The following is a 72,089-nucleotide window of genomic DNA, read 5'->3' as shown; positions in this document are numbered from 1 at the left end:
TTCAAACCATGAAGGTGTCCCCACAGTTGTCTGATCACTACATTGTGACTAAGATCCTTCCACAAGAATTTATAGAGGTCATCAAAGAGGAAACCGGAAGGAAGTTCACAGTAAAGAAAGACAAGCTAAGGCATTGTGATTTTCAACCTCTATGATCAGCAGAACAGAAGATGTCAAGCTAGTGACAATAAAAGAGCGCTTGTTGGGAGGCAACCCAACCTGAGGTAGCTTTCTTTTTATAGCTTTTTCAATAAAAATGTTGAATAATTGGTATGTATTGCAAGGAGATAAGTTTGGTGTTGCACACCAAAACAATTTAAGGGAGAATGAAAGATTCTAAGTTTGGTGTTCCACCAAAAATATCATTTAAAAACACATTCTCACCTCTTGCATGATGCTAGCTCCAAGCAACCAAACACATTATTCAACTGTTTAATTGCTTTCTAGCTTTAATTTCATTAACCTTTAGCAAGGACACAAGGTTTCACATATGGTTAAAATTGTTGCATAAGAGGCAGTGGCAAACAATTAAGTTTGGTGTTCTCACACCAAAACAAATCCAGGAACCACACTCAGTTTATGCACACTAACCATATAATTAAGGGCTTGAGAAGCAAGCAACTTTGAGAATTATGCAGGACATGAGTCAACAATTGAAGATATTGTGCATCTTAACTCAAAGAAAACACAACAGAAGGAAGAATCAAAGGGCTGCAACTTCAAAGGTTGTATCTAAACTTAACCCTTGCTGCTGTGAAATGTTTTGAAGCTAGAAACCATTGTATGACTTGCTAAAGTGTTTATCTAGTTGCAAGTGAAATTGCTTGTTAAAAATGCTAAATCTGCATAATGCTTGTTATCCATCACTTAGCTTGAAATTTGTTTTGTTTCCCATATGCTTAAATAAAAGAGATTTGTTTGAATTGAAAAGTGAAATATCCAATGTTGCATAAGTAAGAATGGAAGTTAGTGGTGGTATATGTGTTTGATTAAATGCATAACTCATGAAATAATTGTTGCATAATATCATTCTCATTCAAGTGTGAGTTAGCTTGCTGTCACAAAGACTCTTATCAATAATGAAAAAGCCCTTGGGAATAAAAACAGAAAGAAAAGGAAGAAGAAAAAGCCAAAATGGCAAGAAAAACAAAGAATAAAGGTTGGACACCAATAGCTTGGACCCTAGGACATATGCCTGTGGTGTTCTTGTACTAAGATATGCTTGGATGAGTAAATTCTAAGGGGTATTTTAAAACCCGGTCACTTAGATCAACTGATTTGGGATGGCTAATTGAAAGTCCACAATAAAGAGCAACTTAGATACAGAACATTTAGTTATCCAAAGAGATGCTGGGCATCAATGATCCTAGGAAGAATTAGTGAGCAATGTGTCTTTGGTGGAAAGATGTTGAGTAAAAGAAAAAAATAAAGCCAAAGGCTACTACTGCAACATTAGACACCAAACCTCTAAAAGAATAATAAGCTTGTAAAGCATTATAAGCCAAGAAAAGTTAGCAAGGGAGTAATTAAAAAGTGATTCTTCTAACAGCAAGTTTAGCAAGCCTTTGAGGAAAGATGTACATTATGTAACAGCAACAATAATTGAGTTATCATTGTCTGCATAAAGATCCCATAAATCAGGTTCTGCTATATGCCTAATAAGGATATGTGTTCTTTTTTTTTATTCATTTCAATTGCTCTTAAATTTGATGCTTGCTTGGGGACAAGCAAGATTTAAGTTTGGTGTTGTGATGACAAGTCATCATATACCCATTTTTCAAGCTAATTTCACTTGTTTTATTAGTCTTTATGCACTTTCTTGCATCCTAAGTAAGTGATTTGGAGTGAAAATGCATAACTTCTTTAAATCAAACAACCACCATGAAATTAATGTTAATTCATGAGGTTTAAGCTAATTTTAATTGAATTTTAATTGATTTATAAGCCTTGTGAATTTAGTGATACTTGGAGTGGTTGTTTTGGTTTAATGTAGGTGAAGAAAAGAATAAAAGAGAACAGCGTGGCCTAAGAAAGCGTGACCAAAGGAGAAGAAAATGTGGTCAAAGGAAGGAGAAGTGTGCCGCATGTAAAGAGGGGAGGCAAGCATTGCCCTCCACAAGGGCACACTGCCCTCTAGGAGGGCAACATAAGGGAACAAAGCATGAAAGGCAACTCTGCCCTGCCCACTACAAGGGCAGAGCACAAATTTGTGCCTTGGAATCAAGAAGAACAAAACCTTGCCCTGCCCTCCACAAGGGCAGTATCGGGCTCACCAAGGGAAGAAAACCAAAGGAAAATGTCTACAATGCTTGCCACAAGAGTTGAACACGGGACCATGAGGAAGCAAAGAATTAAGCTTCACTTTGGTACCAAGAAAGCCAAGGAAAAAGGGTAGCGTGTGTAGCACCCAAGTTTCAAACTCGGGACGTCAAAGTGGAAACACTGCCCTGCCCTCGCGGAGGGCAGGGCAGCATTTTGTGGTGGCACAATTCTGGCGCACCAAGGCACCATTCTGGCGCACCGCAGCATCATCTGGCAGCACCAGCAGCGCACCACAGCACAATTCTGGCGTACCAACTTTTTCTGCCCTGCCCTCCGCGAGGGCAGGGCAGCATCCTGCGCACCAAGCCTACACCACGCCGCACCACGCACGCACCAAGCACCAAATCCTGCCCTGCCCTCCACAAGGGCAGGGCAGCCTCCTGGAAGCTATTATTTTTGGGCCAAAAATTGAATTAAAAATCCAACTTAATTCATTTCTTCACCAAATCAAAAGCCCATCCAAATCCCAAAATCCAAGAATAGAAAGTGTATAAATAGGAGCTAGTTTGATGTAATTAGGACTTTTTGCTTGACTTTTGAATTTTGCACTTTCTTTGAGCTTTGAATTTTTGCAACTTTACTTGAGAGACTGAACTGAGATTTCAGAGAATTGGGGAGGAGAATTGATCTCTCTTCTTCCTCGTTCTTGCTTGGGCATTTTTAATTTCCTTGTTTTGAGTTTTAGGTGTGAAGAATTGAGGAAATTCTGTCTCAATCTCCATTCAAAATCTCTTTAAACATCTTTATGCACAATTGAGTTTAATTTCAATTTCCTTTACTGCTTCTTCTTCTATTTCTTGTTAATTGCTTTGTGAACTTGGATCTGGGAAGGCAATTGAGATCTAGACTTTGCTTTCTAGTCTCTTGAGACCTGAGATCCCATTTTCTTTTTTTGGTTCTTCTGGGAACCCTGCTGCACTTTAATTTTATTCTCTGTTTGAATTTTAGTTTATTCCAATTCACCTTCTATTCTATTAATTGTTGCAATTTACTTTCTCTTGCTGGAACTCTGCAATCCCAGTCCTCAATTCCCTTTTAATTTCAAGCAATTTACATTTCTTGCCATTTAAGTTACTGCAATTTACATTTCTTGCACTTTAAGTTTCAGTTATTTAATTTCTCGTCCTTTAAGATTCAGCAAGTTTATTTCCCTGCTCTTTAATTTACTGCAGTTTCCTCTTCTTCCTTTATATTCCAAGCAATTTAGCTTCTGATAAATACAACCCACTCAACCAAAACTTGATTCGCTTGACTAAATCAACCACTAAACTAAAATTGCTCAATCCTTCAATCCCTGTGGGATCGACCTCACTCATGTGAGTTATTATTACTTGATGCGACCCGGTACACTTGCCGGTGAGTTTTGTGTTGGGTCGTTTTCCACACATCAATGAGTAATTCCAAATATGTTAGTACTCCACTTACTAGTCATTTCAATATGAGTTTGCAGCAACGTCCTACAAGTGAGAAAGAGAAAGCAAAAATGAAGAAGATTTCATATGCATCTGCAGTTGGCAGTTTGGTGTATGCTATGGTTTGCATCAGGTCGGATATTGCTCATGCCGTTGGAGTTGTTAGTCGGTTTCTCTCTAATACTGGCAAGGAATACTGGCAAGCAGTGAAGTGGATTCTTAGATATCTTAATGGTACTTCCAGAGTTTGTTTATACTTTGGGAGTGGCCAACCTGTGTTGGATGGTTACACAGATACGGATATGGCTGGGGATCTTGATTCAAGAAAGTCTACTTCTGGTTATGCTCATACCTTGGGTCGAGCTGTCCAATCCGGGATATTCAGTAGCAAAGCGACCGACCTCTTTAGGTCAAGCGGATCGACTCCTTTACGAAGAAGTCGGCCAAAGCGACAGGAAAAGCCCAAAGAAGGGCCCAACTCAAGGAATACGACCCAGATCCAAAGGCAACCCAAGCCGATAGAGACAAGGGCGGTTCCATGGAAGATAAGCTGACCTCACCAAAAGATAAGATAAGATAAGATAACTAACTTATCTTATCCAAAGAAGGTCACATCTCACCATTATAAATACACTGGAGCACCCAGGTATAACTCATACTCTGATTCTACTCAATACCTGCTTAATACCCTTGCTAACTTAAGCATCGGAGTCCCTTGCAGGTACCCCCCACCCTCCGGGAACGAAGGATCAGCATCATCACCAAGTCCAACAAGTCGGACACAACAGCTCCGACCAGCATAGGAGATCTCGTCCGAGATCGACCTCCAGTTTCAGGTAACCCCCGGAACATTGGCGTCGTTGCCGGGGATAGACCCTAAGCTAATAAGCCATAAATTGGCGGTCTACCCAGGATCTCGGCCAGTACAGCAGAGACAAAGAAAACTCGGACCAGAGCGATCCCAGGCTGTGGAAGAACAAGTACAAGCACTACTGGAAGCAGGATTCATAAGAGAGGTTAAATACCCACTATGGTTAGTCAACGTCGTCTTGGTGAAAAAGTTAAATGGGAAGTGGCGAATGTGCACGGATTACACCGATCTCAACAAAGCTTGTCCAAAAGATCCATACCCACTCCCAAGTATTGACGCTCTGGTAGATGCTTCCTCCGGATATAGATATCTCTCGTTTATGGACGCATACTCGGGGTACAACCAAATCTCCATGTATCCACCAGATCAAGAAAAAACCTCGTTCTTAACACCGAAAGCAAACTACTGCTACATTGTGATGCCTTTCGGTCTCAAGAACGCAGGAGCTACTTATCAAAGGCTAATGAATAAAGTCTTTTCGGATCACATTGGAAGGATCATGGAAGTCTACGTGGACGACATGCTAATAAAAACACAAAGCGAAGAGACATTGTTGTCCGACTTGGCCCAAGTGTTCGACACCATAAGAAAGCATGACATGCGACTTAATCCCGCAAAATGCACCTTCGCAGTAGAAGCGGGCAAGTTCTTGGGTTTCATGCTCACACAAAGAGGAATTGAAGCAAATCCAGACAAATGTCAGGCCATACTCAACATGAAGAGCCCAACCTGCGTCAAAGAAGTACAACAGCTCAATGGGAGATTGGCCGCCCTATCTCGATTCCTAGCAGGAGCTGCGATAAAATCTCTTCCCTTCTATGCTACTTTAAGAAAGGGAAAATAGTTTGAGTGGACACCAGAATGCGAGCAAGCCTTTCAAGACTTTAAGAAATTCTTAGGACGGCCACCGGTCCTATCTTGACCACGAGAAGGAGAACCACTCATATTATATCTCGCAGTGGGAAGCTGGGCAATAGCCTCAGCACTAGTCAGAGAAGATGAGAACGGACAACAACCCGTTTACTTCATTAGCAAAGCACTACAGGGATCCGAGCTGAACTACCAGAAAATAGAAAAATTCGCTGATACTCTCATCTTAACATCTCGACGACTCCGCCCTTACTTCCAAGCCCATACCATTAAAGTTCGAACTAACCAGCCCTTAAAAGGAATATTGCAGAAAATGGATTCAGCGGGCAAAATTCTACAATGGGCAGTCGAGTTGTCAGAGTTCGACCTCCAATATGAAGCTCGGACGGCCATCAAATCACAGTATCTGGCCGACTTTATCGCAGAATTCACAGATGCCCTGGAAACCCCCACAGAATGGAATCTCTATGTAGACGGCTCCTCAAATAAAACTGGAAGTGGCACAGGCATAATAATAGAAAGCAACCAAGGAACCCAAATCGAGCTCTCCCTCAAGTTCGGGTTCCCGGCCTCAAATAACCAAGCGGAATATGAAGCATTGTTAGCTGGTTTGAAGCTGGCTGAAGAGGTGGGAGCTCAAAAACTCAACATTTACAGCAATTCACAAGTGGTCACATCACAAATAACAGGGAACTACCAAGCCAAAGACCCCACCATGAAAAGGTATTTAGATAAGACCAACAAATAGCTCGGACACATCGGGGAATATAAGATCTGCCACATACCCCGCGAATAAAATGCCCGAGCTGACGCACTCTCGAAACTAGCCAGCACCAAACCAGGGGGTAACAATAGAAGCCTCATCCAGGAAACATTACAGAACCCGTTAATTTCGGAAGAAGAAAAAGTACTAGCCATAGTAAACCAGGACCAGGGATGGGTGACCCCCATAATCAACTACCTCAAGACAGGAACACTTCCAGCAGAAGAAAAGGAGGCGAAAAGGCTAAAAAGGGAGGCACAGTACTACACCATCATAAACAACATATTGTACAAAAGAGGGATCTCAGTACCATTATCAAAATGCGTTCCGACTTCCCACATAAGGGAAGTGTTAGAAGAAGTACATGGCGGCATTTGTGGCAATCATCTCGGAGCACGGGCTCTTGTCAAAAAAGTACTTTGGGCAGGATTCTATTGGCTAACATTACAGAAAAAAGCCACAGAATTTGTAAAGACATGTCCATCATGTCAGAAACATGCCAACTTTCACATCGCCCCGCCAGAAGAACTCATCAGCGTGACTTCTCCTTGGCCGTTTGCAAAATGGGGACTCGATCTTCTCGGCCCCTTTCCCCAGGGATCAAGACAAGTTAAATTTCTCATAGTAGGAGTGGACTATTTCACAAAATGGATTGAGGCAGAATCCCTGGCCAACGCCACTGCTCAAAGAAGCCGGAAATTTCTATATAGAAATATCGTTATGAGGTTCGGAGTCCCATACTCCATCACCACAGATAATGGCACCCAATTCACAGATGCAGGCTTCATAAAACTGGTGGCCGACTTGAATATAAAGCACCAGTTCACCTCCGTTGAGCATCCCCAGGCCAATGGACAAGACGAAGCAGCCAACAAAGTCATACTGGCCGGGCTGAAACGAAGACTACAAGAAGCAAAAGGAGCTTGGACTGAGGAACTTCCACAAGTCCTATGGGCATATCAAACAACCCCTCATTCAACTACGAACGAATCACCGTTTCGATTAGCATACGGGGTGGAGGCAATGATTCCAATAGAAGTAGAGGAAGGGTCTCCCCGAGTAGTCCACTACAATGAACAAGCTAATTCTATACTTCAAAGAAAAGAGCTCAACCTACTTTCGGAAGTACAAGAAAGAGCCTGGATCAGAGAAGAAGCACTAAAGCGACGAATGGCTTCCAGATATAATCAAAAGGTAGTGCCAAGAGGTTTTGCTAAAAATGATCTCGTTTTAATCATAAATGATATTGGAAGAACCCGACCTGGAGAAGGAAAGCTGGCAGCCAACTGGAAAGGACCCTACCGAGTCATAGAAGTGCTTGGAAAGGGCTACTACAGACTGTCCGAACTCGAGGGACGAGAACTCCCCAGATCATGGCACGCCCGTAACCTAAGAAGGTACTATAGCTAGGAAAGGTAAAAGATCTCATCACAAGATGCACTCTTTTTCCTAAAAAGGTTTTTTAATGAGGCATCGAGACTGAGATTTAAGTCGACCTAAGGGTGCAAAAACTCCCACATGTATATATTTGCACTTTCTTTGAATAAAATACATTTCAGATACTCTACAAGTTCTCAAGACGCATTAATCGGAAGCATTCATCGTCCGATTATAAAGCAACAGATCGACAGAAAGTGAAGAATAGATTCACTGTACGATCTCGATAGGAATGATCGTTTGACAAAGGTGAAAAGCGGGATTCACCTAAAGAACGATCAAACCGGGACAGGAACCATCATCTACAAATTGGCAAAGATGAACACAAAATAATGCAAGAAGTTATCAAAAGTGATCCCAAAAAAGAACCTGACGAGGTCTTATGGATCGCTACATAATAACTTAAAAAGACTGGCCGACACTAAGAAGTCGGACCAAGTCAAACCAAGTTATCAGCAAATCCCTGGAAAGAGGTCTGGCCAACCCTATTAAAGAGGAATTGCTATAACTTAGAAGAGATCGACCTAACGAAGTCGGTTTCCTACAAAACAAGTTATAAAAGTAATCCCTGAAAGAGACCTAACAAAGGTCCAAGAAAGAGGATTATAAAAATAACTTAGAAAGAGATCGACCTAACGAAGTCGGTTTCCTACAAAACAAGTTATAAAAGTAATCCCTGAAAGAGACCTAACAAAGGTCCAAGAAAGAGGATTACAAAAATAACTTAGAAGAGATCGACCTAACGAAGTCGGTCTCCTACAAGAGTTATAAAGTAATCCCTGAAAGAGACCTAACTAAGGTCCAAGAAAGAGGATTACAGAAATAACTCGGAATAGCCCGACATGATGAAGTCGGTGACAAACCCCAATTTGACGGTTTGTTTTGCATTGAATTTATAGTATTTTGATAACCTTTTGTCACATTTAGCCTATGAATTAGCATGGTTTTGTTATCTCTCCCATATTTGTGCTTAAGTGTAAAAACATGCTTTTTAAGCCTTATTTTGATGAATTCTAGTTTCTCTTTGATTCCATAAGATGCCTTGATGTGTTTGCTAGTAATTCCAGGATTGAAATAGGCTAGGCATGGATCAAAGGAAGCAAGGAAGGAAGCATACAAGTGGAGAGAAGCACAAAAAGTCAAAAAAGCAAAGTCAGTTATGCACGCGCACGCGCACAAGGCGCTCGCGCGCACATTGCGAAACTGGCCAAGGACGCGCACACGTACCGTGCGCGCACGCGCCGATGATGGCACATGACCTCACAAATGCAACACGTGCCTGGCGATTTGAGAGGGTTTCTGAACCCATTTTGGCGCCAAATGCTAAGGAAGAGGAATATAAGGATGAAGGATTAAGGGGAAGGCATTAGAGAATCAATTAGGCAATAAGACACACTCATTAGGATTAGTTTAGAGTTAGTTTCTAGAGAGAGAAGCTCTCACTTCTCTCTAGAATTAGGATTAGGTTTAGGTTAATCTCTCTTCTTAGATCTAGGTTTAATTCATGCTTTGATTCAATTTTCCTTTATCAATTCTCAATCTTCTCATCTCTCTCTTTCTAGTTATGTGCTTTAACAATTGTAATTCTTCATTTTGTTTTGGATAGATTGTTGTTCTTTTGTTTCCCTTCAATAATGCAATTTGAGGTAATTCATGATAATTGTGATTTCCTTGATTGTTGTTGTTAATTCTTTGCAATAATTGTAGTTAGATTCTATTCTTGTTGTCAATTTACTATGCTTTTCTTTTATGCCTTCCAAGTGTTTGATGAAATGCTTGGTTGGGTTTTAGTGTAAGTTTTGTTCCTCTTGGCCTAGGTAGAGTAATTAGTGACTCTTGAGTTATCTAATTCCCTTGTTGATTGATAATTAGAAGTTGCTAATTGATTTGAATACCTCTAAAGCTAGTCTTCCCCTTAGGAATTGATTAGGACTTGAGGAATTAAATTGATTCATCCGCTTGACTTTCCTTTATTTAGTAAGGGTTAACTAAGTGGTAGCAATAAACAATTATCATCACAATTGAGAAGGATAACTAGGATAGGACTTCTAATTCTCATATCTTGCCAAGAGCCTTTTATAGTTGTTAGTTTATTTTCATTGCCATTTACTTTCATGCCTCTTATCCAAAACCCCAAAATAACTCAAACCAATAACAAGACACTTTATTGTAATTCCTAGGGAGAACGACCCGAGGTTCAATACTTCGGTTTATAAATTTAGGGGTTTGTTACTTGTGACAAACAATCTTTTGTATGAAAGGATTAGTGATTGGTTTAGAAACTATACTTGCAACGAGAATTCATTTGTAAAATTCTAAACCATCAAAAATCTAATCATCAAAATGGCGCCGTTGCCGGGGAATGCAATGGTGTTATGTTATTGGTTATTGTACATATGTGAATAGTGTAAATATCTTGCTTTTTGCTTCATTTGCTAGTGTAGAATTTTATTTTCTCTTTCCACCATGAATTCTCATTTTGGCTATGAGTGTGATTACAATTATGTTGTAGGTGATGAGAGCTTCAATGAGGATGTGTATCAAGGATGGAACAACCAAAGGTGGGAGGAGCCATATGCATATGATCAATCTTCATGGCAACAACCTCCACCAATGCACTATGAAGAAGAGCCATTCTATGATGCATATCAACCCACGGGCTATGGTGAATCACCTTGTGACTTTCAAGAACCGCCACCATATGCTTATGAACCACACCTACAACATAACTCTCAACCATACTCACAAGCCCCCCCACACCAAGCACCTTCCTATGATCTGTATCCATCATATAACCAATCATCCATACCATACTCTTATGACCATTATGAGCAAGAACCCTTCGAACCACCACAACCCTATCAAAATTACTCCCAAGAACCACCTCAATAAACACCATCTCCACAATTTTACCAAAAGGAACCACCTTCCTACCATGAATCCTCTCTCCAAAATAATGAACCTTCCTACCCACCCCAAGCCCCAATCGATGATCCTCTTACCTTGCTACTTCAAGGACAAGCGGATATGCAAAGGAACACCTTAGAGTTTGTGACTACCTTGACCAAGGTAGTGCATACTTTAGCCTACAAATGTTTGAACACTCAAGGTACTTCCACAGCCACATACGGAGAATCAATTGAAGAGCAAGGCACGAAGGAGAGATTGAAAACTCCGGTGGGGGATGAGGGATACTATTTTATGTTAGAACAATTGGAGGAGCCTATGATCATTGAAGAAAAGGAAGAAGTGGTTGAAGATCTAGGGGATGTTAAAAGTCCATGGGAATGTATTAGCACGGAGAACTCTGCCAAGAAGCTTAACATTGATGTTGAGGAGGGTGCACAACCTTCAAGGCATATTATCGTTGGAAATTTGGAAGAGACTTATCAAGAAATGGATTCAATCATGGATGAATTTCTCTCTACGATGGAATCCTCTCTCATTGGACATGAAGTTGAAACTATAAAAGAGTGTACACAACCTCTCAAGGATAACGACAATGGCATGGTGTATATTGAAATTGAAGAATATGAAGAGGTTGATCAAGAGATGAATTCATTCATCAATGAATTCCTATCCAAAGTTGAATCACCTCCCATTAAACAATATGTCAACACCAAGCCATGTAACAAAGGGGAAAAGGTTGAAATTGAAGAAGCTTGTGAATAGGTGGAAACAATCAAAGAGGAGCACAAGGAAGTGGACCTTGCATTGTCTAAGTGTGGGAAAGCCTCCCTTCCCAAGTTACCATCCAACACAACATTTAAGTGGGTAAAATCTCTATCTCTAAGCTTTAATTTCTCACTTAAATATGGTTTGATTGAAAATGATGGTCAACTTAGAACTCTTTGTGGAATCAAAAGTAAGAATGAGTTGTGTAGTGGTTGGAAAGTTGGTGTTAAGCTTATCAAGGTCAAGGCTCCACGGTATAGGGATGATGATGGGATAAGAATCACTTCGTATGGGTCTAGAAGGAAGCTTTGGTGGAGTAAAGAGAATTCCATGTGTCAATCACCCTTAGGTCAACCACCCATCCGCCAAAATCGTGAAATTCAACTAACGGATGGATGTGAAGATAAGATATGGGATCCCGGTTCGCTATGTGAAGGCCAACTAGAGGAACTCATATCTTGGGTAGAACTTTGCCCAAGCTCAATAAAAATGGTTGGAAATCCTGTCAACCAATTGAGAAGCATGGATCCTTGGAGATTCAAGGATGAGTACAAACATAAGCCACCATGACAACAGGCATCTCAAAATGTCCAACTTAAGGACTTAAACTAAAAGTGCTAGGTGGGAGACACCCCACCATGGTAAACTCTTTCGAATCTCTTTTAAATTTGCCTAATAAATGATTTGAGTTACCATTGTAGGTAGATGTTTCATACAAATTTGTTTGTACAACTTAATTGTTAGCTTAGTCACATGCATGTTATGTTTAGTAGTAGATGAATAATATCAAAATTGCATTTTTGTGAATTGTATGATGGTTGAGTGAATAAGAGTTGTGAACACTATGGGGAACACCCAGCATCATTTTTCATGTAAAAAAAAGGGGGGGGATGGACGCGCGCGCACAAAGTACGCGTACGCGCCCCTGTGCGGATGCAACATCGCCCACATACCCGAGAGTTGGGCCTCTCTTGGGCGAACATTATGCCCTGAGCCCAACCTAACCCACGTGGACGCGCACTACCTGCGTGCGCGCCGTTTATAAGAACATGGAAATTCGCGCGGATGCGCACTTGACGCGTCCGCGCCGATCTGCTGCTGCAAATTGTTGAGCCAATCCCCAGAGAGTTGGGCCAGCTCTGAGCCAACCTTAGGCCCCTAGCCCAACTCGATCTGCGCGGACGCGCACCTGCCGCGTGCGCGCCTGTATGTCAATAATGGACAAGACGCGAGCGCACGCATCGCGCTAGCGCGCACCTTATCCCAAATCGTCAACGTACGCGGACGCGCACTTGCCGCGCGCGCGCCCTTACGTGTTGCCACCAATCTAGGCCTCTAACCCGAGAGTTGGGCGTGCCTCATGCCCACTCTAAGCTTCGGGCCCAATCTCATGTACGCGTGCGCGCATTGTACGCGCACGCACGTTACCTAAATTGCCAACCCACGCTAGAGCGCACTGCACGCCCACGCGTGGATCTCCATTCTCCCTAATGCGCGCGGACGCGTATTTGTCGTGCGCGCGCCGGTCTGGTAGCGCGACCTCCAGGCCATTCTCTAGAGAGTTAGGCCTGAGTTGGGCCAACTCTAAGCCCCTAGCCCAACTCCATGCACGCGTGCGCGCACTAGACGTGCACGCGTCCCTTCCTATTTTGCCTCATCCACGCTCAAGCGCGCTGTACGCGCACGCGTAGGTCCCAAGTTTCCTCAAGGGACGCGGACACGCAAGGTGCGCGCGCGCGTCGATTTAAAAATAGGGATAACCCTAATGCGCGACGCACACTGCGCAGTCGCGCACCTTTCCCCCTCCAACCTCCATTACCGTTCCTTCTTCTTCCTCCCCTCCATTACCGCCGCTGCTCTGCCGGCCACCACCGCACGGCCAACCCCTTCCCTCGCCATCACCCCAATCGCCCACATTCTCTCTCTATCGTCCATCCATCCCCGCCCGAACACCAACCACCACAGTCACTCCTCTCGGCCAAACCCCCACCACCGCGCCACCATCTCCGCCGCAACACCATCATCACCGTCCACGGTGGCTCTCCCTTCCAGCCTCATCACCACCCAACCTCTTTCTCCCTCCAGCTCATCTCGGCGGCCGCAGCAACTACCGCCGCCTCTCTTCTGCCGTAACCGCCACCATTCACGGCGGCGCGACTGCTGTTTCTAATGCCCCATTCCCTATTTCTCTTCCATACCCAATTCCGCCCCTGCTTCCAGGTTCCCACACAACTCCTGTTTTTCTGTTTTTTTCTTTTAATCCTCAATTTCTGTTAGTTAGTATAATTCTCTGTTAGTTCATTTCAATTCAATTTTTGCATGTTAGGTTAGATAGATATAACTGCGGTTAGGTAGCTAGGGCTGGATAGAGGATTCTGGGCCTGATAATTGCTCCGTATGTGCATATTTGCTGCCTGCTTCCTTGAGTACTGTCTGTTGATTTTGGGTTGTCATTTCTGGCACTATATGTTGCTCAATATTATCTGTTTGCTGCTGTGCGTAATTGATGTTGTTTTCTGTGATAATTGTGCTAATTTGCTATCCGGGAACGTCCAATTTTAAGCCGGAATGCTGCCCGATTTTCAAGGAAATTAGTTTCATTTTGATCTTTATTTCAAATTTGGGCAACTTTCTGTTTCCTTTTGACTTCCCGAATTTGAACAATCTTTGTGAACATGAACCACAATCTTTTCTTTTTAATTGCACAAAAATGTCATCATCTTCCTAACCTACTTCTCTAACTCACTAACTTCTTTAACCAATTACCTTCCACTCCTCTTTAACCTTCTTTAACCATTCTTTTACACTTTGATGATATTATTGCCTTTTGAATAAGAATTGTTGCCCTAATGAGGATTACATTTTTTTGGTTCATTTTTTCACTTAGGGTTTACTTGTTCACTTTTGCATATTCATTGCAACATCATGATTGTTCTTTGATAATTGTCTCCTGAACATGCCTTCTTTGTTACATGCTAAATGTTCCATATATTCTCCCATATTTTTCAGGATGTTAGATAAAGGCAAAGCCATAGCCACTGCCTCCAAGAAAAGAAAACTCTCTACACCCTCCATTCCTGCCATCTACAAGCATTATGCCAAGAATCCTTTGAATGATGAGGAAAAAGAAAACCAGTTATTGCCTTCCACAACCCAGACAAATTCCCCAACCTCTACTGTGAGCTTCGGTTTTCGAGATATCGCACAACAAAGCTGAATACTGAGAAGAAGTTGCTCCTACCTAATGATGTGAGACGGTCCATTACCGGTCGGATCCTTGAGTTGGGTATCGACTTTGTTGACCGGGAGTTGGGAGATATCAATATATCTTGGGTGAAGGAATTCTACTGCAACTTCTTCCGCCCAACTTTGGATTCAGTTCAGGTGAGGGGTAGAGAGGTCATGGTTACTGAGACTACTATTGAGGAGGCGCTACAGTGCCGACATGTCCCTGATGAGCTGTGTGCCCATCAGCAGGCTGAGTTAGCCATACACAGCATGACTTTTGATTATGAGGCACTCAGGAGTGTCATTGGATTACCAGATGCCACATGGGTTATGGATGCAAATAATACTAAGCCGAAAGGGATGCTCTTTACTCATCTGACTCGTGAGGCCAAGACTTGGCAGATGATATTCGCATGCTATGTCTTACCCACTACCCACTTCTCTGAGATCCCCATGGAGATGCTCCTACTGATTGGGTGTGTCATGGAGGGGAAGGATGTCTCTTTCCCTAGGCTTATCAGACAGTGCATGTGGCGGGCGCATATTCGTGGCCTACTCCCATTTCCTACATTGGTCACGAGTATGGCAGCCCTAGCTGAGGTCCCATGGTTGGACGATGATGTGCGACCACCACCCCCGGATGCTGATGACAGGGAGATTACTATTCCCTGGGGTGGCTGGGTGCATGAGAGACCACCTGCTAGACGTCGCTCTCGGGCTAGAGCCGTCGTGGGGACACCTTCACCATTGGCCCCTACAGCCGCCCCTTCATCCTCTACAGCCGCAGCTCCTTCATCATCTACAGATCTTCCAACAGCCCCTGAGCCGACCTATCTCCTGGTCCAACGTTTGTTCCGGTTCTTAGAGCGTGAGCAACGCCATGTCAGACACCGTTTAGACCGGGTGGACCAGGCACTGATTTCTTTGGGTGCTGAGCTACCTCCGCTCCCCGACTCTCCGGCCTCCGATGAGAAGGATCATCAGGAGGAGGATGCGGAGGCACCAGTTCAGCCGGATATCCCTGACACTACAGAGCCACCACGGACTCATGAGGATCAGGTCCCACAGCCACAGCCAGAGCCAGAGCCTATCGTTGTACCTCCCACTGATCCTCCGGTTTAGCATCGAGGACGATGCTTGGTTTTAAGTGTGGGGAGGGCACCGGTAGCATTATTTGGGAACTGGTAAACTTTTCGGCCTAGTTATCTTATCTTGCACATCTTTGTATATATTTTGATGCATTTCTAGTTTGCTTTGGACACTTTTATTGCTTATTTTGGATTTTAGATATTTTGATGCTTTTGGATATTTGTAGATGTTTTGGATGATAGATTCCGTACTCTTGGTTGGATCTTTTCTTTATACATTTTTGTTTATTTTGTGGTTGTGATTAGAAATCATACTTGAATTGCAATTATTTAGTCACCCTTTTTGCATAAGAAATTGATTTTAACTGAAAAAAAGGAAAGGGTGAACTAAGAAAATTTCTGGATTTTTCAATCACAACAATGCTTAGTCAAATATTGAGATTTTCCAAGAAGTTTAAATATAGGGCATTAACCCAATTGATTGAAAGAAAATTTTGGTAAAACTTGCTTGAATTACATACCTTGTGAATCATGTATTGAATTAAGAACACAAGCTTGTGAGACTTGAGCCTATTGATGTGGTTACATTTTATAACCACTTATCTTCCATTCTTGTGTGAAATTGCTCTCTTTCTATGATTGTAATCCTTGATTTGCTTGATTCTATATGTCCATTTATTTTTTTGGGTTCATGCATTTATATGATTGAGGCCATTACTTCATTAGCCCATTTACCCAAATAGCCAACCTTTTACTCTCCATTGTTAGCCAATTTTGAGCCTATGCTTAACCAACTTGTTCTTATTTTAGCACATTACAAGCCCAAGGCGGAAAACCAATGAAAAGTCCTTGTTTGGATCTTTGATTAGCCTAGGCTAGTGAGAGTGTTTATTATTCAAAGTTGGTGAGGCTTGGGAACATTGGATGGGATGAAAAGGGTAGTACACTTTCATGTTTAGGAATTGGGTACATACTCATGTATTGATTAAATGAATAGACCTTATGCATTGATGTTCTTGTATATAGTTTGACAAAAGAAAAAAAGAAAAAAAAAAGGAAAAAAAGAGAGAGAGAAATAAAAGTGAAAATGAGAAAAACAAAAGAAAAAGAAAAGAAAAGAAAAAATTGTATATGGAAAAAGAAGGAAAAATAATAAAAAAAAGGGACAAAATGCCCCAAAGTGAGTTCAAAAAAAAAAAGAATCAATGCATAAGTGTTATGAATCAAATAAGGATGCATGAATATGTAAGAAAAAGTGAAGAATGGGTAGTTAGAGTAGTTCGATTTTGTATAGGTCATTATATAGTTAGGTGGGGAAGTCTATGCTAATCAAAGATTCAAATCCTAGTCCACTTAACCATAAATGATCCTACCTTGACCCTAACCCCATTACAACCTAAATGAAAGACCTCATGATGAATGTATGCATGCATTGAATAACTGTTGATTGTTAGAAGAAAATCAAATTTTGGAAAGCTTGATTAGAAGAGAATTGAGTGGATTGACCCCTAAACACTTGAGTGAATAGAGCGGATACACATCCGGTGAGGGTTCAAAAGTTCAATTACATGTGCTCACCCATATTATCTATATTCTTGCAAGTTTGAACTCTTTTTGACAATTCAATACAATTGCGGTTTGGACTTAGTTCCTATATGCCTAGCTCTTGTGCCTATACATATCTCTTGGGAATTGATTTGTTCGAACTAAGCATTTCCATTTGCTTAGATAATTGCATTTAGGTAAGATTCATATAGTTTAGTTGCATTCAATAAATGTCATTACCCTTAGTTCCTTCTTAATTTAGCATGAGGACATGCTAAGGTTTAAGTGTGGGGAGGTTGACAAACACCAATTTGACGGTTTGTTTTGCATTGAATTTAGAGTATTTTGATAACCTTTTGTCACATTTAGCCTATGAATTAGCATGGTTTTGTTATCTCTCCCATATTTGTGCTTAAGTGTAAAAACATGCTTTTTAAGCCTTATTTTGATGAATTCTAGTTTCTCTTTGATTCCATAAGATGCCTTGATGTGTTTGCTAGTAATTCCAGGATTGAAATAGGCTAGTCATGGATCAAAGGAAGCAAGGAAGGAAGCATACAAGTGGAGAGAAGCACAAAAAGTCAAAGAAGCAAAGTCAGCTATGCACGCGCACGCGCACAAGGCGCTCGCGCGCACATTGCGAAACTGGCCAAGGACGCGCACGCGTACCGTGCGCGCATGCGCCGATGATGGCACATGACCTCACTAATGCAATACGTGCCTGGCGATTTGAGAGGGTTTCTGAACCCATTTTGGCGCCAAATGCTAAGGAAGAGGAATATAAGGATGAAGGATTAAGGGGAAGGCATTAGAGAATCAATTAGGCAATAAGACACACTCATTAGGATTAGTTTAGAGTTAGTTTCTAGAGAGAGAAGCTCTCACTTCTCTCTAGAATTAGGATTAGGTTTAGGTTAATCTCTCTTCTTAGATCTAGGTTTAATTCATGCTTTGATTCAATTTTCCTTTATCAATTCTCAATCTTCTCATCTCTCTCTTTCTAGTTATGTGCTTTAACAATTGTAATTCTTCATTTTGTTTTGGATAGATTGTTGTTCTTTTGTTTCCCTTCAATAATGCAATTTGAGGTAATTCATGATAATTGTGATTTCCTTGATTGTTGTTGTTAATTCTTTGTAATAATTGTAGTTAGATTCTATTCTTGTTGTCAATTTACTATGCTTTTCTTTTATGCCTTCCAAGTGTTTGATGAAATGCTTGGTTGGGTTTTAGTGTAAGTTTTGTTCCTCTTGGCCTAGGTAGAGTAATTAGTGACTCTTGAGTTATCTAATTCCCTTGTTGATTGATAATTAGAAGTTGCTAACTGATTTGAATACCTCTAAAGCTAGTCTTCCCCTTAGGAATTGATTAGGACTTGAGGAATTAAATTGATTCATCCGCTTGACTTTCCTTTATTTAGTAAGGGTTAACTAAGTGGTAGCAATAAACAATTCTCATCACAATTGAGAAGGATAACTAGGATAGGACTTCTAATTCTCATATATTGCCAAGAGCCTTTTATAGTTGTTAGTTTATTTTCATTGCCATTTACTTTCATGCCTCTTATCCAAAACCCCAAAATAACTCAAACCAATAACAAGACACTTTATTGTAATTCCTAGGGAGAACGACCCGAGGTTCAATACTTCGGTTTATAAATTTAGGGGTTTGTTACTTGTGACAAACAATCTTTTGTATGAAAGGATTAGTGATTGGTTTAGAAACTATACTTGCAACGAGAATTCATTTGTAAATTCTAAACCATCAAAAATCCAATCATCAGTCGGCCCAAGCGACAAAGAGTTATAAAGTAATCCCTGAAAGAGACCTAACTAAGATCCAAGAAAGAGGATTACAGAAATAACTCGGAATAGCCCGACATGATGAAGTCGGCCCAAGTGACAAAGAGTTATAAAGTAATCCCTGAAAGAGACCTAACTAAAGTCCAAGAAAGAGGATTACAGAAATGACTCGGAAGAGCTCGACATGATAAAATTGGCCACCCGAAGACTTTAAAAAAGTAAATCCTAATGGAGACCCTACAAAAGGTCCGTCCGAAAAGGACTACTAAAGACAACTTCGGGACAAAGAAGAAGGCCAACGCACAAGTTACTTATCAAAACAAAAAGGCAAATATGTCATCAACTCAAGAGGTTATCAGGGACAACCTCAAAAGCTCGGAAGCTACTTTGTTTTGCAAAATAGAGTTAAGCAAAGCAGCTAAAACAGTAGCAGAAACATACAGCGTTATCCACAAAGATAAAAGTTTAAAAGCCCACAGGCCGGGCTACACCAAAAAATAGTAAATCAAGGATAATTATAAAGAGTTTGGAGGTCCATCAGTAGCAACATCAGCACGAGGAGAAGGAAGGCGAGTCTGGAGAGGCACTGCATCCACTGTCCCATCCTCCTGGTTTAAGATCTGACAATCAGGATCCGATTCAGCTCCGACCGAAGGGGCTGAAGAGGTTGGCGCAGCAGAAGTCTTGGAAGAAGGCGCAGGGGGAGGCTCAACATCATCATCATCAAGGTCGTCCGGGACAATCTTGCCATCCTTTACCATATTATCAAGACTAAAATGGGTCAAGTCGGCATCAGGGGCAAGGATCCGAACCTGCTCTCTCAGATTGTCATAAGCAGCAGTCACGCTGCCTACAATATGACCCTAGAGCTCGGCATAATCAACCCGGGCAGCTTCTAACTCGTCCCGAAGGCGCACCAACTCCCTATAGGCTGAGACATAGCTGTCCTTGTGCCTTAAAGCCGTATCCTTTGCCAACCTCACGGAAGCCGCCAGGGCAATGGAGCTGGCCTTCTCACCCTCCAGTTCGTTCTCTACCCTCACCAACTTTATCTCCAATTCCTCCTTCAGACCTTTGATACGATCAAATTCCGACTTCGCCTCCTCCATAAAGGATTTTGTAGCATTTATCGGGATACCCTGGGTAGTTCGAAATATAGCCGCACTCATATGCGCCATCTTCACACTACTCTTAGTGATAAACTCTAGGTGGTGAAGAATAGACACATCATCTGTGGAAAGCACACCATAGGGGGCAATCTGCTGGTCGACAAACTCGACGGCATCAAAGTCAGGGGCATCCAGATTAAAGGGCTTGGAGGCTTTCTGCTTCTTTGAAGGAGGAGGAGCGCCAGGAGCAGCAGTAGAAGTTTGGGGAGGTTCGGACAGATGAACCCGAGGAGTAGGGATCACCCTCTTCGGACCAGGGGAACTTGGCACGGGTGGCTTTAAGTGAGCCTGAGAAGACCCCTCTACAGTCGTCTTAACCGAGATGTTCTGTGCAGCTGCTGCCTTCTTGGCCTTCTTAAAAGCCTTCATGGAATCATTGTTCTTCGACATTTCTGAAATTCAAAAAGAACAAGAATTAATAACAAAGTCTTGGACCACAAATACAAATAAAGAAGAAACACATCGATCAGTACCCAATACATCTCGGACCAAAGAAGGGTCCCCCAGAAACCTCTTGGTATCCAAATAAGGAGGCTCCCCCCAAATGTCCTCCAAGACACTTACAAAGGCCTGTTCAACCTCGTCCAACATCTCCCAAGTATACCGAGACACCATGACATTCTTTTGCCATTCAAGAGGAAAGGCAGGTTCATCATTTTCATCGAGAAAAAAGGGGCGGACCCCCTCAACAGCTCGAACTTTGAAGAAATAGTTTTTAAAGTCTTTAAAAGACTCGTCATACATGGCAAAAGCTTTGTGCCCCTGAGCAGATCTAAAAGAAACCCAAGAGGCTTTCCTTTTTGAAGAAGCCCCAGGCTTGGCCGAGACAAAAAGATAAAAGAAAAGAGTCAGAGAAGGCTGGATGCCTAGCTCTTGACACAGTAGCTGAAAAATTTTTATAGAACCCCACGAATTGGGGTGAAGCTGGGATGGAGCAATGTTACATGACCACAACAAGTCGGTTTCAAAGGCAGAAAAAGGAAAGGTAACATTCAACTGACTAAAGAAATACTCATAAGCATAAAAATAGGGACGCTCTCCCTTGACAGAAGTCGGGAAACAAACTCGTTCATCAAAACTAGGAACCACAAGCTCATAATTTCCCTCCTGAGCCCTACTACCACAGAGCCTATGATGCTTTCGTAGCTCTACACAGAACTCAGAATCCACCACCGAAAGGCACAGGAGAACCATGGAATCCACCCAATCAGCCATGCCCTCAGGGACACAGGAAGACGTCTCAATAATGTTTTTGCGAGAAGCTATAAGGTCAACTAGTCCTACAAATAAAGAAAAGGATATTTTGATCACTAAAAAGCATTTCGAGCAACAGCAAAACAACTCGGCTACACAACCCAGAACAATACAAACGAGAAAAAGGAGACCCCAGGGCTTACACTAAAAACCCTGGGGCATCCTTTGGAGGCAGCCACAGTACAAGAACCCAAAAAGATTGACCACAGTCCACCCCAGCAGCAACCCCTTTCTTTCAAGCCAGAAACAATATTCAAAGTAGAAAATCATCAAAGACGCAAACTTTTTCAGAATCAAGCAAAAACCATCATCAAAGGCGCAACCAGAAGCGAAACAACATGCAAGCATCAAACAAAAGGAAAGACGAAAAGGTTCATGCAAAAGACAAAGGAATCCCCAGAACACACAGCAATCAGGCACGACAAAGCAGAAAGATCCAAACTTTCTCCAAACAAAATCAAAACTTTCTCAAAATCAGACAAGAAAATAACGTGGAAAAGAGAAAGAAGAAAAACCAACCTGGAAAAATCAGGAAGCTTCAAGAAAAAGCTAGAGAAGGAGAGACAGAATTGTCGACTGCTGAACGACGCCGCAACGCAAGAAAAGGCAAGTTGTAGGCGAAAACAGAAGAGTGAGAGAACAGAGGAAGAAATCGTGAAAGAAGTTACGAAAGGAGCGAAGAAGAGAAACCGTTTCCTAAGTGAGAAATTCAAAAATAAAAGTTAAGGGAAATGGGGCAATTAATGCCAATTAAATAGGGTATTAAACCCTCGCACATTCCCCAGAGCAAAACACTAAAACAAAAACGTGCACTTTTGGAGGAAAACGTTCTATATTCAAAGCTGCTACAAAGGAGTCGACAAAATTCTTGAGTTCGGCTTCACCCAAGAAGGACCAAAGTTAAGGACTCGACCTCAAAAAGAAGAAGATCGAGCTCAAGCAGGGGCACTGTTCATACCCTGGGTCGAGCTGTCCGATCCGGGATATTCAGTAGCAAAGCGACCGACCTCTTTAGGTCAAGTGGATCGAATCCTTTACGAAGAAGTCGGCCAAAGCGACAGGAAAAGCCCAAAGAAGGGCCCAACTCAAGGAATACGACCCAGATCCAAAGGCAGCCCAAGCCGATAGAGACAAGGGCGGTTCCATGGAAGATAAGCTGACCTCACCAAAAGATAAGATAAGATAAGATAACTAACTTATCTTATCCAAAGAAGGTCACATCTCACCATTATAAATACACTGGAGCACCCAGGTATAACTCATCCTCTGATTCTACTCAATACCTGCTTAATACCCTTGCTAACTTAAGCATCGGAGTCCCTTTCAGGTACCCCCCACCCTCCGGGAACGAAGGATCAGCATCATCACCAAGTCCAACAAGTTGGACGCAACAGCTCCGACCAACATAGGAGATCTCGTCCGAGATCGACCTCCAGTTTCAGGTAACCCCCGGAACAGGTTATATGATGACTTTTGCAGGGGGAGCTGTGTCGTGGCAATCTCGACTTCAGAAATATGTTGCTTTGTCTACTACAGAGGCTGAATACATTGCTATTGTTGAAGCTTCTAAGGAACTCTTGTAGATGAAGAAATTCCTACAAGAGTTAGGCATCAATCAAGAGAAGTTTATGTTATTTTGTGACAGTCAGAGTGCTATCCATCTCAGCAAAAATCTGACGTTTCATTCCAAATTGAAGCACATAGAGGTGAGGTATCATTGGATACGTACGTCAAGCGCTTGAGATGAAGTCATATGCACTTGAGAAGATCCATACTGATGATAATGGTTCAGATATGATGACTAAGAATTTACCTGTAGTGAAGTTTGATTTCTGCAAAGAGAAAGAGAGCTTGGTGGAGCAGCCTATCCCCACTTGAGTTGGTAAGGGGGAGATTTGTTGGTGGGTCCCCAACTAAGTGGGGCCCACAGTTACTACATATTCTTCTTGTTCTTGTTACTGCACGTCTTCTTCTTCGTTATCGTCATCATCAACACTACCACTTTCTCCTCCTCCTCTTCCTCCTTCTTTTTTCATTGAAATTTCTTCTCTTCCTTTCTTTTTCTCTTTTTCCTCCATCATCAGTTATCTCGTTGTTGAAGATAATAAATAATTTAGGTTCATATTGTCAATTGAACCAGAATGAAATTGATTATTGTTTTGAATCTAATCAAGTGGCTGAGGTGTGGTTCAATTTAGAAAAAAAAATGTACCATTAGAGAAAGTATTTTTCTATATTTAAAGCAAATTTGTGTGTAACACGAAGATATTTGGGTGTAACACGAAGATGTTTGGATCTATTTTAAGAATTTTGGATGAATTTTTTTATTCTGATAAGGTCTGCATAATTCAAAATTCTTCCTCTTCCTCCTCCTCATCTTCTACTGCTTCTTCTTTTCTTTTTTTCATCATCATCCCCATCTTCTTCTTCTTTTTTTTCTTATTCATCTTTTCTTTTTTGTTTTACCTTCTCAAGTTTCTTCTTATTTTACTCTCTTAACAAGAATAAAAACAAAAAAAAATCAAACAAAGAAGAAGAAGAAACACATAATGCTGCAAAATTACTTGGAAGAGGATGAACTTATATTCATTTAACTAAAAGATAGAAAGAAATAAGGAAAAAAGGAAGAAAAAAATGAAGCATTAGAGGAAACATTTTTCTCTATTTGCAGCAAATTTGGGTATAACACGAAGATATTTGGGTGTATTTTAAGAATTTTGGGTGTATTTTTATTCTGATAAGTTCTACATAATTCAAAACTCTTCCTCTTCCTCCATCACATCTTCTGTTACTTCTTTTTTTCATCATCATCACCATCTTCTTCTTTTTTTCTCATTCATCTTTTTTTTTTGTTTTATCTTCTCAAATTTGTTCTTGTTTTACTCTCTTAAAAAGAATAAAAACAAAAAAATCAAACAAAGAAGAAGAGAAAACACATAATGCTGCAAAATTATTTGGAAGAGTACATTCATTTAACTAAAAGAAAGAAAGAAATAAGGAAAAAAAAGAAAAAAATACAGCATTAGAGGAAACATTTTTCTGTATTTGCAGCAAATTTGGGTGTAACACGAAGATATTTGGATGGGTATATTTTAAGAATTTTGGATATATTTTTATTCTTATAAGTTCTGCATAATTTAAAATTCTTCCTCTTCATGCTCCTCATCTTCTACTGCTTCTTCTTCTTCATCTTCTTATTTCGTTTTCTTATAATTCTTCTTAGGAGAAAAAATCAAACAAAGAAGAAAAAATACATAATGTTGCAAAATCAATAGAAAGAGGAAGAAGAAACAAAATGCAGCAACAATAACAACAATAACAATAATAAAAGAACCACGATGAGGATGAAACACGCGAAAAAGAAGAAGAAGGAATGCGAAGAAAAAGGAAGAGGAATACAAAGAAGAAGGAGAAGAAGAAGAAGAAGAAGAAGAAGAAGGAGATAGAGGAGGAGGAAGAATGTGGAATACAAATGTTGAAGAAGAACCGTTTCTCATTTTGCGTTATTCAAAGTTGAGGAGGCGCGTGTTTACACGTTCTCTAAATTGAGGGTTGTTTTTGTTAGACTTGGACTAACTTGTATAGACTTGTATGCCAAAAAGACTTATATGTGTAGCAAGTTTTTTTAAAAGATAAATCTAACATGATAATTTTTTGTGACAAAACTAGGATATTAAATGTACAGTCAAAATAATTTCCAAACTATTTATACAATTTTTGGATATAGTATATTTTTTTAAATAGTTAAAGAATTATTTGTTACTATTTTTTAACAATATATTATTTTCTACTACTCAAATCAATATTTATTTATTTATTTATTTATTTATTATTATTATTATCATTATTATTATTATTATTATTATTATTATTATTATTATTATTATTATTATTATTATTAATTTGACAACATTTAGTGAATATATATAAAATCCATTTTAAAATAGTTTAGTTCATGTTTTTTTATATACATTGAATTATTTGTTTACTGTGTACTACACCTTTTCTTTATTAAATCTAACTACTTTGTAATTTTTTTTATTTTGTAAATTATTTGGTATATATTAATATATAACAAAAAATATGAGGTTTGTTTTATATAAATTTTTTTTTGTTTTATAGATTATTTGGTATATATTAATATATAACAAAAAAATATATGAGATTTGTTTTATATAAGTTAAATATATTCATAAATAATTTATTTTAAAAAAATATTTCAGACATAAATACAAAAAATAGATATTTTTTATGTATTGAGTAGATATATTAGTTATATACTAGTGTATGTACCGTACAATGCATAAGAAATATTTAATATTTTATCTATATCTAAAGTATTTTTAACAAAAAAATTTCTTCAACATATTAAATTTTAAATCAAACTCAATTTGTATCTTTTTATTCATTTGAATAATAAACAATAGTACATAACAAAAAAAATCACAAAATAATTGGTTTAATTAAGAAAAAAAATCATAATATGCAATAAATTAATAATGTCTTAATTTAATTTTGATTCACTATTAATGTAAAGTAATTTTATAAGTACATCTAATTACATAACGCTACATTAGCAAAAATAACTATTTTTCACATTAATCGCGTGTATGGCCATCCAAAAAAACGAATATAATTGCACGACTATGTAAAACGTTTTATACTATCAGTGCATCAAAATTAAACTCATATTATTTATCTAATAATTTATATCAAACTAAAAAAAATAAAATAACACAATTCACAATAAAAAAAATAAAATAAAAAATTTTTTATCTCTTACCTGCTGTTAATTTTTAAAAGTGCCACATATAACTGTTGGTACCATTTAACCTACGACACAATTTGCATGGGAAATTGTTAATCATTTGTCAAGAACTCGTCCGGAATGATCGCCCACATATATTGACGAAGACCAATTGTCACCTCCAACAATTATCAAGTGAAGACCTCTATCAGAAGTATTGTAAGTCTGACCTGTTTATTTAAAGTTGTTGATCATATATGATAGATTTTAATGTTTTTAAACCTCAAAATAAAATAAAAATAATTCAAGTAAATGGAATTGTTTCAAATTTTTAGGATACATTAATGTGAAATCAAAATCCGACATTTTTCATTCTTTTCCGTATAATAATTAGGATTTATGTTTGGATGAGTTTTTTTAAAAAAATATTTTTTGAGTTATCTTTGTTTAAAAGATCTTATAAAAAAAATAAAAGTAATTTTATGTTTGGATATTTTATGTAAAAAAAATCTTTTTATCTATCAATTATGTTTGGGTATATAAAAGTACTTTTTTGTTTATTTATTACATAAAAAAATCTTTTTTTTAAAGAAAAAAGATCTTTTAAAAAAAGATGTAAATTGCAGCTTCTCAAAAAAGATGTTTTTTTATTTTTTTAGTACTTTTACTTTTACTATTAGAAATTTGCCAAACAAACTAAAAAATAATAAAAAATATATATTTTTCATTAAATTTTTTTTATCAAGATAATAGCGTCTAAACAAGCACTTAGTGTTTCTTGCCTCTTTTATTTTGTCTGTTTTTCAACTTTGATTTATTTGAAATTAATTAAAATAAAAAAAATTAAGAATTTAATGGTTGATTGAACTTTGTTTGCCGCTTTTATTTTAACTCTTAGGTTGATTACCTTAATTTAATGGTTTGGGTCACAGTATTATATATTTATCTACTTTAAGAATTTTGATCTTTATACTCAATTGAACTTTGTTTTAATATTAATAAATTCAGATGTTGACTTATTTTTTCTTTTACAATTACACTTGAAGACAAACTTAAAAGATCTTATAGCAAACGAAAAAATTCAATTTGTAAATTTGTTCACATGATTAATAAAAATATATTTTTGTAAGTGATTAATTTTTTTCTGTAAAACAAATACAAAAACAGTGTAACGATTTAAGTAACAGTGATTTAAATATATTTCTCAAATAAAGTAACGAGAACATAAGCAAATCATATCAGTTTATTTTTTTAATAAAGAGTTAGACATATTTTGCGGCAGTTGAAAAAAACTGTCGCCAATAGTTTATTTAGTGCCACAATAATCCATTTTGCGGCGATTATACTAAAATCGCCGCAAAATGTCAAACAATTGGCAGCACTCCTCTTATTCGCCGCAATATTTTATTTGGTGACAGTTTTTGATTACTGCCGCTAAAAAACCACCATAATCTTCCATTTTTTGTGTACTGACTCCGAAAATTTTCTTGTTATAATACTGTTTGAGTTAATCCTTTATATAAACCAAAACAAAATTGAACAAATCAAAATATTTTCTAACTCATACCATTAATTATAAAATTTAAAATTTTCTATTTTATGCGCTGTAATTATTTTCTTTTGATATATAAATTTATATTCTTGAATTAATTATCATTTTTAAATTTTCATATTTTACACCTTGAATTTTAACAAATTGCTGTAATTATTTTTAAATTAATTATCTTAACTTGGTATTTTAACAAATTGCTGATCGATTATAATAAGATCCTAGAAGAAGCCACCAAAGCTTTCTAGGTCTGCAATGTACGATAGCAATTAAAGTAAATTTCACAACACCCCAATCAACATTTCTTTTAATTTTTTAGTTCAATCGTTATTCACTTCAGTTTAATTTAATTTTTATGTTTAAGTAAAAGTTTCACAGTATTACCACCCATAAGTTTTGTATTCAATTTCTGAAACAACAATGCATAATTGATAAAATTTATACTTCATAGCTAGAAAAAATTAATCTTAAATTTATCAATAAAAATTAGACCATAATTTATTTGATATAGATAAAAGACAACTATTTAGAACAAATTATTCTCTTTAAATAAATTATATATAACTAATACTTAAAATTTAGAATAATATTTATTCATATCTAACTCAAACCCTAAAATTTAAAAATTATACACTAAAATTTACATAATTTATAATTTAATAGAAAAAATATATATGATATATAAAAAATCAATGATCAAAATTTATATTTTTTAGCAAAAAATAAACCAACATCAAATTATAATTAATATTCCAAAACAAAAAATAAGCCCACTAAATTAAAATTCAAGAGTTTAAAATAGCATATGTTACGAACTCACACAGTTCAGCCCGATTACCCGGCGGATCCGAGCCCGAACCATCATGATAGGATAACCCGATGGGTCGGTCCCCCGCGCCCGACCCGAAGTACGCGCAACTTGCCACTACGCGGCTCAAGTCACCACGCCCTGCAAACCGGTCGAGTCGGCATCCTCGAGATAGCACCCGAAGTCCGGAACGACCTGCTCCTCCCACGTGGACTAGGACAGCTCACGGAAGTTTCTTGGCCAGTGGAGTAGATCATTTATGGGCCCCCAAGTACAGTATATAAGAGGAGAGGTCAGCTCTCCTCCCAAGATATGTAACATCTTACTTATTTTGGCTATCACCTCGTACAAACACTGACTTGATCGTTGGAGTGTCCTTGCAGGTGGCCGCCCCCTCTCGTCATACCTCCTCCAGCGTCCCCAACTCACGTTTTGCATCTCTGCATCAACTCCGAGTTAACCTAGGGTCTCGCCCATTCACCCGCTGACCATCACCCGATCCGCCGAGAACCCAGGATCTCCAAGTAACGAACATTGGTGCCATCAAAATTATGATGCTATCACTATTATTTATCTAATCAATCAACTATAAAATATAAATAGTTTTTATTTTTTAAAATCTTAGAAGATATAAATGCAATGACCTTTTGAGTTATATGCCTAAGATTTAAAGATGATTTTTTAAATACATATTAATTGGTAAAATTTTATATTCTTATGAATTATTTTTATAAATTAAAAAAAATAAAATTACTAATATCTATCAGAATAATTATACCTCTCTATCAACATAGATTTAATAAATATAAAAAAATTTGTATTTTAAAATTTAAAATTAATTTTATTTTAATTTTTTAAATATTTAAATAAAATATAATTTTAACAAAAGGCTTCTACAATTACAGAAAATATATATTATTTGGTCTTGGTGTATAAATTTTAAAAGAGATGAGAAATAAAAAAAAATAATCTTGATTTATATAATTTAATACTTTGAGTACTGTATTTTTTTATTTGTAATTTGGTCTCACTTTTAATAATAAATACAAATAAAAAATTTATTACATGCATATTTATATTTTTTAAATTATACTGTGAAATGATAAATTAAATTTTTTTATTTATGATATTATTTGAATAGTATATACCATTAATTATTTATTTTGTAATTATTTTTTTAGATAAATATTAGTTTTACTATTTGTTTTCATACTCAACATAAACTGTTGCTGTCTCCAACGGTTTATGCACGTGTCCCAGTACACATAAATCGCTACTGCCAGTAGCGGTTTATGGCTAAACATCAACAAACAGAAACTGCGACAGCCTCTAGCGATTTCTGTGTTTCTCCATTCACATGTAATCCGCTACTCGCTATAGCGGATTATGTGTTTCGATAAACCGCTACTGGCAGTAGCGATTTTTATAAATATATGAAACAATGTATTTGCATCTATATTTGAAACAATGCAATTGCGTAAATTTGAGGGGCAAACAATTTATTTATGTAAATTGCCCCTACTCTTATGATTCTTTGGATTTTATAATATAAATGAAAATAAAGAGTAAAGTATCATTTTTGTCCCTAACGTTTGGGGTAAGTCCCAAAGTTGTCCCTAACATTTTAAAATTGACTCAATGTTGTCCTGCTGTTAGGGATCCGTTAATAGAATTGACGGCAGGACAAAATTGAGACGATTTTGAAACGTTAGGGACTTAAATAGGACGAAAATATTGGGGACAAAAATGATACATAGAAATAAATTTTAATTTTATCCTTCAATAATATCAATTTTTTACTATACATAATATTCAATTATTTTTTAATCCCATCTAAGTAAATTACACTTAATCATATTACTTTCATTTTAAATAAATTAATTTTTTTATAATATTACTCTTAAAGATTTTTAGTTATCATGAAATATTTGTAGAATGACTAGTATATATATATATATATATATATATATATATATATATATATATATATATATATATATATATATATATATATATATACAATAAAATATAAATTATACCTTTTGTCTCTAATGTATCAAAATTCTTTAAAATTATAAAAAAAATTTATTTAAATTGAAAGTAATGTGATTAAGTGTAATTTATTTAGATATAATTAAAAAATAATTGAATACTATGTACAGTAAAAAATTAATATTAGGAAAGATAAAATTAAATTAAAATTTATTTTTATGTATCATTTTGTCCCTAACGTTTTCGCCCTATTTAAGTCCCAAACGTTTCAAAATCGTCTCAATTTTGTCCCACAATCAATTCTGTTAACGGATTCCTAACGACAGGACAACATTGAGTCAATTTTGAAACGTTAGGGACTTAAATAGGACGATTAAAACGTTGGGGACAATTTTAGGACTTACCCAAAACGTTAGGGACAAAAACGATACTTTACTCGAAAATAAAAGAAAGCTTGTGAAAATTATGAAAAAGTGAAAAAGTTGAAAGCAATTGAAAGAAAGAGAGAGCAGAGATTAATTTCTGAGATGAGTAATATTGATCTAAAATTGTTGCAAAGCGATCCTTTGTTTACACTAAAGGTTCTATATTTATAGTGATAGCATGCCCTATGTAACTTTACTAGTGTCTATATTCTCTACACCCCCCTCAAACTAAGGGTGGGATTTGGTTGCACCCTTAGTTTGTCCATGAACACAGTAAATGAGGGAGCTGATAATGGTTTTGTCAAAATATCAGCGACTTGAGCATGAGACGGTATGTGAACAATGTTTAGCAATCTTCTTTGAACATGATCATGAACGAAATGGAGATCAACCTCGAAGTGCTTGCTTCTGCTATGCATAACTGAGTTTGCAGCAAGAAGAACAGCACCTAAATTGTCACAAAACAAAGTGGGAGCAACTAGAGAAGTAACACGAATTTCTCATAGAAGCTTTTGAATCCAAACTAACTCAGCTGCTGTGTCTGCCAAGCAACGGTACTCTGCCTCAGTAGATGAACAACTTACAACTTTTTGCTTTCGGCTGCTCCAAAAGATTGGATTGCACCCAAGGTAAATACAGTAGCCACTTATTGAACATCGATCATCAAGGTCCGTGGCCCACTTGGCATCTGAAAAGGCAAGAAGACGAAGATCAGAGGATTTAGAAAATTGAATACCATAATTAATCTTACCTGAGAGATAATGCAAAATGCGTTTGACTGCCTTCCAATGATGAATCATGGGTGAATGCATGAATTGGCTAACTTTGTTGACTGAATATGCAATTTCAGGATGAGTGAGAGTTGCATATTGAAGGCCTCCTACTATTGATCGATAGAGACTAGGATCATCAAAGGAATTTGAACCCTGCAGTGTTATTTTTTCAGAAGAAAGCATAGGTGTGGGCATTGAATGTGACTTATCCATGGTTGCCTTTTTAAGAAGATCACAAATATAGGTAGTTGGTGAGATATGTAAGTCTCCTAAAGGCAAAAAATTAAATTGCATGCCTAAAAAATAATGCAGTGTCCCTAAGTCCTTTAAAGAGAATATTTGATTCAATTGAGAGATAATAGACTCTATTTCAGATTTATCATTACCTGTGATGACTATGTCATCAACATAAGCAAGAAGAAAAAGAGTAGAAGAAGTTGTAAAACGAACAAATAAGGAAGGATCAGATGAAGTATTTCGAAAACCAAACATGGATAGAGTACTGCACAGTTTAGAAAACCAGGCCCTGGGAGCCTGCTTGAGACCATAAATGACCTTATCAAGTTTACATACTAAGTCAGAATCAGAATTGAAGAGGCCAAGAGGTGGTGCTATGTACACATTCTCAGTTAGATCTCCATTGAGAAATGCGTTGTTAAAATCAAATTGCCTAAGAGACCAACCTTTAGATAAAGCCAAAGATAAAATGACTCTAATCGTTGTTGGCCTAATTACCGGGCTAAAGATTTGAGAATAATTGATGCCCTCAATTTGATGGCATCCTTTGGCCACAAGGTGAGCCTTATATTTTTTAATAGAGTTATCAGGTCCACGCTTAATGGCAAACACCCATTTAGACCCAATAATGGTGGAATTGGGTGGTGGGTGGACTAAATGCTAAGTTTTGTTTTTCATGAGAGCAATATATTCCTCCTTCATAGCTTGAAGCCAATGAGAGGAGTGCATAGGTTGAGAAACTGTCCTGGGAACATTATTAACCAAGTCAAGATGATTAGAATGTGCAATAAGAGCCTTAGGCTTAGAGGTACCAAACTTGGAACGAGTTACCATAGCATGAGTATTGTGAGAAGATGAAGATTCTATGATAGGTAACCTTGGAGGCTGAATTTCAAAACCAGAAATTGATACTGGTGCAGAATCTGTAGTAACCGTTTCAGAAGGTGATTGATTAATAGTTGATGAAGCATTGTTAGTTAAAGGAGGGGAATTTGTATTAGAGTTAGGAAGTAGAGTTGAAGTAGGTGGAGCTGAACTTTGGGTACAAGGTAACTGCGATGTAGGAGAATTTGAAATAGGAATATGAGGTAACATCTCATGCTCATAAAAAGAGATTAGTGATGAAATAGAGACAACATTCTTATGAAAAAATGAAGGAAAAGGAAAAATATTTTCATCAAAAATAACATTACGTGCAATAATAACTGTACCATCTTGTTTTAAACATTTAAACTCTTTTGAGAAAGGAGCATAACCAAGAAAAATGCATTGTTCAGACCTATAGTCTAATTTATGTTTATTAAAGGGTCTTAAGTTTAGATAACAAGCACATCCAAAAACCTTTAAAATAGAATAATCAGGGGGCTTGAAATGAAGAACCTCAAAGGGTGATTTCATATTAAGTATCCTAGTGGACAATCGATTGATAAAAAAAGTAGCAGTCAAGAAGGCATCCTCCCAATATTCCATTGACAAATGTGCAGCAGCAAGAAGCGTAAGTCCCATTTCACAAATATGTATATGCTTCCTCTCTACAACACCTTGTTGCTGGTGAGTATGAGGGCATAAGAATCTATGAATGATGTCATTGATATTGAGAAAGGTTTTGAATTCATTTGATAAGAATTCTTTAGCATTATCCATTTGAATAGATTTAAGAATTTGACCTATCTGAGTTTCCATCATGGATTTGTATTGTTGTAAGATGGTAAACAATTGAGACTTGGTAGTTAATAAGTAAATACATGTGTATCTAGTAAAGGCATCTACAATACTCAAGTAATAACAAAAATCAGAACGAGTTATAGAAGGAGCAAGGCCCCAAACATCCAAGAAAACCAATTGTAAGGGTGCAGTATAAGTGGTTTCAGAATAGGAAAAAGGTAAAGTATGCATTTTTCCTTTACAACATGCTTCACAAACAAAAGATGCTGAATCAACTGTATTAGAAAATAGAAGATTACACTTTTTAAGAACAGATTCAACAATAATTGGAGATGGATGGCCTAGGCGTTTATGCCACAACTCCAAATTTGTCCTACAAGTGGCTAAAAAGGCATGAAACTTTGAATTATCATAACATGATTTTGGAATACAAAATTGATCAAACACATATAGCCTATGTTTAAGTTATCCTTGAAGAAGCACCTGCTTGGTATCCTGTGATTTAACCACACAATGAAATGGATGAAATTCAAAGAAGACATTATTGTCCAGACAAAATCTTGAAATACTAATTAAGTTTTTAGCTATTTGAGGAATATGCAAAAGATTCTTTAAAATGAAAACATGATTGTTGGATGAATTCTGAATATATGAATAACCAGATTTAGAGATAGGCAAACCTGAACCATTGGCTATGTATAATTGATCGGGTCCTGTGTAATCTGAGGGTGAAATCAAACTGGATGCGTCATTAGTGAGGTGGTGAGAGGCACCAGAATCAGGATACTAGGACATATCTGAATTTTGAGAAGAATATGCAAGAAATGATTGTGGTTGATGAAATGAAGCTGGTGGAGGAGGTGGTTGATTGATTGATGGGGAGGAGTTTGACGAATTTGTAGTAGAACCTCCTTGAAAATTATGATTAAATCGAAAGAAGCATTGAAGGGCGGTGTATCCAATTCTACTACAAACCTGACAAATCTGTCTATTATTGAGTTGCCAAGAACTTCTGCCTCCACGAGAGAATCTTCCACCTCTAGCACTCCTTCTACCTCCATAGGGACGATTAGAGTTTCTTGGATTTGGAAAATTTGTTTGAGCAAGATTTGCTTGAACCATTGTTAAAGAGTTCTGTTTGAATTTTTCAATGGTGTCTTCATGAGATACGAGGAGATTTGCAACCTCTCCCAAGCTAAACAATTCAGGTTTAGTTTGGATGAGGCTGATGCAGCTAGAAAACTCTTCTGGCAAGACTTCACAAATAGTCTCAATGTAATCTTCATGGCTAAGTTGAAAACCAATTGCTATTAACGAGTCTGCAATTTTCTTAATTTTTGACAAATACTCAGATATAGTAAGGTTCTTTTTCTTAGTGATCTTCAATTGATTCTTCAATTGCTTGATCTTTGTTTTAGTTGATTCTGCAGAATAGTCTTGAAGTTTCTGCCAAATCTCCAATGCTGATTTACAATGAACAATTCAATTCTTGAAGGAAGAATCGACATATGCTAAGAACCAAGAACACAGATTATAGTCTTGGTGCATCCATTCTGAATATGTTAAAAAAATCTTGTCAGCAGTCGTTGTTTCTTCAGATTCAAATTTAGCAGGCACCTTCCCTTCAATTATGTGATCTTTCAGATTCTGTCCTTTGATTGTGAAGAGTGCTTGTTGCTGCCATGTAACAAAATTTGTTTCTTCAAGCTTTTCCAAGATAGGAACAAGAAAATTTTTTTGATTTGCTGAATTTATAGGTAAAGCCATGGATTAAACCAATGCTCTGGATACCATGTGAAAATTATGAAAAAGTGAAAGAGTTGAAAGCAATTGAAAGAAAGAGAGAGCAGAGATTAATTTCTGAGATGAGTAATATTGATCTAAAATTGTTGCAGAGCGATCCTTTGTTTACACTAAAGGTTCTATATTTATAGTGATAGCATGTCCTATGTAACTTCATTAGTGTCTATATTCTCTACAAAGCTATAAAAAAAGTGTTAAGGAATTTTAATAAATATAAAAGATATTAGAATATAAATAAATATTTTTTAATATAGAATACTTTAAAATAAAAGTGCAATATTTTATTTTTTAAAAAATAAATATAAAATATATAAATACATAAAAATATAAATATTTTTTATTCATTAAGACTAATTATTATGTTGTAAATTTTATAATGGTAAAAATTCATATTAAAATGTTATTTTTAATTACAATATATTAAATATAAAATAATTAAATTTTATTTTACATTTGACAAACACAATTCTGAATATTGAATAGTAAATAAATTTGGGTAATGTATGCTCATAAATTATATTACGGTAGTTAGCTATTTAATTTTATTCATATATCATCTATTTAATCAGTTATACATATGACAAAAAGTTATATTATGCAATATATTTATTTATTATGAATTTCTTTTCATGCTCGTGTAAAGCACAGATCCATACACTAATATTTAAAAAAATATGGTTTCTAACCATTTAACACGTAATTTATTTTTTATAATATGTTAATTTTTAATTAGTTAATTTTTTTATTTAATCGCTAACTGCACTATTAATTTGGATTTTTTAAATTTAACAAAAGTTAATATTTTGGATCACTTTGTAATTAAGTTATTCTTTAAACGTATGTCTTTATTGTATAATTAAAACTTCTTCACTTTTCCTTTTTTCTTCGCATCTCTTGTCTGTCTACTTTTTACATCTCTAAAAATTGGATAATAATATATTTAATTACGTAAGGTTTTTACATCTAATTTTTTTAATTATTTTATCCTTATACTATTGTTAAGGTTGCAAGTATAAAGAATATAAGAAATTAGTCCTGCCTCAAATAGTGAAGAGTATATATAAGATAAAAGATCTGTTAACTTGATGTCTTAAAATTTTGAATTAGATGTAGTATTTTCTCATTTTAATTCAATACTAAATAAAGTAAGTTTGAGCTGATTTTTTATTATTTTCTTAACATTACTGTCTTTTTGAATTATATCATTTTGATTTAACCTCCAAAATTCTTTTTTATTTTATTTGCCAAACAATGCAGCACAAATAATAATAAATTAAGATCTCTTTTAAGTCAACGTTGCACAAATAATGATAAATTGAAATCTCTTTTAAGATTCATTTACTTTACTAATTTATACGGGCAAAATATTAATGACAAGTAGTTATTTTTAGTTTTGATTTTTTATTATCTCCCTAATATTATTGTTTTTCAAATCATATCATTTTAGTTTAACCTCAAAAATTCTTTTTTTATTTTATTTGCCCAACAATGTAGCATAAATAATGATAAATTGATATATCTTTTAAGATTTATTTACTTTACTATTTTATACAGACAGAACATTAATGACAAGTAATCTTTTTAACTTAGGTTTTTTATTTTTTTTACACTAGTAGAATTTAATATTGTTTAAAAATAAACTAAGCGTAATAAGTAATAATTATACATTTATGTTTGTAATTACAAATGCAATTCAAGTACTCACATTTAGATCAACTTTTCTTTTATTTTATTTGGGTTTGTGATATATATTTTCAATCAATCAATTTGATTGGTTTGATATTTAGTCCTATATATTAGAGATCTTGATTAAGAGAGAAACAAATAGAGCGACAAAAATGTAATACCATTGAAATTTTTCTAAACTTGTATGTTGAAATCTAATTTATTTTTTTTATTACATTTTGAGAGGCACACCACAAGCGTAAGACTCTATCCTCTATTGTTCCATCTTCATCTCCAATGCAAATGGCAACCCATGGCAATCAGATTCCTAAAGATCTTGTATGGGAAATTCTAGCAAAATTATCTGTTAAGTCTTTGAAGCGATTTAGTTGCGTGCATAAGTCTTGGCTAAATTTACTTGAGAATTCTGATTTCAAGAACATATACTACGAGAATTTAAAATCTAAAACTGCTTATTCCTCGTCTCTCCTTCTATGGAGATCTTTTCATGACGAAAGAAGTGATCGACACGTCTATGAAAATGATGTGTATTTGCTTTCTGGAGAAAGGTATGAAAACATGGTTACGTTAGTTTTACCAAGTCTATTTGAAGAAATTGGTTTTGATAGAGTTATAGACTGTGTTAATGGTATCATATGTCATTATAAAAAAGCTGGTCTTAATGTAAAAATAGGACTTTGGAACCCCAAAACCGACGAGCATAAAATTATTCCTCCAAGTACTATTACTAATGATCCCGACTTTAATGCAGAGGTCGAAATTCATGGATTTGGTTATGATAATGTGAATGATGACTATAAAGTGATTCAACATATATGTTATTGTCATAATCAATTTTACCAATATGAGCCTGCTCTAGCAAATTGACAAATTTATAGTCTAAAAAGTAATTGTTGGAAGAAACTTGATCTTGAAATGACTGAAAAGGGAGGTCTTGGTGAAGGTTATATAACGTACTTAAATGGAGTATGCCACTGGTGGGGTGGAGATAAGGATGGAAAAGAAGTACTTGTGTCATTTAATCTCAGCACTGAAACGTTTCGAACCACATTGATTGGTTGGCAACAAAGTGATGATATTGATTGCTTTACCAGAACTTTGGTAGTGCTCAACGAATCTGTTGCTCTGATCTCCTCTTTTGATGAGAATAGTCATATTGAAATATCCATTTTAGGTGAAGTTGGTGTAAAAGAATCTTGGATGAAGCTTTTCACAGTTGGACCCTTTCCATATATTTGGCATCCAATAGTAATGGACAACAAATGTGATATAATATTTTTTATGGAAAATAATAACCATGAATTGGTTTCCTTTGATGTTATTAGTGGCAAAGTAATTCACAATATTAGTATTAAAATAAATCTATTTGGTACATGGATTTATAAGAAAAGCCTCCTCTCTTTCACTACAGGAATTAATTAATTTGTAAATATACAAATTCATATGTTATTCTTATATGTTATAATAATACAAATATATTAATAAGCATTGTGAGCCACAAACTGTGTATTGTGAAATTCCACTTTAAAGATTGTGTTGTTAGTTTCTCAGATACAAGACCGATAAGTAGAAAAGATGTTAACCATTGTTAGATAAATTTAAAGAAAAGGCTTAATTATAATATGCATAAAAGAAAATAGAAATAACTATGATCTTTGGAATATGGTTCCATCAATCGTAAAGATATTTTTTCTGTTTAATTTTATTCTTTTTTTATATTATAATATATAGTTTTTATATTCTCTTAAAATTATTATTCACTTCTGTTTTATTGTTGTTAATGTGCTTATTGATTTTTTTTTTATCAAATATGAAATGAAAATTTGATTTTCTTATGCATGTGAAACTAATAAATAGCGAAAAAAAATCCAATTTGAAAGAAAGATAATAAATGATGAAGAAGTTATGATATTTTAAACAAAATGTTTGATAATTAAAAAAATTAGATAAAAATAGTCATAATTTATTTTATTTAATATTTATTAATTAGTGTGATAATTAATGAATATTGAAAATTCTGACTATTTTTTTATCCTAATATTACCGTATTTTAAAAAACAAAAGAGAATTATAATGCTTTAAGAATGAAATAAGAGATATTGTCAAATTGTATAAAATAATCTTTTATGTAAAACAGTATAGATTTTAAATAAAAAATTGAACAAAATTAACTTTAACATATGTTATGTTTAATATATTAATAAATTAATAAATTATGTTTTGTTGTAAAATATAACACTAAAAATTATAAACATCGAATAATTAATAATTAATTAATTAATAAATTAATTATTATTTAAAAATTAAAAAATTTAATTTTATAATTTAAAAAAATTAAAATAATCGTTTCAAATATTAATATATTAATAACTCATATATTTAGTCTAATAAATAAATATATGTGATCTAATATATATAACTTTAATAATTATATTTTTAATAATATTTTATTAATAAAATCTATCCTTATAATTCCATAAAGGTTCCACGGTTCACCTTGTATAATAGCCATCTCCTCATATATATATATATATATATATATATATATATATATATATATATATATATATATATATATATATATATATATATATATATATAAACTACTTGTTTTAAATTCGGCAATGCTTCTTATATATATATATATATAGATACATTCATATACAAAAGTTTTGAAACCTAGCAGAGAAAGAATACGTACTCCGTAGTCAGAGAGAATGAGAGAAGGAGAGAGTGAAAACGAGTGTTTGCGGGCGAAACACAGTGAGGATGGCGGCCATGCCGTCAGAAGAGATAAGGGGGAGAGTATGGGTGGGGGTGCATCCGGTGCCAAGGAAGGTTTTTCACGAGAGGGTTTTTTAAATCCTACAAAGATCTCCTTTAGAAATAAAGTCATTGGTCCAGAGAAATCGAAGGCGTTTGCACTTGCAGGATCTCTATCTGGGGATAGTATAGCCACGGTGGTGGTGGGCAAGCAGGGCGATTCCCAACCTCCATGTGTAAACTTCACTGAAGAAGCCAAGTTTGTTTGGCAGAACCTTATCGAAAAGCTTTAGTGATCAAGGTTCTTGATAAAAATTAGAGTTACACAGCTCTTTCACACAAGTTTTGGATGGTTTGGCGTATCAAAGGTGGCTTTGATCTGCTTGATGTGGGGTTTGGGTACTTCATGGTAAAATTCGATGCATGTGAAGATGGTGAGAAGGTCATGCTTGGTGGCCCGTGGTTGATTGAGGGGCACTATGTTGCTGTAAAACCGTGGGATATAGATTTTCGGCCATGTGAGCAATCCTTCGGGTCTACGCTTGTATGGGTTCGGATTTTGGGGCTCCCAATCTGGTGCTATCAGGAACAGGCCATGATGCATATTGCTTCTGCAATAGGAGTTCCCATCAGAGTGGACTTAGCCACTAAGTTGGCTGAGAGAGGACGATATGCTCGAGTATGTGTTCAAATAAATTTAGGACTGCCAGTGATCAGGCATATCATTGTGGAAGGCGTAACTCATGTAGTGGAGTATGAAAGTTTAAATTTAATTTGTAACTCTTGTGCACGTTATGGTCACGATATGGCACAGTGCTTGGGTAGAGACTCTAGGGAAGGAAAGAGTGCTGATTCCGATGCCACCAAGCCACGGGACGGTACAAAGGCAGTGCCACATCCTGAGACCAAAATTCACAATTCAAAAGAAGTAGAACCTAATGTGGTAGGTGGTGTTACTGGCGAGAATCCTGCATCGAATTTGCAAGAGGATTTGGAGGCTAATAATTTGGAAGGAAATAATGTTGAGGAGGCTTGCATGCATGATAAACCAGGCTGGGAGCAAGTTGTGAGGAAAGGTAAAACCAAGCTGGGTCAGAGGCAATCTAACAAGGTCCAAAGAGGCATACAATCCAGAACCGATTCGGGTAGAGTAATCAGGCCCACCATTCACTTCTCTCACACGAATGGATCCAGCTCCTATCGCGCTAGGGTCGGGTCACGAGTCAAGGTCGGACACAGCGCTTCCCGTGTTGGTGAGACGTCGATTTCCTCAACCCGACACACTCCGGTGCCTTGCGGGTCTTCTCTCCGGAAACGACCAAGGCCGGGGTCCCTACAGAGCTCGCCAGTTGAGAAAAATGGAGGCACAGTGGTGGAAGCATCGTCATGTCTTCCTGCAACTGTGAAGGAGGGTGTTACCGTGGCGGTTCCATTGGAGAAGGAAGGCGCATTGCCGGCTGTTACTGCGTCGGTAGGCGGGATTAAAGAGATATTCCATGGAGATCCGGCAAACCTGAAGGTCACGGGAGTCACTTCTGCTGGGCAAGCCTCGGTTTGAGGTTGGTGAAGCACTTTGATTTCCTTGTTTTATATTTTTATATTTTATATTATGGATAGTTTAAATATAATAGCTTGGAATATTAGGGGTGCTTCCAATAAGTTAGCCCGGGTGAATTGTAAAGAGCTGGTTAGGAAATTTAAACCTGTAATTTTTATTGTGGTTGAAACTCACTATCCTTTTCCACACTTGAAATTGTTCTGGGACAGACTTGGTTATCTCCCTATTGGTATAGTGGAGGCGTCAGGACATAAGGAGGGTATCTGGTTCCTTTCTGCAATACAGGGTGTTCACTGCAAATGGGTTGATGCTTTCGATCAGTGATTTCGATCAGTGTGTTACAGTTGAGGTTCAGGTAAATAATGTGATTTGGAGGTGCAGTGGTATCTATGGTAGTCCTCAATTTAATACCAGAGTTCTGCTATGGGATTATCTTGTTACTCAGTCTTCGTCTTTCTGCGGGCCATGGATTGTTCTTGGTGATTTTAATGAAGTATTATTCTCTCATAAATCTAAGGGTTGCCTCTTCTCGAGTCGTCATGCAGATCGGCTTGCTGCCTCTCTAGGGGATAGTAATCTGTTTGACTTGAAGACTATTGGAAGACAGTTTTCTTGGTACAGAAGGGTTAAAAATGGTGTTGAGGTAGCGAAAAAACTTGACCGGGTTTGTATCAATAGTGGTTAGCTATCTCTCTTTCCAGAGGCTTACGCAGAAATTTTAAATAGACTTTAGTCTGATCATTGTTCTATCCTAGTACGCTGTACAGGTCGTCCCCAACCGAAAAAGAATAGACATTTTCGGTTTATTGCAGCTTGGGTAACTCATCCGGGGTACAGAGATATTGTGAACCAGTCATGGCAGGCTAGCTACAGAGAGATGCATGGCAAGCTTTCAGAAGTGCAGAAGAACTCTTTGGAGTTTAATTCTAAAGTGTTCGGCAACATTTTCATTAGGACATGCAAATTGGAGAGACAGATTAATTTCCTTCAGAAGCGACTTGAAGTAATAGAAGATTTGTCTATGCGGCAAAAAGAAAAACAGCTGATTGAGGAATTTAATAACACGCTTGTGCAGGAGGAACTTCTATGGTTTCAAAAATCCAGAGAGCAGTGGGTAAAATTTGGGGATAGAAATACCAAGTTCTTTCATGTCCAGACTCTTGTGCGGAGAAAGCATAATAAGATTCATGGTCTCTTTCTTCAAGATGGGGTGTGGGAAACGGACCCGGATGTCCTTAGAAGGGAAGCTGAATCCTTCTATAAACGCCTATTCTGCCAGTCGGAGGATGTAGACTTAGGTTGTCTTGGTGATGTGCCGCTGCCTTCCCTGAATGATGAAGCCTGTTGTAGCCTCACAGCCCAGTTACTCTGGAAGAAGTTAAGTCAGCTGTTTTCAGTATGCATTCTTTTAAGGCGCCGGGCCCTGATGGGTTTCAGGCTTTCTTCTTTAAAGAATACTAGAAGATTGTTGGTTTTGATATTTGGACTATGGTTCGTCATGCGTTCTCTGGTTTGGATATGGATCCAAGAATGATGGAAACTCTTGTGGTTCTTATTTCGAAGGTAGAAAACCCAGTTTCCATGAAGGATTTCTGACCAATTAGTCTCTGTAATGTGGTTTACAAAGTTATAACGAAGGTCCTGGTCAATAGACTTCGTCCCCATCTCAAAGAGATTATTGGGCCCCTTCAAGGAGGGTTTATCCCGGGGAGAGGAACCCCAGACAACATCATTGTAGCACAAGAGGTTCTCTATTTCATGAAAAAGACAAAGTCAAAGAAAGGCACCCTGGCCTTTAAGATTGATTTGGAGAAAGCGTACGATAGAGTGGATTGGGGATTTCTGAAACAAACCCTAGTGAGTTTTGGCTTTCCTCCTCCGACAGTCAATCTGATTATACGTTGTGTCACTGCTTCCTCACTGTCTATCCTCTGGAATGGGGATAGATTAAATAGCTTTACTCCGAGCAGGGGTCTTAGACAAGGAGATCCTATATCATCGTATCTGTTTATGTTGTGTATAGAGAGATTGTCCTGTTCTATTAATCAGCAAGTTGATAAGGGCTCGTGGAAGCCGGTTGCGGTTTCTAGAGGGGGTCCAAGAATTTCTCATTTGATGTTTGCTGATGATTTACTTCTTTTTTGTAAACCTGAAAAACAGCAAGTTCAAACTGTAATGGTAGCTTTGAAAAATTTCTGCAGAGCCTCTGGGATGAAGGTTAATGTGGAAAAATCTAAAGCGCTATGCTCCAGGAATGTTTCAGCGACAAGAAAAGAGATTTTCACTGGAGTCTCCTCCATCAGATTCGTCCAGAACTTGGGCAAGTATTTAGGGGTGAACCTTAATCACTCTCGGGTGACACGCGCAACTTTCAACGATGTTTTGGACAAGATTCAGGGAAGGCTAGCCAGCTGGAAAGGGAGATTGCTTAATAAGGCAGGCAGACTCTGTTTGCTCAACTCGGTAGTGACTGCGATTCCTACTTATCGCATGCAAGTATCTCTCTTCCCTAAATGGGTAACTAATAAGATAGAATCCATGATGCAAAACTTTCTATGGGAGGGTCAAGCTGATGGTAGAGGCCTGTATCTAGTTAACTGGAAAGTATTGGTCACTCCTAAGAAGTTTGGAGGTCTGGGAATTAGAGATCCTTTTTGTGCCAATATTGCTCTTCTTGAAAAACTAGTTTGGCAACTTTTTCACCATCCCGATAAGCTATGGGTTCAACTGTTGATGGAGAAATACCATTCTTCTAAGGATGATTGTTTTAGTCGGTCTCGAGGAAGGGGATCTTATGTTTGGAAGAGTATATGTCGAGCTTGGGTATCCTGAAGGAAGGTTTTAGTTGGTGCATTGGGGATTTGGAACAGAACTTTTGGTTTTCTAAATGGAGAAGAGAGGGGCGACTGTGTCAGGAGATGGATTATGTTCACATTTCTGATTCGGATCTCAGGATCTTGGACCTTTGGTCATCTGGATAGTGGAACCTTGAGAATATCTATTCTCCTTTGAATCAGTCTCTGCAGAGCAACATTAACTCTTACAATCCAAATGTTCAAGCTGGTTCAGAGGTCGGTTGGTGTTGGACTGATACGGCCTCAAAAGTTTATGATGCTCATAGTGGTTATTTGTGGCTCAGTAAGAAGATGTTTAGTTGGGAGGATAGGGGTAATTGGCTTTGGCTTTGGCGTCAACATGTTCCGGAAAAGCACAACTTTTTGGCTTGGCTATGTCTTCGGGAGGCTCTTCCTACTGCTGCATTTCATTTTATGAGGGGCATTTCGCACGCGGATAGCTGTCCATGATGTTTCTCAGGTCAGGAATCGATTTTACATTGTATTCGGGATTGTCCAAAAGTCCAACTTGTTTGGCAAGCTTTAGGGATCTCCGATCAACCAGTGGATTTGATGAGTTGGTTCTTACATAATAGCAAACAGCGCCCCTTTAGATTCTTTTCTGGTCTCTGGTGGATTTGGTATTCGAGAAATAACGAGATCTTTCATCTTCACGAGCATTGGACCACAGACAAGGTAATTGGTATGGCTTTGTCCTTAGAAAAGGAGCTCCGAAATATTTTTGAGTTGCAACGGCTATCTATCCCCTCAACCATTAGTGGCTCTTGGATTCCCCCCTCAGTGGGTACCTTTAAGATTAATTGTGATGCTAGCTATCCTGGCAGTGGTGCTCGAGTTGGTTTTGCTTGTGTTAGCAAAGATTGGAAGGGAAGGTGGCAACGAGGCTGTCTGGGAACAATTGAGAGTCATAGCATTTTGCAAGGAGAGTTGTTTGCTATTTGGAGAGGCTTTCTTTTAGCATGGGACTCGGGACAAAGAGACATTATATGTGAGACAGACTGTGTGGAGGCTTTTACTATTGTCAATAATTTACAAGATTGTTCTGGGTTTATTGATTCTTTGGTGTTAAAAATCCGAGATACCATGTCTTGGAAATGGCGTGCTGATCTTCGGTTGATCTTGAGAGATGCAAATACAGTAGCAGACATCATGGAAAAGACCGCAATGAGGATTATTTCTCCCCAAGTGGAGCTTCCATTGCCTTGGAAGGAGTTTGAGAGTAGTATTCAGCGGGACTGCCTTTCTTAAACAGTTTCTTGTTTTTATTTCTTTCTTAGTTTTTTTTTAAGTCACCAAAAAAAGATACATTCATATACATACTTTAGTTTTTGAAACTCACTAAGTAGAGTAGAAAGAAAATAAAGAAAGAGAGACCGTGGGAGAAAGAGAGACAAATCGTAAAAATTTCCGAGCTTTCGGCTTTGATTTTTTGAGAAAGCTCTAATTTTTTGAGATCTATAACTTCAATAAAAAATTTAATTTAATAAAAGTGTTCGTATTCTCTTTTTCTATATGTTAGCATTATTTTTGTCCGGTAAAAGTTAACGATGGCGTAGCCTTCCTTCTTCTTAAGTTCGGCCAAAAGAAATTTTAGGAGATATAGACGATTTTTGACATTTTCTTCTTTAACAGCTTGGTCGAAAAGCTTTTCCGGAGTTTCTGTTGTTATGATTTCTTTACGAAGGTAGGGTTTAGTAATTTTATAATAATTAAATGTGAATTTGATAAGTGAATGTTGGTTTGATTGATTATTGTTTGAGTTTGAATGAGTTTATGTTGAATTATTGTTGTTGCTTGTGATTTATTGATTTGGTTATGAGGAACAGCTCAACTGTAGTTATTTTAATGGTTTTGAGACTGTTGTGGTATGGTATTTTGAGAAAATTGATGAGATTGGTGGTTGAAAGATTAAACTAAAAACCGTGAAAATTCGGTAACCAAAAAACTTGAGAACAGATTAAAGCATAAGTAATATTTTGAAAGAAAAAAGCTAAAGGTTTCGATTTTGGTATAAAAGAAAGATTAGTAATTACAATTTATTTTTTAAGGGTAATATTGTATTTGTATATAAAATCGATGTATAATTTACAATAGTATAAGTTTTGAGGTATTTTGGATAATAAATAAAGTATAGGGATAAAATGGATATTTTATAAAAACACAAGGTTATTTTTATAAATATAAAAATAAGTGAGAATTCCAAATATTGAAGCTAAAAATAGAATAATAAAAGGATCGTAATTTAAAAAGTAATTGCTAAAAATTTAAAATAAGGTTTTATAAACTAAATTTTAAAAGAAGATTATAAATATTATTTTAAATACATTTTTAAAATTATTCATTTATATTAAAATAAATTATTATTATTTACATTCTAATATTTTAAAATGGTCAATTATGTTTTATATTTAAAAAAATACGACTCTTAGTGTTGGAAAATAATAAATTATATCACACGAATCAATTTTGGATATCTGAAGTATTAATGAAAACAAATCAGATAATGTTCCATTATTCAAATGACAGTGCGTTCTGCATCACTTAGTAGCTTCAAAAAGCCCCTTTACTTATGAAACTGGATGATTCGAGATTCTACCAATAACGATTTCTTTACTGAAACCTTAAATATATACACTTCCATGGTTTCATACATTAGTGGCCATGGGAACACCTTCATAAAGGCCTGTGCCAACCTTGGTTCCATTATTCAATATTCATGGGAGTATGATTCATGGCCATATTCTGAGACTTGGCTTCCAAGATGACTTAGTTATGGAACAGCTAGCTAGCACCTGCTTTTATTTAATTTATTTGTTGTATTTGTAACTTAAAAATCTTTATATTATTTTTAGCTTTCTTCTTTTTTTTGTATGTGGTATTTTTAGAAATAAAAGTATAATAAGGGTATCCCTTATTTTTCAGTAAAAATTTTAGATGAGTGCTTAGCTTGTTATTACATGTTCAAGAAGGAATTTAATGCTAATTTCTTTTATTTTAGATTTTAATTCGAACATATAATTTTACATTAAATAAGCTCAACGAACTCTATATGCATTAAATATGCTACTCTTATGATTCATTGGATGTCATAATATAAATGAAAATAAAAAGAAGCTATAAAAGAAGAATGTTGAGGAATTTTAATAAATATAGAAAATATTAAAATATAAATAAATATTTTTTAATATAGAACACTTTAAAATAAAAAATGCAACACTTTATTTTTTTAAACTAAATATAAAACATATAAATACATAAAAATATAAATCTTTTTTATTCATTAAGACTAATTATTATGTTGTAAATTTTATTATAATAAAAATTCATATTAAAATTTTATTTTTAATTACAATATATTAAATATAAAATAATTAAATATTATTTTAAATTACTTGACAAATACAATTCTAAATATTGAATAGTAAAAAAATTTGGGTAATGCATGCTCATAAATTATATTATGGTAGTTAACTATTTAATTTTATTCATATATCATCAATTTAATTAGTTATATATGACAAAAAGTTATACTATGAAATTAAATATATTTATGTATTATGAATTTCTTTTCATGCTCGTATAAAACACAGATCTATATACTAGTATTTAAAAAAAAGAGATAGTTTCTAATTAATTAATACGTAATTTATCTTCTATGACATATCAATTTTTTTATTTAGTCACTAATTAACTATACTGTTAATTTGAATTTTTTAAATTTAACCAAAGTTAATATTTAGGATCACTTAAGTTATTCTTTAAATGTATGTCCTTATTGTGTAATTAAGTTTATTCTTTAAAACTTTTTCTTTGCCTCTTTTTTTTTTCAAAATTAGGAATGAGATTCGAATAACCCGAAATTTTTAGGTGAAAAAGAAAGACTATACCGTTAGAATTATAGTTCAAATGGCATAGTCTTCTCTTTTTTTCGCCTTCTTTGTCCGTTCACTTTCTACATCTTTAATTCAATACTTATCTGCATCTTTAAAAATTGGATAATGATATATCTTTCTACATCTAATTTTTTAATTATTTTATCATTAAATTATTGTTAGGGTTGCAAGTGTGAGGAGTATAAGGAATTAGTCCTACATCGAAAAAAATATGAATAAGTAAAGAGTATATAAGATGAGAGACGTATTAACTTAAAGCTTAAAGTTTTGAGTTGGATATAACATTTTTTCATCTTGTATTGTCTCGTTTTGATTCCTCTCTGAAATCTTCTGGTAGTAGCGCAAAATGATAAATATTTACTTTTATATTTTTTTATTATTCAAAATTGTAAAACTATTAATGAATGCTAAATAAAACAAGTTTGAACTGATTTTTTATGATCTTTCTAACATTACTATTTTTTCGAATCATATCATTTTGAGTTAACCGCCAAAATTCTTTTTTATTTTAGTTGCCAAGCAACGTAGCACAAATAATGATAAATTGAGATCTCTTTTAAGATTCATTTACTTTACTATTTTGTACAGGCAAAATATTAATGATATAAAATTATTTTCAACTCTAATTTTTTATTATCTTCCTAATATTACTGTTTTTTCGAATTACATCATTTTGATTTAACCTCCAAAATTTTTTTATTTTATTTGCCCAACAACATAGCACAAATAACAATAACTTTAGATTTATTTTAAAATTCATTTACTTTTTTATTTTGTACGGAAAAAATATTAATGACAAGTAATTATTTTTAACTTAGGTTGTTTATTTTTTTAAACTAGTAGAATCTAGTATTATTTAAGAATAAACTAAGTTTAATGAGTAATAATTATATATTTATGTTTGTAATTGCAAATGCAATTCAAGTGCTCACAATTTAGATGGCTTTCCTTTTATTCTATTTAGATTTGTGATATATATTCACAATCAATCAATTTGATTGGTTTGATGTTTAGTGCTATATATTGAAGATCTTGATTAGGAAAGAAACAAATAGAGCGACAAAAATGTAATATCATTAAAATTTTTCTAAACTTGTATGTTCGAATCTAATTTATTTTTCATTACATTTTACGAGGCACGCCACAAACGTAAAAATCTATCCTCTATTGTTCTATCTTCATTTTCAGCAGAAATGACAACCTATAGCGATCAGATTCCTAAGGATCTTGTATTGGAAATTCTAACAAAATTACCTGTTAAGTCTTTGAAGCGATTTAGTTGCGTGCATAAGTCTTGGCTAAATTTATTTGAGAATTCTAATTTTAAGAGCATGTACTACGAGAATTTAAAATCTAAAACTACTCACTCATCCTCTCTCCTTCTATGGAGATATTTTTATGACGAAAGAAGTGAAGGAGACGTCTATGAAAATGATGTGCATTTGCTTTCTGGAGAAAGGTACGAAAATATAGTTACGTTAGTTTTTCCAAGTCTGTTTGAAGAAAATGGTTTTTATAAAGTTTTAGACTGTGTTAATGGTATCATATGTCACTATGAAGAAGAAGGTCTTGATGTAAAAATAGGACTTTGGAACCCCAAAACCGACCAGCATAAAATTATTCCTCCTGGTATTACTGATGATGAGCCCGGCTTTGATCGGCAAGTAAGTATTCATGGATTTGGTTATGATGATGTGAATGATGACTATAAAGTGATTCAATGTGTATATTATATTCATGGTCAAACTTTTTTAAAAGAGCCTGTTCTAACAATTTGGCAAATTTATAGTCTAAAAAGTAATTATTGGAAGAAACTTGATCTTGAAATGACTAAGAAGGAATATATACATAATGCTTCTGTAGCGTACTTGAATGGAGTATGTCACTGGTGGGGTAGCGAGCATGCCACTAATGGACACGAAGAAGAACAAATACTTGTGTCATTTAATCTCAGCACTGAAACGTTTCAAACCACATCAATTGTTTGGCTACAAAAAAATGATGATAGACCTATCAGAAGTTTGGTAGTGCTCAACAAATCTGTTACTCTGATTTCCTCTTTTGCTAAGAATAATTGCATTGAAATATCTATTTTGGGTGAAGTTGGTGTGAAAGAATCTTAGGTGAAACTTTTCACACTTGAACCCTTTTTATCAGAATTTAGTCCAATGAAAATGGGTCACAAATGTGATCTAATATGTAACACCCTAACTACAAAAGCTCACGCTTCCGGCTGCGTAACTCTGATTGTTCGGACATTACGACGACACTTATACTATTTAATACTAAAATATGAGCCTGTTTAAAACTTTAAACCGCAATACCATTCCCAAAAATTACTTTAGCCATACAACGTACGTCTATACATACCATACAACTTACAGAAACTCATAAAGAGTACATCCATATATATATACATACATATATATAAATAATATTACAAACATTATCCAGTACAATTCTTATCCCTCTTATAGAATATATCAAGATAAAGGCGAGGGTACAATAAATAATAACTAAGGCCATACAGAGCATCACAACAATAACTAGGTAAATTCTTCGTAACTTCTGCGCCCATATCCTGAAAGGGGAAAAATGTAAGGGGTGAGAACATCATCCTCGAAAGGGTTCTCAGTAGAGGTTTTTTTTGGGGAATTACTGTAATAGGATACATGAAGATAAATCGTACCAGTGATTAATAACCATCTTATGCCTCTTTTCAAAAACAACAGTTTATAATAAAAGTAAAGTCAGAAATCTTTTCTGAAAGAGGAACTGTTCAATTCTCAAAACATCAAAGCATTTCAAAAAGGTTTATCTATACTGAACCAAAATAACCTTTCATATCTTATTCCAAACCAGAACCACAAAACTGAAATCAACCATCGGTCCATCTCATTCAACCACGGCCCTAAGCCCAAACAATCCAACCACAACCAATCCACCACAATCCAACAGAGTTCCAGATGCAAACGCAAGTAGGAAGATGCAAACACAAACAAACAGTTATTGCAAGTAGAACAATTAGCAGTTAATCACATAGGCAAACCAAGTACAATATGCATACCCAAACAATGTCACATAGATGCATATGATGCATGCCTGTCCCTAGTGGCTGATGATATCATCTGTCGGTTATAGAGCCAACCCGACAAGTCCTGGTAGCTAACCATTGGACTGTCCCTCTGTCGTGCATCCCCAAATCGAGTTATACTCATCATAAACTTGATCATAAACATGATCCATATCCATCACCCTCACTGGTGAATATTTCGGGGGCGAGCTCATTCGGGACTTTCACAGTGCCCGGCCACACTTACGACATAGGGTCAACAGAGTATCAAGTCTCAACCTGGAGCACGTGGTGGCTAGCCACTGCTACTACCCAGGGAAACTCGTATCTCAGATAGTGGAAGTGCAAATCACAATTATCAATAATTCAGCATATACATGCATTCATTCTCATCCGTGGATCAACATCCATCTCAGCCATCCGGCTCACGGTTCAGTCCAGAACCAGCTAATGTTCATAGCATACACAGCCATTCTGGCTCACGGTTCAATCCAGAACCAGCCAATATTCATAATCATACACAGCCATTCTGGCTCACAACAAAACAGCACTTCCACATTCAAAATCATCAAAGTCATGAAATCGGCATTTAAGCCATAAATCATTTTCTCTATTCATTTCACTTTGAAATCAAGTTTCAACTCTTTTCAGCCTTGGCTTTAAAAATCTCGTTTCTCAAATCATCTCAGGCTCATAAGCCAAATTTACTCAAAGTGAGTTCCCCTTTTAAAACAGAGCCACTCTCGGCATTCTCTTTCCAAACTTCCAAACCATGGCAAGTTAAGGATTTATTTCAAAGCATTCAAAATCACCCATCCAACAATGGGATTTTATAACAAAAGTTTCTCGGCAGAGTCCCAAGTCTTTAGGGAAGGTCAACCTATATCAATTCCTTAAAATTCATTGAAACCCTTAAAATCATAGATTCTCGGTTCAAGTAAATATAACTGAATTTACTGTAAAACCGGCCATACCAAATCACAAGTTCCAACCCGGTCCAAAAATCAACTCATTTGAAATGGAACCGGTTTATTTGAATCAAACCACTTTCAAGTTTCTTTTTGGAACCCATTTTTCTAACTCTTCCAAATTGCCTCAAACTTAATTACTCAATCAAAAGTCTAGATTTCTTTAAAATCACTAAAAGCTCCTTTTTATATTGAAATCAATATTAGAGCATCATTCTTTCCTTTAGTGATTCAAATGGTAAAAATAGTTCATTGCTAAATAAGCCGAACTCAACGCATGAAGTTCATTAAATAAATTAAGCTTGAAAACATAAATATTCTCTTAATAAATCAAATAATACAGTTTCTCAAATCCAACCCTTTTTAAATGACTTTTCAAACAAGACTAGGATTTTGTAGAAATTTCGGCAGCACCTCTCCTAAAACTTGGACTTTTGCCACCCGGTTCGGGTCCCAACTAAACCGTTTCTCATTCCTTTTCAACAGCTCAAAACTAGAAATTAATTCAAAAGCAAGCTAAATCCAACAGTCGCCTCAGTGGCATATCTCAGGGAAACCATTTCAAAATCAACTCAATATTAACCGTTTTAACTTATTTCCAAAGCTTTAAAGAAACGGCTCAGTAACAAATCATTTGTCCAAAACCAAGTCAATTAAAGTAAACCAGGCTGAATTCAAAAGTGTGTTCTACTTTCCACATTATCCAGAAAATCAACTCAAATCAAATCAATTCACAACGGATTAAACCCGATTTCAAAGCTTTAAAAGAACCAACTTCAAACGCATCTCGTTTCACAAAACCACACAACAATCCATTCATCAAAACCAAATAATAATCCGTTCAACATACAATTACATTCATCCAGGATAATCAACATCACCTAAGGCTTATACAATCACTAAATACATTATCTCACATCAGTATCCATATGTAATAATTCCAATACATAAAACATAGTTTTTGGAAAGCGCCCCTACCTCAAAACGCAATTTCATAACCCAAACGCGTCACAGAGTCCTTTCCACCTCAACCCGAAATCAAAAACAACCGCAACCTCAGCTTCAAGCCATATTCGCAATAACCATAGCAACACTAATCGCAACATATAATAATCAGGACTCGACGCCATGTTATCAAAACTCATATTCTTTAACCGAACACAACAGAATACTAACACGAGATCATTCGAAACATAATTTCTTATCGGAATAACACAATGAGGCAGCTGCGATTTTGAACGGGCCCCAACACAACTCTGGCGGTAGCCAGAAGCTCCGGTGGATCAACTATAAAACCGCGCAACATCAAAACCTTCTCAAAATCCAAAATGACCGAAACCACAAATTAAAACCCTTACCGACACAATTTTCCGGCGGCGGCAGCAGGGTCTCAAGTGGGAGAAGCTCAGCCCAAAGCTCCATCGGCAATCCCAGAAGTCTCAGCGGCCCAAATCACGGTGACCCAGCCTGCTCCTCTTCCTGTAGCGATTCCTGCAAATAACATCACAAGCCAAAAGGGCAGGGAGTGGCAGAGCTCAGCCACGGTGAAGCAAGGCAGTACAACGGCGGCCAAGCATAGCCCTCCAAACGGCAGTGACGCAGCCACAGCTCTTCTTCTCCGTGCTCCTCGGCGACCGTGAAGCACCAAGGCAGCATCTTCCCTTCCTCAGCGGACCAAAACAACGGAGGCAGAAGGACTCATCATGCCCTTTTAGCTCGCGTTTTCCCCCTCTTGCCAGTGACAGCGACGCGGCTCGAGGCCCCATGGTCGGCAGCGACGAGACCCGAGTTCTGCCCCTCTTCGACGCCTCTTCTCCGTGACAGTGGTAGCAGCGGGGTGGTTCGATGGCGAGGCGTGGTGGCGCGGTATTCCCCTAGCGACGACGAAGAAAACATGGGTCGTAGTGGTTGCGCGATGCAACAGTCACTGGGCGGCTCCTCCAGCATCGCGTCTCCTCCCTCCTCTCGGTGACAGAGTCGCGATTCATGGCTCCGTGGACGGGACGACCATGGCGGCGCGGATTGGGTAGCAGCAGCAGGTATGGCGCGAGCAACTCTTCCCTCTCCTCGGTCAGACAAAGGCGGTAGTGAGACCAGCACGCCGGCGCAGGTCCTCCTCTCCTCCTCCCTTCTTCCATGACTCAGTCTCCATTTACCTCTGATTTTCTGTTTCTGTTCCTTTCCTTTCATGGAGAAAGAGGAAAGGGAACCGTGGGTGCTGCTGTCCGTGAGTAACAAGGAGGACAGGGTAGAGTTAGGCTGCTGAGGGCTAGGGAAGCAATGAGTTACCGGGTCATGGGTTAGGGTTTTAGGGTTAGGGTTTTATTTTCAAAAATTAGGGTTAGGGGCATTTTTGTAATTTCACTTAAAAATAGGTATAATGTAGTAATTAGAAATAAATTCTAATTCAACAATAATAGTGTATAAAAATACTATTTGCTCATCAATTTTTACAAATTACTTTCAATAAAATGCCCAAATCAAATAATTAGAAATAATATACTTAATTTCTTCATTTTCCAAAATAACAATATTAATATTTAAAACATTACTTATTTAATCCAAATCATATAAAATCTTTATTATTTCATAACTATCAACTTTATAATTCAAATATAGAAAATAATCCAATAATTATAAAATTGGATAATAATCATAACTCATCTCAAATTCAATAAATCAAAACTTGCCTTAATTATCTTTAATAAAATAATTTCTGAAATTAAGGCTGCAAATAACTATATGATTTGGGACTTGATCATAATAAGACTGTTCAAAGGTTCTGGGTCTTACATTCTACCCACCTTATAAAAATTTTCGCCCTCGAAAATTGATACAAAATGAATGAAATTTCATAACAGTTCACCCTTGAACACATTTAAGAAAGAAGCAAAAATATCTCAATATATAAACATATATACGGTTTTCAAATACTTTAATTGTCATATGCATAAGGATGCCAAGGTAGGAGTTGCAAAGCAAACATTACAAGATAGGCTCAATGCACAAGGTCACATGATCTCAAGGCTTTACAAAAGCTTGAGGTGCCAAAATAGGGTGCAAATCAAGATAGGCGTTCACAAAGCAAAGTGGTAATTAGTGTGGTAAAAAGCTGCAAGGCAAGTTGGTATTTACACAGCGGCATAACGTTCGCTGACAATCTTGTTCCCACCTCAGAACTTCACTTCCCAACTCCACCAAACATTTTACAACCTCATGGCCAAACATAAGCCTAACACCCGCAAACTCGTTTCCAAGGGACAAAACACCCACAACTCATAACATGGTAGACCTACCGTTTCACCTTCCATATACACATATCACGTCTTAAAGAACTAACGAACTAACGTATCGTGTTACTACGTCAACAAGTTGCACGTGATATCAAAACAATTCTCGAGTCTACTCATAATGATACAAGATTTAGAAAGGAGAGTCAAATGTCAAGGATAGTACTCATAGATCCGAGGGAATGCATCCAATCCTAGACAACAAGGATGATCAAGCAAATGAAATTTTCTAGAAATAAATCAATTGACAACCCCAAAGATGACCTTTGGATCAAAGAAATTCAATAGGACCAATAAGCAAAAAAATCAGTGCATTAGTTTGAAACAATTTCAAGCTGAGCCGAAGAAGCATTAGGTTTGCAGAAGAGAAAATTTCAAACCCAAGACAAAGCTCACAGAACTCAAGAGCATGATTAAAAATACTTCCGAATGTATTGTTCACAAAAGAATCGAAACTTGCGAAAAAATCACTTCGCAATTTAGAAGAAAAGTTAAGTAACAAACATTCTCCAAGAGAATAACAAAAGCAATAACGTGGTTTTGTTGTAATACAATTTTATGTTGAAACAGATCATGCAGAATTTTAAAAAGAAGGTGTACACAAGTTTGGCTAAAGGCTAAAATATCTCCTCAAATATGTTAGAAAGATAATTAGGTGCACAACTTAACCAAAAGCAATCATAAAACTCAGAAGAGAAATCAAATGCTTGTTCAAAAATTCTCAAAGTTCATATTCAGACAAGCGTGTATAACATTCATAGCAAGGACGAAAGAGGAAGTTAAACTCTTTTTAGAAAAGAAATTTCGAGGTAAAAATTTTGCTTACAATCTGGTAAGGGAAACAAGCGGTGCGTTACAAACGAACAGGTTTCCATTAAACAAGGAAACTTTTCAAAACCTCATCTAAAATAGCGCGTGTCAACTTTAAAATGATTTTGTCAAAAATTGAACAATGGTTTCAATCTCAATCAAGCAACAGAAAATAAATTCCGTTTAGAATTTCTTCAAAGAGAATTCAAAACTTCTTTAAAAATTCAAAACAAGACTCCAAAGTGTTCTTGAAATCACCATCTCAGAAGGATATTCAAGGAGATTAGAATGTAGTTAAAAAGGAGTCAAGCCTTGCAAGAAAGGATCTAAATTTAAAGTAGTTCAAACAAGATCCACTAGACATGAAACATCAAACAAGTTTTAAATTGATCCAAAAGAATACAAAAGTCATAGAAAAAGACAACTCAATCATTTGTAATTTCTCAACGATAATTCTTTGACTAAAAACTCTTGTAGAGATAATGAGAGAATAGACGATGCACTAATTTGAAACAAATCAAACGGACTCATATAAGAATGAGATTCACCAGAGAAGAAAAACCAAGATCAATGATAATGTTCACAATTGTAAAAGATTAGTTAAAAATAAAGTCAAGCATGACATTCATAGAGATGAAAGGTTTAATAAAGAATTTAGTCCTTTCATAAGAAGAAAGCTATGAGTCCAACATTTTCAAAAAGAACAACAATGGCATAAACCATATAGCATGCTAAATCAAACTCAATTCAAAATAAGTTAAGTAAAGCTTATCACACAAAACTCAACCGGAATAAAAGTGAAAAATCCTTTCTTTTCAAAATTTAAAAAAAAATACCCAAATACATAATCAAATGAAGTGTGCATTGGAACCATAATAAAATTACTCGAAAGTCCACTTGTAATTTAAAGTAAATGCAGTTCCATAAACCAGTAAAAATACAAACGAGGCATTAGAAATAAATAGTTATTAAACTGTATAAGGAATTTTCAAAGTTCCACATATAGATAAATATATATATATATATATATATATATATATATATATATATATATATATATAATGAACAGCATTTTTATAAAAATCGCAAAATTTGGCTGTGATCACTGTCAAATAAGAGAAAAAACTGAATCAACAATTTCTCTAATAATGGACTCGGAATCCCGTAGTTAAAATGCACAGCGTGTTAGGACAAGTTCAAAGCCATATCAAAGAATACATGAATCAAGAAGAATTCAAACAAAGGAAGATAGATTCAACAAGGATTTTAAACAAGCATATGCACTTAAGATCAAACAAGAATGCATATGAATAGAGAAACAGAGTGGAAACATCAAACTACTTTTCAAGAGGAGTAGCAAACAAGAACTTTGAGTTAGGGTATGAAAGAACAGGTCGACTCGAACAAAATCCAAGATACACAACTGAATAGCCTCGAGAAAAAAAATTTTCTGACGTTCCCAAAACCCACGATTCGCTTTACTCAAAACTCGTATATCATCTATGATAACCCATCAGTGCTTTCATATACAAAATTCACTAGTATTAAGCCGGCCAAACTTAACACCAAGAATTATGCAACGCAAGACCAACAGCGTTAATCAATAGATCGTCATGTGCATAGAGCTCTAATTCTCGTCATTCGACAAGACCTAATACATGACAAACGCTCAGAGTATGCAATTGAGGCATAGTTGGTCCATTCCTCAGGCTCTATAGGAAGGACTGCTCTAATACCATAATGTAACACCCTAACTACCAAAGCTCACGCTTCCGGCTGCGTAACTCTGATTGTTCGGATATTACGACGACACTTATACTATTTAATACTAAAATATGAGCCTGTTTAAAACTTTAAACCGCAATACCATTCCCAAAAATTACTTTAGCCATACAACGTACGTCTATACATACCATACAACTTACAGAAACTCATAAAGAGTACATCCATATATATATACATACATATATATAAATAATAATACAAACATTATCCAGTACAATTCCTATCCCTCTTATAGAATATATCAAGATAAAGGCGAGGGTACAATAAATAATAACTAAAGCCATACAGAGCATCACAACAATAACTAAGTAAATTCTTTGTAACTTCTGCGCCCATATCCTGAAAGGGAAAAAATGTAAGGGGTGAGAACATCATCCTCGAAAGGGTTCTCAGTAGAGGGTTTTTTTTTTGGGAATTACTGTAATAGGATACATGAAGATAAATCGTACCAGTGATTAATAACCATCTTATGCCTCTTTTCAAAAACAACAGTTTACAATAAAAGTAAAGTCAGAAATCTTTTCTGAAAGAGGAACTGTTCAATTCTCAAAACATCAAAGCATTTCAAAAAGGTTTATCTATACTGAACCAAAATAACCTTTCATATCTTATTCCAAACCAGAACCACAAAACTGAAATCAACCATCGGTCCATCTCATTCAACCACGGCCCTAGGCCCAAACAATCCAACCACAACCAATCCACCACAATCCAACAGAGTTCCAAATGCAAACACAAGTAGGAAGATGCAAACACAAACAAACAGTTATTGCAAGTAGAACAATTAGCAGTTAATCACATAGGCAAACCAAATACAATATGCATATCCAAACAATGTCACATAGATGCATATGATGCATGCCTGTCCCTAGTGGCTGATGATATCATATGTCGGTTATAGAGCCAACCCGATAAGTCCTGGTAGCTAACCATTGGACTGTCCCTCTGTCGTGCATCCCCAACTCGAGTTATACTCATCATAAACTTGATCATAAACATGATCCATATCCATCACCCTCACTGGTGAATATTTCGGGGGCGAGCTCATCCGGGACTTCCACAGTTCCCGGCCACACTTACGACATAGGGTCAACAGAGTATCAAGTCTCAACCTGGAGCACGTGGTGGCTAGCCACTGCTACTACCCAGGGAAGCTCGTATCTCAGATAGTGGAAGTGCAAATCACAATTATCAATAATTCAGCATATACATGCATTCATTCTCATCCGTGGATCAACATCCATCTCAGCCATCCGGCTCATGGTTCAGTCCAGAACCAGCCAATATTCATAGCATACACAGCCATTCCGGCTCACGGTTCAATCCAGAACCAGCCAATATTCATAATCATACACTGTCATTCTGGTTCACAACAAAACAGCACTTCCACATTCAAAATCATCAAAGTCATGAAATCGGCATTTAAGCCATAAATCATTTTCTCTATTCATTTCACTTTGAAATCAAGTTTCAACTCTTTTCAGCCTTGGCTTTAAAAATCTCGTTTCTCAAATCATCTCAGGCTCATAAGCCAAATTTACTCAAAGTGAGTTCCCCTTTTAAAACAGAGCCACTCTCGGCATTCTCTTTCCAAACTTCCAAACCATGGCAAGTTAAGGATTTATTTCAAAGCATTCAAAATCACCCATCCAACAATGGGATTTTATAACAAAAGTTTCTCGGCAGAGTCCCAAGTCTTTAGGGAAGGTCAACCTATATCAATTCCTTAAAATTCATTGAAACCCTTAAAATCATAGATTCTCGGTTCAAGTAAATATAACTGAATTTACTGTAAAACCGGCCATACCAAATCACAAGTTCCAACCCGGTCCAAAAATCAACTCATTTGAAATGGAACCGGTTTATTTGAATCAAACCACTTTTAAGTTTCTTTTTGGAACCCATTTTTCTAACTCTTCCAAATTGCCTCAAACTTAATTACTCAATCAAAAGTCTAGATTCCTTTAAAATCACTAAAAGCTCCTTTTTATATTGAAATTAATATTAGAGCATCATTCTTTCCTTTAGTGATTCAAACGATAAAAATAGTTCATTGCTAAATAAGCCGAACTCAACGCATGAAGTTCATTAAATAAATTAAGCTTGAAAACATAAATATTCTCTTAATAAATCAAATAATACAGTTTTTCAAATCCAACCCTTTTTAAATGACTTTTCAAACAAGACTAGGATTTTGTAAAAATTTCGGCAACACTTCCCCTAAAACTTGGACTTTTGCCACCCGGTTCGGGTCCCAACTAAACCGTTTCTCATTCCTTTTCAACAGCTCAAAACCAGAAATTAATTCAAAAGCAAGCTAAATCCAATAGTCGCCTCAGTGGCATATCTCAGAGAAACCATTTCAAAATCAACTCAATATTAACCGTTTTAACTTATTTCCAAAGCTTTAAAGAAACGGCTCAGTAACAAATCATTTGTCCAAAACCAAGTCAATTAAAGTAAACCAGACTGAATTCAAAAGTGTGTTCTACTTTCCACATTATCTAGAAAATCAACTCAACTCAAATCAATTCACAACTGATTAAACCCGATTTCAAAGCTTTAAAAGAACCAACTTCAAAAGCATCTCGTTTCACAAAACCACACAACAATCCATTCATCAAAACCAAATAATAATCCGTTCAACATACAATTACATTCATCCAGGATAATCAACATCACCTAAGGCTTATACAATCACTAAATACATTATCTCACATCAGTATCCATATGTAATAATTCCAATACATAAAACATAGTTTTTGAAAAGCGCCCCTACCTCAAAATGCAATTCCATAACCCAAACGCGTCAAAGAGTCCTTTCCACCTCAACCCGAAATCAACAACAACCGCAACCTCAGCTTCAAGCCATATTCGCAATAACCATAGCAACACTAATCGCAACATATAATAATCAGGACTCGACGCCATGTTATCAAAACTCATATTCTTTAACCAAACACAACAGAATACTAATGCGAGATCATTCGAAACATAATTTCTTACCGGAATAACACAATGAGGCAGCTGCGATTTCGAACCGGCCCCGGCACAACTCCGGCAGCAGCCAGAAGCTCCGGTGGATCAACTATAAAACCGCGCAACATCAAAACCTTCTCAAAATCCAAAATGACCGAAACCACAAATTAAAACCCTTACCGACACACTTTTCCGGCGGCGGCAGCAGGGTCTCAAGTGGGAGAAGCTCAGCCCAAAGCTCCATCGGCAATCCCGGAAGTCTCAGCGGCCCAAATCACGATGACCCAGCCTGCTCCTCTTCCTGTAGCGATTCCCGCAAATAACATCACAAGCCAAAAGGGCAGGGAGTGGCAGAGCTCAGCCACGGTGAAGCAGGGCAGTACAACGGCGGCCAAGCATAGCCCTCCAAACGACAGTGACGCGGCCACAGCTCTTCTTCTCCGTGCTCCTCAGCGACCGTGAAGCACCAAGGCAGCATCCTCCCTTCCTCAGCAGACCAAAACAACGGAGGCAGAAGGACTCATCGTGCCCTTCCAGCTCGCGTTTTCCCCCTCTTGCCAGTGACAGCGACGCGGCTCGAGGCCCCATGGTCGGCAGCGACGAGACCCGAGTTCTGCCCCTCTTCAACGCCTCTTCTCCGTGACAGTGGTAGCAGTGGGGTGGTTCGATGGCGAGGCGTGGTGGCGCGGTATTCCCCTGGCAACGACGAAGAAAACATGGGCCGTAGTGGTTGCGCAATGCAACAGTCACTGGGCGGCTCCTCCAGCATCGCGTCTCCTCCCTCCTCTCGGTGACAGAGTTGCGATTCATGGCTCCGTGCACGGGACGACCATGGCGGCGCGGATTGGGTAGCAGCAGCAGGTGATGGCGCGAGTAACTCTTCCCTCTCCTTGGTCAGACAAAGGCGGTAGTGAGACCAGCACGCCGGCGCAGGTCCTCCTCTCCTCCTCCCTTCTTCCGTGACTCAGTCTCCATTTACCTCTGATTTTCTGTTTCTGTTCCTTTCCTTTCATGGAGAAAGAGGAAAGGGAACCGTGGGTGCTGCTGTCCGTGAGTAACAAGGAGGACAGGGTAGAGTTAGGCTGCTGAGGGCTAGGGAAGCAATGAGTTACCGGGTCATGGGTTAGGGTTTTATTTTCAAAAATTAGGGTTAGGGGCATTTTTGTAATTTCACTTAAAAATAGGTATAATGTAGTAATTAGAAATAAATTCTAATTCAACAATAATAGTGTATAAAAATACTATTTGCTCATCAATTTTTACAAATTATTTTCAATAAAATGCCCAAATCAAATAATTAGAAATAATATACTTAATTTCTTTATTTTCCAAAATAGCAATATTAATATTTAAAACATTACTTATTTAATCCAAATCATATAAAATCTTTATTATTTCATAACTATCAACTTTATATCAAATATAGAAAATAATCCAATAATTATAAAATTGGATAATAATCATAACTCATCTCAAATTCAATAAATCAAAACTTGCCTTAATTATCTTTAATAAAATAATTTCTGAAATTAAGACTGCAAATAACTATATGATTTGGGACTTGATCATAATAAGACTTTTCAAAGGTTTTTGGTCTTACATAATATTTATCAGAAACCACAGCAGTGAATTGGCTTTCTTTGATGTTATTACGGGCAAAGTAATTCACAATATTAATATCAAAACAACAATGTTTGGTACATAAATTTATAAAGAATGTCTCTTCTCTTTCATCAAAGAAATTAATTAAATTAGTAAATATACAAATTTAAATGTAAGATATATTTAAATGGGGTATAGAAAGAGTATGTAAACTTTCTAAGATGAAAATTAATTTTAATATTCATGTTGATAGTTGAAATTGATTTGATAAGTTGATTTGTATTACAATCTAATATTTTAAAATGGTCAATTATGTCTCATATTTTAAAAAATAAGACTCTTGGTGTTAGAAAATAATAAATTTTAGATATCTAAAGTTTAATGAAAACAAATGGGATAATTGTCCATTATTCAAATGGCAGTGCGTCACCAAAAAAAAATGGCAATGCGTTCTGCATCACTTTTCAGAAAGTCCCTTTACCTATGGAACTTGATGATTCGAGATTCTACCAATAACGGCTTCTATACTGAAACCTTAAACATATACACTTCAATGGTTTCACACACTGGTGGGCATGGGAACACCTTCACTTACCCTTTGCTCCTAAAGGCCTGTGCCAACCTGGGTTCCATGATTCATGGGACTATGATTCATGGCCATATTCTGAGACTTGGCTTCCAAGATGACTTATTTGTTCAAACTGCACTTGTTGGCATGTATGCTAAGTGCACTTATGTTGAGTGTGCACGCCACATGTTTGATGAAATGGCGCACAGAAGCGTCGTGTCCTAAAACTCCATGATTTCGGCTTATTCTCGTGGGTTTTTTATGGATGCGGCATTCAGCCTCTTGAAAGATATGTGAGTTCTTGGCTTTGAGCCAAGTTCGCCCATATTTGTTTCAAATTTGTCAGGTTGTTCGGATTCAGATTCAGATTCCTTTAGCTTTTGGTGGCAAGGGATGTCGATACATTGTTGCTTGATCAAACTTGGACTTGTGTATTCTCAAGTTACTTTGGCCAATGCGTTAATGGGAATGTATGTTCACTTTAGCCAAATGGAGGAAGCGAGGAAGGTTTTTGATTTGATGGATGAAAAATTAATAATTTCTTGGACAACTATTATGGGAGGTTATGTGAAAGTTGGCCATGTTGCGGAAGCATATAATTTATTCAATCAAATGCAGCATCAAAGTACTGGCATAGATTTTATTGTATTTCTAATTCTTATATCTGGTTGTATACAAGTAGGAAATCTCTTATTAGCTTCATCCGTTCAAGCTTTTGTACTTAAATGTGGATGCGATAAAGAGGAGTCCATTGAAAATTTGCTAATAACTATGTATGCAAAATGCAGTAACCTTGCATCTGCTAGAAGGATATTTGATTTGATTATCAAAAAGAGTATTTTTTCATGGACATCAATGATTGCAGGATATGCCCATTCGGATCACCCATTGGAGGCATTGCATTTGTTTAGAAGGCTTGTACGGACAGATTTTAGACCAGATGGACCAACCGTTGCTACTGTTATATCAGCTTGTGCTGATATAGGATCAATTAGCATAGCACAAGAGATGGAACATTATATTTCTCTAAATGGATTGGAATTCGATCTACAAGTCCAAACATCTCTCATACACTTGTACTCCAAGTGTGGAAGCATCAAGAAAGCTCAAGAAGTATTTCAAAAAGTGGCAGATAAAGATTTAACTGTTTGGTCTTCCATGATAAATAGCTATGCTATTCATGGGATGGGGAAAGAAGCGATTGACCTATTTCGCAAAATGACAACTACAGAAGGGATAATTCCAGATGCTATTGTTTACACCAGTGTTTTGCTTGCTTGTAGCCATGCAGGGTTAGTAGAAGATGGATTGAAGTGCTTCATAAGTATGCAAAAAGATTTTGGAATAACTCCTAAGATAGAAGATTGCACTTGCTTGGTAGATCTTCTTGGTCGAGTTGGCCGGCTTGACTTAGCATTAGATACGATTCAGGGGATGCCCTTGGAAGCACAAGTGCAAGCTTGGGCTCCCTTGCTCAGTGCTTGTAGGATCCATGGTAATATTGAGCTTGGGGAGATTGCTGCTGTCAAGTTACTAGAGCTTAGTCTTGGAAGCTTTGGAAATTATGTATTGATGGCTAATTTGTACACCTCATTCGGCAAGTGGAAGGAGGCTCATGAAATGAGAAAATTGATAGATGGTAAAGGACTGGTTAAAGAATGTGGGTGGAGCCAGGTTGAGATCGGTGGTAGATTTCATACATTTGCAGCAGGAAATCCGTCACGTGTTCAGTTGGCCAATATCTATAAGATGCTAGAAGATCTAAATTTTACTCTTCAAGAAGGTAGCTGTGCAGGACAAGCTGTAACAATGAATAATGACCCATAAAAAATAACCACCTTTGAAGACATGAGGCTATACAACAAAAACTTTTGCTTCTGGTCATGTCAATTTGTAATCTTGCATTTACAAGATTATGCCAATTTCAAGTGATTCTTACCCTACTACAGGATTTGTCTCTGTCTCATAGAACAGATGTTATTTCATTTTCTCCAAATGAAGAGACCAAGGAAGCACTGAAAATAGTACGAGACTTCACCATCAATAATAATGATGCTTCAGTGTTCTTGGATGCTCAACATTGCTGCATCATGAAAACCAGCTTAGATTATCTCTCCAGTTTGTCTGCTAATGATGGTTTATCAGGAGCAATGAGAGCATTGATATCTGAAACTTCAATTGTGTTTTGCACATTGTAGTAGTAGGCTAGTAGCTACATTGAAGCAAATATGAAAGTTGAGTCCACTGCTTCAGAACTGTCGAGAGCTGATAACTTAAAATCTGATCTTGAAAAATAACAAGAGTCAGTTCAGTGATATGGAAAGAGGACTTCAAAAAACAAATCAGAACTATTAATGCTGACATCATGGCTTCTCGAAAAGAACAGAACACAACTCAAATGAGAAAAAGAGATATCTATGTGGAAGGAAAGGCACTCAAAGCTCGAATGGACGTGGCGAAGGAGAAAGTACCACATTTGCAACATGAGCATGACTTGGCAAAGGAAAACCAGGAAAAGATCAAAGCTGAATGGTCAGAGTTCGGAGAAAAATTTAAAAAGATTGTTGTAAAGTCAGCTGTACAAGATTACCAATATTGTTGTAAAGTCAGCTGTACAACAAGTGCATGACAAAAATTTTAATTTCTATTAAGTCCACTATATCATATGTTTTCCTTTCAGATAGTGTTAAGCCTGTAGGATAATAATTTCACAATCCTTGCTGACTGCTGCATGAATCACAGATTGTTGTCTTCTTTTGGATACTATCTAAATCGGTGCATTGAATCTCAGAGAAATTAAGGACATTCTGCTATAAATAACAATGTAATTACCATATAGAGGTTGCTCTTCACATAAAATAATGCAAGTTTTGTTGTTTTATTGATTGAAATCGATCATTATTTAATTTGTTATATATAGTAGGAAAATAATGTCGAGTTAATAGTAAGAAATCATCATTCTCATCATTGTAAAATCTTATAAAACAGCTGCACTAACTGCACTGCACCTCTGCTGCATTGACTTACAATTGTCAACCAACTCAACACCCTGTTTAACCAACTTGCCAACAGTAGAAACTGCCATTAGTGCAAAATCTTAGTATTGTCTGTAGGGCAATGACTTGTTTATTAAGCTTAGCAAGATGGAAGATTTTATTTGTGTGACAAACCCTATATAGGAAATCTCATTACATTAATGCATGGAAAGATAAGCACTAATAGGAGCAAAGAGAAAATATAAGCAAACAAAACAAAACTGAATAGAAACTCACCCTTCAAATGAGAGGGTATATGAATCTGTATATCATTTCTCTGTAATCTCTATAGCATGTCTGTGTCATATAATTTGTTAATCAACAATTAAATGAATCTTCTATCTATGTTACCCTGTGGATTTGTAACTCCATGGTATGCATTAACAGTAATTTCTGTCACACAGTAAGGTATACATCTAGTTAAATTAGATCTTCTAAGAACCTATAAGATGTACAATTCATCAATCAAAAGATTCTTTTAAGAATGGTTGCTAATATCTGACATGATGAACAAATCAGCAACAAAAATCAGAGTCTGATCTCTACTTCTGTTCTCATTTTCTCATGGTCCTCTCATCTTTTCAACAAAGTGACGCCTCTTCTCTTCCAACTTCTCGCTCATCCTCTTTCGCAAATCAAACATCTTCTCCCTCTTCCCGATTTTCTTCTGTTCAGATGGACTAACTTGTTTATCTATAAGCAGAGAATAGAGTGTTTGTGGTTGGTAGACAGTAATATCCTCCGTCTTCTCTTCACGTGTTTCATCTCTATTCTCATTCTGTGTGGAAGATGCTGGAAGTTCTTTCAAATCCTCAGTTTCTTGCATTATGTAAGTCTCTAGAAAAGGTGTTGACAGTTGGTCAAAACTTTGGCTGCTCTTTAATACTATTGGACTAGAGGAAGATGATGCTCGTCCGAAAGAAAATGATTTCCTAACTGGTTCTACTATAGACTTGGCCCCATGTTGGTTTGGGGGTGTTTGCCCCGAACCATCAACCGACATCCTTGCGCTAGTTTTATCATTTGAAACGGATGTATCGTGTCCACATTCTTGTTTAACCCACATGTATGGAGCAACAGTCCGAGGAATCCAATTCTCCTTTTCAGCCAGCATCCATGAAATGCTGATGCACTCAGAGTTTGGGAGCACTAAAGTTTCTCGAAATGCTGCCTACAGAGATACTATAATCTTTTCAGAAAGACATGCAAAGTTGAAGGCTTGTCGGACGATACGAGTTACAACATAGAGAACAAGGAACATACACCCTCTAAGCAAACTTTAAAAGAGAAAGAAACATAAATATATCTAAAGCATGTAAATTCTAAAAACAGCAGCAGGTTAAACATTGATCTTTAACCAAAATTCATTCATAACTTAACCAAAGGGAAATGGGTTATCGTACCTTAAGTCGATTGACCAGGAACAGGGCGATGCGTGCATTAGTTATTTTGTGATCTCCAACACATGATTCCAGGTTGAAGTCTATATCAGGCATAAATGTGAAACCATACCACAAATTATCAGAAGGAGGGGGCTTTAGTTGTAAACGCATTGTCCCTTTGAGGGATACTATCCTTATTGCCAAAGTGAGAGGAACCTTTAGATAAGAAATAACCCGTTACTTCGACCATAACAAAGCTATAGCTGTTTATAACTACGATAATGATTCCATGTGTCAACATGTGCATCTATCAACATGAAAATGCTCAAAGACAAGATTTGTAGTGACATAACTTTAAGTATCTTATTATATGTCAAAAAAAATCCATATAGAGGTAACCAAAATATGGACATGTTAGAATATAATAGAATTAAAGATAATTTACACAGTCAGTCATACTAGTTGTTTTTCTCTGCTGTTTATTGTTCTTATAAAGATCTCCTACCCTCATGTACCTATGTATTCTCCCATGTTTTTTCATGTTGAATAAACAGAATCTTGGGGGGGGGGAGAGGTGTAAGTATGGAATAATAGACACTACCTGTGAAACATGCTTGGCAAGAGAATTTAACATAGATTTCCATTTTGATCCGTAAAATGAGGAAGATGTACTCCTAGAAACTTTAGACACATCTGCATAGGACAAATTGACATCTTTTAACTTTAATGCTTTCCACAACACACTATCTAGAAATGAGACTCCCTGTACCATCCCACCACAAATAATTTGGTATTTTGTTATTCATAGGAGAAAAACAGGATAAGAAAAACCTGATAAGCTATCCTCATGGGAAACAAGAAAAGAAGAAAAGATAATTTGGTTTGGCTTTAATACCATTATGGTCTTCATTTAACACTTTGATTGGGGGGAAAATAGTTCAGTACAAATTTGACAAATCACTACATGAAGAAAATGCAAACTAAGTATTTGATTTAACGGTATTTATGTGCTTACCAGTGTTCCCATTGACATCTACTTTTGGCTCTTGTGAATCATTCACTCCATCTCCAAGATTCAACTGATTGCTAAGATCTTCAAGAAGATCTGACGGGGCAGCTCCAGCATTGCTTGAGCATTCCGTCCCCTTGTCGTTCTGTAGTTCACCAACTTCAAGCCTTGTTTCAATCTCTACTACTGCACCTCCAGAATATTCAATGTCTGCCTCAAAGGTGCATACATCATTCATTTCCATAGGAAGAACCCTCATTGCAACGATGTAGGGTGGAGTAGTCCCCATATTGATGTCTGTACAGATAACTTCACCGAAATAAGTAGGTGTTCTCACATTGGCCAATGCCCTCTGTCAAAAAACAGAAAGGACCAACATTTTTATCTTATAGAAACCACAATCAAGTGAAGGTTTCAGTGAGGATTTCTCTTTAAAAATAAAATAAAACACCAATGTTTATCTCATGAAAACCGCGCAAAGGAATGAAGCCGGTTGTAAAAGGAATGCGGCAGGCTAGCAGGGAAATCTTTAAAAAACAATGTCCCTTTGCATTCAACAAAATAAGCTAACATTTTCAACTTAATGAACAATTGTAGGTGAAGTGCTAAAACCAATTATTAGCCAAGATAATTTCCACCTCCCAAAGCAAAAACTACTTAATCATACTCAAAATTGAAGGCAAGCACATCAAGATGGGAAACTAAACCTGCATCCTTTCTTGAATTGTCTTCTTCACTTGTGAATTTCCCTTCGCGTCAAAAAAGAGTCTAGCAATCAACAAGTTCCAGCATAATGTACCATCATCAGTACCATACTTCTCATCAGCATCAGAGTCAGATCTGACATTTATATTACTTTGGCTTCTTGAACGACACATGCTTGAACTAAATGAAGGAGCTTTTTCTGAAATGCAACTTTTCAGATCACTTGGAGTTGAAGAACCTTTCATATACTCAGTGGCCAATATTGCATCCTGACAAGCCCGGAGCTTGTCAAGGCTCTTTCTTTCTTCACGGGATGTCCAAGCCGACTTACTATCCAAACCAACTCGAGGAGGTTTTTTAGTAATTCTTCTCAAAAATTGACGAACTCTTGAGGAAGATCCATCAGGCTTACTGGACTTTTCTAAGGCATCAAAACTTGATCCTGCTGATGGTCTCATGATAAAAGGATGATATTCAATATTTAGTGATGCTATATAACGATGAAACTCTTCGTACAACTGACTAGACCACTTAAGTTTTTCACTCTGGTCGCATGAAGCCATACGGAGGGCCTTACACCATGCTTCTTTTTCCCATGACGTCTCAAGATATATGTAAAGCAATTTGCTTCCATGGTATACCACAGATTTGTTGTTTTCAACTTTTATCGGGTATCTTTTTGCCCTGCAAAATCCAACATAAAAAAATGACCTTGAAGCGCCTTATTTTCTAAGTAAATAAGCAAGAGTACATAACAAAGTGTTTCTTTCCAAGCAGCAACAACTTTTTCTTGTTTTTCTCATTAAGATGTATGTGAGATGTAAAGGAAGTGAGATATCCCCATTTGAACTCAAAGTAAGGAAAACTCATAGTAAACCCATTTTCAACTTTGTTTTTCTTTCAATGGGAATTATATGTTCAATCAAAATGATATGCATTTTCACATGCACTGATTTAAAAAGGAATAAGAGAATGTATGCTGGTTTTCTGCAGAGGAATACAGCTCACTAAATCAGATTCTAATGAATGTTGTAATATAAATCATTGGCCTAATACTCTATATCAAGCTAGCTCTCTAAGCTCTCACATTGTAACATATCCACAAACAAAAGAAAACGATATTGAAATAATGATCTCATCATAATGTTGTTCGGAGATTGGAATGGAAACTATACCCCACGCAATCACGAAAGTGACTTCCTGCATCACATTACCATTTTTTAGAAGGAAGGCTGGATGATGATACAGCCTCAATAACACATCCCTTCAGCCAAATGGCTGTCTCCGAACCATCATGCTCTGTGAGAATAAGTGATTCACCCTTGATCTTCCCATGCTTCTTAACAGGGCTAACCTCCAGTACCTCCCTTTTCCTTTTATGATCTTTAGCTGACTTTTCCAGCCAGATCTTTGATACCTTGTATTGTTCTAGAACCCAAATCACACCCTGAAGAAAGAAAACGCCAATGAATTGAAATAATAAAAGTAATTGGTGCTCTAAATGTGCATCGGATATCAAATTGATATTTTTTACATTAATTTAGTCTTTCAAGGGTATCAAATAACTATCATCATGATAACCAAAATCTCCCTCGTCATTTTAAGAACCAACTGGAGGTCTAAATAATGTTCATACCGGAAATAGTAACTACCTTAACTTGAGTGATTACTCGAAGCAATACTAAAATACTAAAGTTACTTAAAAGCTACATAGGTACACAATTCGTTTTAACATTCAATTCTGTAACTTTTTTTATGATTAGATTACAAGTATTCCTTTAGAAAGAATTCTATAGCAGCAAGTGGTGCGCAAATAAATGAGAGAACACAAGCTAGCTACGACATGAATCACAATGTAAATAACAATAGAATAAAAAAATAATAACAATAACAATAAAAAGAGGAATTGTGGACGCATGAAGCTTACCTCTTTTTCGAAGGTAGAGTCAGGTGATTGATTAGGATCATTTTGTGAACTAGTGTCCAATGAGATGGGTGCTGAGATTTTGTCTTTGTCCTTCATGATCTTGCGTTGCAGCCGTTCAATGATCCACAAGATTCCCAAAGCTTCGGCAACCACAACCGTCACCACCCCAACAAAAAAACCGAGGAAGAGAATGAAGATAAAAACCAAAAACATTTTCTTTTCCTTCTTTCAACACCCCAATTGATGGAAAAACAATAAGGACAATTTAAAAAAAAAATGGAATATGAGAGAATGAGAGGAATGAGGTGGAAAGGAAGAGGAACCACAGATGAGGAAATTGAGAACGACCGAGATGAGAGATGAAGTTAAAAATGGAATCTTTATTTTACATTTGTTCTGAAGAATCGGATGCTAAAATTAAAAGCTGCATTTTCTCTCTTTTTTGTTGTTCCTTCTGGATTGTTTGATTCATCATTCTTTATTCATTGTTTGACCGTTGAAGTGTTCGTTAACTTGATGATGAAATGAAATGGAAGGAGGCATTTGGGGTGGGATTAATTCTGAAATGGGAATGGAATTTGAAAGAAAAGATACAACCTTGATGACGTTATTATTATGAAAATGAAGTGTGTATGTGTGTGTCTGCATTGCATGGATGAATTGGAAGGGCAACCTAATTACAATTAACAAAGATTTGGTTAATGATTAGTAATTAATTAATTAAATTAATGATGTGAATGCTCGTATACTATTATTTTGATGGCGT

The 72,089-nt window shown here is 36.4% G+C and overlaps 4 protein-coding genes and 1 long non-coding RNA gene across 5 annotated transcripts; 3 read left to right on the top strand and 2 right to left on the bottom strand.

Annotated features, from left to right (window-relative positions):
- Window positions 1-37,403: 37,403 nt before the first annotated feature.
- On the top strand, window positions 37,404-37,988 carry LOC112803679 (putative F-box protein At3g16210). Its single transcript, XM_025847158.1, has one exon. The coding sequence runs from the start codon at window positions 37,404-37,406 to the stop codon at window positions 37,986-37,988; it is 585 nt and encodes a 194-aa protein (XP_025702943.1).
- Window positions 37,989-49,383: 11,395 nt separating this feature from the next.
- On the top strand, window positions 49,384-50,313 carry LOC112803677 (F-box/kelch-repeat protein At3g06240-like). Its single transcript, XM_025847156.1, has one exon. The coding sequence runs from the start codon at window positions 49,384-49,386 to the stop codon at window positions 50,311-50,313; it is 930 nt and encodes a 309-aa protein (XP_025702941.1).
- Window positions 50,314-58,175: 7,862 nt separating this feature from the next.
- LOC112801789 (uncharacterized) lies at window positions 58,176-62,205 on the bottom strand. The gene is made up of 4 exons (XR_003202106.3): window positions 61,276-62,205; window positions 61,123-61,204; window positions 60,896-61,010; window positions 58,176-58,455 (listed from the first exon to the last, which is right to left on the bottom strand). It is a non-coding gene; the product is annotated as an uncharacterized lncRNA (long non-coding RNA).
- A 931-nt stretch (window positions 62,206-63,136) lies between these two features.
- On the top strand, window positions 63,137-65,463 carry LOC112801788 (pentatricopeptide repeat-containing protein At1g06140, mitochondrial-like). The gene is made up of 3 exons (XM_072196009.1): window positions 63,137-63,410; window positions 63,612-65,068; window positions 65,215-65,463. Exons 1-3 carry the CDS (start codon window positions 63,137-63,139, stop codon window positions 65,461-65,463), a joined length of 1,980 nt encoding a protein of 659 aa, XP_072052110.1.
- A 1,059-nt stretch (window positions 65,464-66,522) lies between these two features.
- Window positions 66,523-71,853, bottom strand: LOC112801787 (uncharacterized). Its single transcript, XM_025844710.3, has 7 exons — window positions 71,324-71,853; window positions 70,611-70,843; window positions 69,399-70,080; window positions 68,698-69,043; window positions 68,284-68,375; window positions 67,704-67,898; window positions 66,523-67,471 (listed from the first exon to the last, which is right to left on the bottom strand). The coding sequence occupies exons 1-7, from the start codon at window positions 71,534-71,536 to the stop codon at window positions 66,863-66,865; spliced, it is 2,370 nt and encodes a 789-aa protein (XP_025700495.1). The 5' UTR covers window positions 71,537-71,853; the 3' UTR covers window positions 66,523-66,862.
- Window positions 71,854-72,089: the final 236 nt, after the last annotated feature.

This window comes from Arachis hypogaea, chromosome 5, assembly GCF_003086295.3.
Source record: "Arachis hypogaea cultivar Tifrunner chromosome 5, arahy.Tifrunner.gnm2.J5K5, whole genome shotgun sequence".
Lineage (NCBI taxonomy): Eukaryota > Viridiplantae > Streptophyta > Magnoliopsida > Fabales > Fabaceae > Arachis > Arachis hypogaea.
The sequence above is the reverse complement of the archived record's forward strand: the minus strand, read 5'-3'. Positions and strand labels throughout refer to the sequence as shown.

Bases quoted from the DNA above. Each gene is read 5' to 3' on its own strand.
- LOC112803679 (XM_025847158.1), top strand. From the start codon at position 37,404: ATGGCAACCCATGGCAATCAGATTCCTAAAGATCTTGTATGGGAAATT.
- LOC112803677 (XM_025847156.1), top strand. From the start codon at position 49,384: ATGACAACCTATAGCGATCAGATTCCTAAGGATCTTGTATTGGAAATT.
- LOC112801788 (XM_072196009.1), top strand. From the start codon at position 63,137: ATGGCAATGCGTTCTGCATCACTTTTCAGAAAGTCCCTTTACCTATGG. The intron at 63,411-63,611 runs GCATGTATGCTA...CAAATTTGTCAG, and splicing joins TGTTCAAACTGCACTTGTTG to GTTGTTCGGATTCAGATTCA. The intron at 65,069-65,214 runs GTAACAATGAAT...ACCCTACTACAG, and splicing joins GTAGCTGTGCAGGACAAGCT to GATTTGTCTCTGTCTCATAG.
- LOC112801787 (XM_025844710.3), bottom strand. From the start codon at position 71,536: ATGTTTTTGGTTTTTATCTTCATTCTCTTCCTCGGTTTTTTTGTTGGG. The intron at 69,044-69,398 runs GTTTAGTTTCCC...GTTTTTTGACAG, and splicing joins CAATTCAAGAAAGGATGCAG to AGGGCATTGGCCAATGTGAG. The intron at 67,899-68,283 runs GTAGTGTCTATT...TCTTATCTAAAG, and splicing joins TTGCCAAGCATGTTTCACAG to GTTCCTCTCACTTTGGCAAT.